Source organism: Delphinapterus leucas, chromosome 2, assembly GCF_059928025.1.
Source record: "Delphinapterus leucas isolate spDelLeu-1000000601 "Yukka" chromosome 2, BTC_Dleu_Yukka2, whole genome shotgun sequence".
In the NCBI taxonomy this organism is placed as follows: domain Eukaryota; kingdom Metazoa; phylum Chordata; class Mammalia; order Artiodactyla; family Monodontidae; genus Delphinapterus; species Delphinapterus leucas.
The window spans coordinates 117,213,393-117,285,481 of NC_143130.1; the positions used below are offsets into that span (position 1 = coordinate 117,213,393).

The following is a 72,089-nucleotide window of genomic DNA, read 5'->3' on the forward strand; positions in this document are numbered from 1 at the left end:
AAAATGAATGATATACATATGCATTTGTATATACACATATTCACAGAGTGTAGAAAAGTGTTAATAATTGGTGAATCGAATTGATGTTTATTATTCCTGTGAGTTTTCTGTAGACTTGAACTTTTTAAAAATAAAGGTTGGGGAAATTTTAACTAAGATTTATTTATCTAAAAGACAAATATTGTTATACTAGGTAAAGGGAGAAAATCCAACTAGTATATGCGGTGTAAAGCTACATTTAAACCTAAAGATACTAAAAGATTGAAAATAAAGGAGATTAAATAAAGAAAACTCAGGTGGCTCTATAAATATCAGATAAAGCCAATTTTAAACAAAAAGCATTACCAGAAAAAAAGAGTTGTCTCATAATGATTTTTCAAAAAGTTCAATTCACAAAGAAGTGATTTAAAAATCCCTAAAACGTTTACATTGAATGAGATCTTCAATATATAAACCAAAATTGATACAACTACAAGAAGAAATAGAAAAATCTACATTCATAGTGAAAGACTTTAACCTAAATCTCTGTAATTGATAGACTAAGGGGCCAAAGTAGAATTCAAACGAGAGAGGAAAAAAATCCAGACATGCAAGGACCCAAAGTTTAGCAGCCACAAACACCTTCTGAAATACTAAAGGATATCTCTTGCTAAAGGAAAAAAAAAAAAAGAATCCAAAAGGAAGACATGGAGTACAAAAAACAATGGCAATCAAGAAAGCAATTAAACAGATTGGTTCAAGATGGCAGACTAGAAGGATGTGCTCCCACTTCCTCTTGCAAGAGCACCAGAATCACAACTAACTGCTGAACAATCATTGACAGGAAGACACTGGAATTCACCAAAAAGGATACCCCACATCCAAAGACAAAGGAGAAGCCACAATGAGATGGTAGGAGGGGCGCAATCACAATAAAATCAAATCCCATAACCGCTGGGTGGGTGACTCACAAACTGGAGAACACTTCTACCACAGAAGTCCACCCACTGGAGTGAAGGTTCTGAGCCCCACGTCAGGCTTCCCAACCTGGAAGTCCGGCAATGGGAGGAGGAATTCCTAGAGAATCAGACTTTGAAGGCTAGCGGGATTTGACTGTGGGACTTCAACAGGATTGGGGGAAACAGAGACTCCACTCTTGGAGGGCACACACCAAGTAGTGTGTGCATCGGGACCCAGGAAAAGGAGCAGTGACCTCAGGGAAGACTGAACCAGACCGGCCTGTTAGTGTTGGAGGGTATCCTGCAGAGGCACGGGGTGGCTGTGTCTCACTGTGAGGACAAGGACACTGGAAGCAGAACTTCTGGGAAGTACTCCTTGGCGTGAGCCCTCCCAGAGTCGGCCATTGGCCCCACCAAAGAGCCCGGGTAGGCTCCAGTGTTGGGTCATCTCAGGCCAAACAACCAACAGGGAGGGAACCCAGCCCCACCCATCAGCAGACAAGTGGATTAAAGTCTTACTGAGCTCTGCCCACCAGAGCAACACCCAGCTCTACCCACCACCAGTCCCTCACATCAGGAAACTTGCTCAACCCTCTTAGACAGCCTCATCCACCAGACGGCAGACAGCAGAAGCAAGAAGAACTATAATCCTGCAGCCCGTGGAACAAAAACCACATTCACAGAAAGACAGACAAGATGAAAAGGCAGAGGGTTATGTACCAGATGAAGGAACAAGATAAAACCCCAGAAAAACAACCAAATGAAGTGGAGATATGCAACCTTCCAGAAAAAGAATTCAGAATAATGATAGTGAAGATGATCCAGGACCTCAGAAAAAGAATGGAGGCAAAGATCGAGAAGATGCAAGAAATGTTTAACAAAGACCTAGAAGAATGAAAGAACAAACAAACAGAGATGCAATACAATAACTGAAATGAAAAATACACCAGAAAGAATCAATAGCAGAATAACTGAGGCAGAAGAATGGATAAGTGACCTGGAGGACAGAATGGTGGAATTCACTGCTGCAGAACAGAATAAAGAAAAAAGAATGAAAAGAAATGAAGACAGCCAAAGAGACCTCTGGGACAACATTAAACGCAACAACATTTGCATTATAGGGGTCCCAGAAGGAAAAGAGAGAGAGAAAGGACCTGAGAAGATATTTGAAGAGATCATAGTCGAAAACTTCCCTAACATGGGAAAGGAAATAGCCACCCAAGTCCAGGAAGCACAGAGAGTCCCAGGCAGGATAAGCCCAAGGAGAAACATGCCAAGACACACAGTAATCAAACTGGTAAAAATTAAAGACAAAGAAGAATTATTGAACGCAGCAAGGGAAAAAAGACAACATACAAGGGAACTCCCATAAGGTTAACAGCTGATTTCTCAACACAAACTCTACAAGCCAGAAGGGAGTGGCATGACATATTTAAAGCGATGAACGGGAAGAACCTACAACCAAGATTACTCTACCCAGCAAGGATCTCATTCAGATTCGATGGAGAAATCAAAAGCTTTACAGACAAACAAAACCTAAGAGAATTCAGCACCACCAAACTGGCTTTACAACAAATGCTAAAGGAACTTTTCTAAGTGGGGAACACAAGAGAAGAAAAGGACCTACACAAACAAACCCAAAACAATTAAGAAAATTGTAATAGGAACATACATATGATAATTACCTTAAACGTGAACGAATTAAATACTCCAACCAAGAGACACAGACTGGCTGAATGGATACAAAAACAAGACCCATATATATGCTGTCTACAAGAGACCCACTTCAGACCTAGGGACACATACAGACTGAAAGTGAGGGGATGGAAAAAGATATTCCATGCAAATGGAAATCAAAAGAAAGCTGGAGTAGCAATACTCATACCAGATAAAATAGACTTTAAAATAAAGAATGTTACAAGAGACAAGGAAGGACACTATATAATGATCAAGGGATCAATCCAAGAAGAAGATATAAGAATTATAAATATATATGCTCCCCACATAGGACCACCTCAATACATAAGGCAACTGCTAACAGCTATAAGAGAGGAAATCGACAGTAACACAATAATAGTGGGGGACTTTAACACCTCACTAAAACCAATGGACAGATCATCCAGACATAAAATTACTAAGGAAACACAAGCTTTAAATGACACAATACACCAGATAGGTTTAATTGATATTTATAGGACATTCCATCCAAAAACAGCAGATTACACTTTCTTCTCAAGTGTGCACGGAACATTCTCCAGGATAGATCACATCCTGGGTCACAAATCAAGCCTCAGTAAATTTAAGAAAATTGAAACCATAACAAGCATCTTTTCTGATCACAAAGTTATGAGATTAGAAATCAATTACAGGGAAAAAAATGCAAAAAACACAAACACATGGAGGCTAAACAGTATGTTACTAAATAACCAAGAGATCACTGTAGAAATCAAAGAGGAAATCAAAAAATACCTAGAGACAAATGACAATGAAAACACGATGATCCAGAACCTATGGGATGCAGCAAAAGCAGTTATAAGAGGGAAGTTTAAAACAATACAAGCCTACCTCAAGAAACAAGAAAAATCTCAAATAAACAATCTAAAGTTACACCTAAAGGAACTAGGAAAAGAAGAACAAACAAAACCCAAAGCTGGCAGAAGGAAAGAAATCATAAAGATCAGAGCAGAAATAAATGAAATAGAAACAAAGGAAACAATAGCAAAGATCAACAAAACTAAAAGCTGGTTCTTTGAGAAGATAAACAAAATTGATAAACCATTACCCAGACTCATCAAGAAAAAGAGGGAGAGAACTCAATAAAATTAGAAATGAAAAAGGAGAGGTTACAACGGACAGCGCAGAAATACAAAGCATCCTAAGAGACTACTACAAGCAACTCTATGCCAATAAAATGGACAACCTGGAAGAAATGGACAAATTCTTAGAAAGGTATAACCTTCCAAGACTGAACCAGGAAGAAATAGAAAATATGAACAGACCAGTCACAAGTAATGAAACTGAAACTGTGATTAAAAATCTTCCAACAAATAAAAGTCTAGGACCAGATGGCTTCACAGGGGAATTCTATCAAACATGTAGAGAAGTGCTGACGCCCATCCTTCTCAAACACCTCCAAGAATTGCAGAGGAAGGAACACTCTCAAACTCATTCTATGAGGCCACCATCACCCTGATACCAAAACCAGACAAAAATACTACAGAAAAAGGAAATTACAGACCAATATCACTGATGAATAGAGATGCAAAAATCCTCAACAAAATACTAGCAAACAGAATCCAACAACACGTTAAAAGGATCATACACCATGATCAAGTGGGATTTATCCCAGGGATGCAAGGATTCTTCAATATATGCAAATCAATCAGTATGATACACCATATTAACAAACTGAAGAAAATCCATTTGATCATCTCAATAGATGCAGAAAAAGCTTTTGACAAAATTCAACACCCATTTATGATAAAAACTCTCCAGAAAGTGGGCAAAGAGGGAACGTACCTCAACATAATAAAGGTCATATACGACAAACCCATAGCAAATATCATTCTGAATTGTGAAAAACTGAAAGCATTTCCTCTAAGATCAGGAACAAGACAAGGATGTCCACTCTCACCACAATTATTCAACATAGTTTTGGAAGTCCTAGGCACGGCAATCAGAGAGGAAAAAAAATAAAAGGAATACAAATTGGAAAAGAAGAAGCAAAACTGTCACTCTTTGCAGATGACATGATACTATACATAGAGAGTCCTAAAGATGCCACCAGAAAACTACTAGAGCTAAGCAATGAATTTGGTAAAGTTGCAGGATACAAAATTAATGCACAGAAATCTCTTGCATTCCTATACACTAATGATGAAAATCTGAAAGTGAAATTAAGGAAACACTCCCATTTACCACTGCAACAAAAAGAATAAAACCTAGGAATTAACCTACCTAGGGAGAGAAAAGACCTGTATGCAGAAAACCGTAAGACACTGATGAAAGAAATTAAAGATGATACAAATAGATAGAGAGATATACCATGTTCTTGGATTGGAAGAATCAACATTGTGAAAATGACTATACTACCCAAAGCAATCTACACATTCAATGAAATCCCTATTAAATTACCAATGCCATTTTTTTACAGAACTAGAACAAAAAGTCTTAAAATTTGTATGGAGAAACTAAAGACCCCAAATAGCCAAAGCAGTCTTGAGGGAAAAAAACGAAGCTGGAGGAATCAGACTCCCTGACTTCAGACGATACTACAAAGCCACAGTAATCAAGACATTATGGTACTGGCACAAAAACAGAGATATAGATCAATGGAACAGGATAGAAAGCCCAGAGATAAACCCACACACATATTGTCAACTAATCTATGACAAAGCAGGTAAGAATACACGATGGAGAAGAGACAGCCTCTTCAATAAGTGGTGCTGGGAAAACTGGACAGCTACATGAAAAATAATGAAATTAGAACACTAACACCATACACAAAAATAAACTGAAAATGGATTAGACACCTAAATATAAGACCGGAGACTCTAATAAAACTCTTGAGGAACACATAGGAAGAGCACTCTTTGACATAAATCACAGCAAGATCTTTTTTAATCCACCTCCTAGAGTAATGGAAATAAAAACAAAAATAAACAAATGGGACCTAATGAAACTTAAAAGCTTTTGCAAAGCAAAGGAAAATACAAACAAGATGAAAAGACAACCCTCAGAATGAGAGAAAATATTTGCAAACGAATCAACGGACAAAGGATTAATCTCCAAAATATATAAACAGCTCATGCAGCTCAATATCAAAAAAACAAACAACCCAATCCTAAAATGCGCAGAAGACCTTAGACATTTCTCCAAAGAAGACATACAGATGGCCAAGAAGCACATGAAAAGCTGCTCAACATCACTAATTATTAGAGAAATGCAAATCAAAACTACAATGAGGTATCACCTCACACCAGTTAGAATGGGCATCATCAGAAAATCTACAAACAACAAATGCTGGAGAGAGTATGCAGGAAAGGGAAGCCTCTTGCACTGTTGGTGGGAATGTAAGTTGATACAGCCACTATGGAGAACAGTATGGAGGTTCCTTAAAAAACTAAAAATAGAATTACCATATGACCCAGCAACCCCATTACTGGGCATATACCCAGAGAAAACCATAATTCAAAAGGACACATGCACCCCAATGTTCATTGCAGCACTATTTACAATATCCAGGTCATGGAAGCAACCTAAATGCCCATCGACAGACGAATGGATAAAGAAGATATGGTATATATATACAATGGAATATTACTCAGCCATAAAAAAGAATGAAATTGGGTCATTTGTAGAGGCGTGGATGGAGCTAGAGAGTGTCACTGAAGTAAGTCAGAAAAACAAATATTGTATATTAATGCATATATGTGGAACCTAGAAAAATGGTACAGATGAACCAGTTTGCAGGGCAGAAATTGAGACACAGATGTAGAGAACAAATGTATGGACACCAAGGGGGAAAAGCGGCAGGGGGCGTTGTGGTGGGGTGGTGCTGGGATGAATTGGGAGACTGGGATTGACATATATACACTAATATGTATAAAATGGATAACTAATAAGAACCTGCTGTATAAAAAAATAAAATAAAATTCAAAAAAAATCAATTAAACAAAAATGAAAAAGAAATTCTCCAGAAACTCTTTATTACAGGGAAAAATAATAACCCTAGAAATATTATGAGATTATCTTAATATGAGAGATAGATGGAATAGAGGAAGGAGGAAGCGAAAGCATGCAAACATTATTTTGGGCAAGAGGAAGCTATAGATTCGGGTTACCTCTAGAACGTAGAAAAATATTTATATACACATCAAAAATTTAAGGTTAGCTAGTAGAAAAACACTTTAGTTTCTAAACCACCAGAGTAAAAAACAAGAACAAAAGCAAACAAGAAATTGATCAAAAACAGGAAAGGAACAAAACAAACAAAAAACAAGAAGCATGGTAAAACAACGCGTCAATCCAACACATGACAGTAACAGATGCCTTGCATGAGGGGAAGCAAAGCTATGGCTCTGAGCTATTTACAAGAGATACTCCTAAAATAAAATGACAGCAAAAGATTGAACATAAAGGGATGAAAAAAACATATCAGAAAATGCTAACTAAAAGAAAATGTGTAGCATTGTATTAATCTGACAAAATAGCGTACAAGGAAACAATTGCTAAGAGACAACAGTGAGGGATGTTTTTATTTTTAAAAAATTACAATCCACAGAAATCATAAGAGTGACAAAGAGCTGTCCATTATCCCCAGAATTTCAAAGTACATAAAGCAAAAAGCCTTGTAAAAATATAAGAAGAGGAAAATCCATAACCACAGTAGGTCTAACACCCTTAAAATCCACTCCTATATATTCTGCAGGTTTCTCCTGATAGATTAGCAAAGCCTTACAGTGTGTGTAGTGTGTAAGTTGTTTCTTCCCAGGTGTTAGTACATCCCTATCCCTGGAGCATGCAGAGAATTGACCCTAGTTACAGGGCTAATGGCAACAAGGGCTGGTTTTTGTGCGTCTTGAGGAGAGCAAGCATCCCCTTTCAAAGCATCTGCCCCAGATGAGGCTAGCATGGGGTTTTCGAGCAGAGGAAGGCTAGTCTTTTCAGATACCAAGAGGGCAAGATAGTTCCACTGGCAAAGGAATCCTGGGGTGACTTGGGGTTTCAAGATTGTTATTTTATCAGACTCTAACAAGATGTTTCTCTTCCAAGTTTCAGAATCCCATTCTTTCCTAGTCATTGCCCTAAACTTTAACATAAGAAACTTGGCATCACTGTGAATTTAGCAATCATAATTCAACAACCCACACAATTAAATTTTCTGTAACATTTCAGCGATTATCAGCCCTGTGGCTCTAAGAAATAATCCTCGTAAGGGCTTAAGAGAAGCTCTGTGACATTCTATAGTCAGACCATGACTTGAGCTGAGAGTTAAAGGACCTGACCTTGTCATTTTCTCTCCGTAAATACTCTGGTGCCCTCAGGACAATCCACCCCACATCGCTGTTATCATGACTGCCATTAACAGTCAGTCCAGCAGCTGCTTGGGATTCCAAGGCATTTGCTTCCACTGAGATTTTATCATAACGAATCACAGGTGATAGCTTGATTAACTGTGGTGCCGCTACAGTACCAGCATCCCATTTCCCACTGGCAAGGAGCTGAGCACTGCACTTAAGCTCAGGCAAATCCCCAAATACTATTCGTGTGTGTGGTTGGAGTGGGGAGGGGACATCTATCTACCGGGACCACTTCCGCTATCAATCCTTTTTTTTTGCGGTACGCGGGCCTCTCACTGCTGTGGCCTCTCCCGTTGCGGAGCACAGGCTCCGGACGCGCAGGCTCAGCGGCCATGGCTCATGGGCCCAGCCGCTCCGCGGCATGTGGAATCCTCACGGACCGGGGCACGAACCCGTGTCCCCTGCATCGGCAGGCGGACTCTCAACCCCTGCGCCACCAGGGAAGCCCCCGCTATCAATTCCCTGATAGTCAGGGTCCAGACAGAGACAGAAACTACACAGGAATTTGAACATTTGCAACCATATGGGGATGGTTAATATAAAGAACTATTTACAGAGAGTACACACTAATAAAGCAAGAATACCCTAGGACTGAGGGAGAATAGCCAAGGAAAGAACAAACTTTCCTAGGCTGAGATTCAGATCTCCTTCCAGAGACAAGGCTGCAGCCCACTGCAAGGTGGAGAAGCTCTAGATGCCCGGGGCCAAAGCTGGTCCAGAATGAGGCTGGCGGTCAGGTGTCACAGGCAGAGCACACGGGCTGGGGACCAGCATTACAACTTGTTAGAGGGCGAGCACCACTCAGTGTCCTACACTTAACGATGGCAACCATGGGGCACACTGCAAACTGGAAGGCACTCCTTTCCTCCTACAATGTCCCTCCAGCACCCTCTACTGACAAATTTAGCACTGTTCCGGATGGCAGAGAGTCTGGCTCCATTATCAAGGCAATGAAGGGTGGGATGGAGCTGAGAGGTAGTAAATTGGTAACCGTCTAACTTACATGCTGTCCGTTGCACCTCCTTTCCCTTCAACCAGTCCCACAGCTGCGGGGGCTCTTTACCTGGCACAGTGCCCTGAACCCTCATTCCCAAGGGGGCTGACAGCATTCCCTGCCCATCTGTGCTTTTTTCACCCCAAAAGCAACACCATTGACCCAAGAATGTCAAACCGGAGTGGCTCACCTTTGTAGCTAGAGACTCCTTCCCCGATCTCAGAGCCATACATTTTCCGAGCTTGGAAACACTACAGCAAGAACTAGTCGTGGGTCCAGACCTCGGGCGAGTGTATAACCACACTCCCTACCCTGTGGGCAGTGGATACTGAGTCTGGCTCAAGCGTGGTGACAGTGGTTTTGCAGGAAAGAAAGGCAGAACTGGCGATGAGCGGGGAGAAAGCCAAGCTTCTGAGGGAGGATGAGCTGCTCTTTAAGGGTGCCTCCAAGCCCGAGCTTGGCTGTTTGTTTAGAAAACGATCAGCAGCTGTGAAGGAACTCAGCCCTTATGGGTGGTTAAAGGTCACGAACGCTGCTCCTTCAAGAGATGGCGGGCGTGGCTAACGCGGCCTCCAAATACCTGTTTATGGCTCCCTCACCTGCACGCACACTAATGAGGGCAGGAGAAGCACCTGGCTGAGGTTCAGGGCAAACAGTACTGGGACCCACAGTAAACAGAGTCTTTTTTTTTAAAGACTCAGCTAGACGTTATCTAATAGGAAAAGAAATGGCCGTGCTGTGGTTATTCTCCGTGAGGATGAAACTTCAGAATACTTTGACTTTCATTTGTCTAGGTCACCCCCCCAAGACCAGGCTCCTCTGTGGCTTTAGAGATACGAGCTAACTTGTCCAGCTCGAAGTGCTCAGGCAGGGGCAGCCGTTACTCACCCACCGCTTGCCTCTTACGAAGGAGTCAAGTGAAACAGGAGGCAGAGCCCCCCCTTGGGGGACGTTGTAAAATGAGGAGAAGTGCCTCCAGCTGCTGCCACCCAGCAGACGCTACACCCGCCCCCCTCCTCCACGCTCCCCGAGCCCGGCCTCTCCTCTGTGGCCTGACTGAACCCTGGCTCCTGCAGCCCTGGCTCTCAGAGCCTGGGTGGCAAACGGCGAATCTGCTTCACAAGTGACTGCACATGTGAAGACGCCAATCAACAGCCTACCACCATTTTGGTATATTTTTAGTAAAACATAGCTTTCACCTTTTAAATGTCAGCTGGAATTAATTGACTTGTTTTTCACAAAACCCGAAAGAGCCCACATTGGCTCTGTGTGACCTGGAGGGGCCTGCCCTGCTCAGGGCCCTTCTGAGAGAAACAGCCCTAAGCAGCCCATCCCCTCCATCCATAACCCTAGTGAACACCTCCCCCAGGGCAGTCAGTTCAGATTTCTGGTCTGGCCCTAAAAGATGAGCTTTGCAAATCATACTCTTTCCTTGGGAATTGGAAAACTGAAAGCAGCTGGAAAGTTCCGTAAGTGGAGAGTCACATAGCAGGAAAGTTGTATAACTAGGGTGTCGGGAAACTCTTCAGCTGAGAAAGAGTGGAAGAGAGAGAGTTTCCTCACTCCTGACTGCTCTCATGGCTCCCGCGCTAGTCCAGTAAGCCTTGCCCTGTTTGTGGGCTGTTCTTGGACGCTCACAACATTCCCTCTGGAATCCAGACCCCACCAGAGCACTTCCTGGAGGATGAGCATGGGGGCCCTCATTTAGCAGCAGACCTTGGAACAAAATCCCGGCCTCCAGACCAAACTCATGAGGCTGCCCTCAAAAGCAGGGGTGGCCCTGAAAATTCTTGACAGTTGTGTGGCCGAGGTCCCACTCGTCAGAAGGGAGGTCTGCCCCTTCAGACACCAGCAGGTGTGTGCCGGTTGCCAGCCGAAGTCAGGCGAGTCACGGGAGTTGGAGGGAGGCCATTGAGAATGGCTTCACGCCCTTCCCTAAATGAAATCATGTCTTAAACGCTCACTGTAAATTATCAGGGTGGCACAGTCTTCAAATTGCTCCCATCCAGGCTTGGCTCGGCAAGCCTCACTCCCTGTTCGATGGGGCCAGAGAGGAGTGGAGTGGGGCCCTTAGGAAAGACAAGGGAATCGCCCCTGGTCTGGCATGCAAACCAAATCCGCAGGTGGAGCTAAAAAAGTCACTTCAAATTTTGGTTGCTCTGCATATGCACATAAGTTAGCATGAGTAAGGTTGTGGCCATCAGAGAAGGGAGAAAATCTCTCTCTGAAGCTCTTGGGGGAGATTTTGTAGGTCCCTGTAAATAAAGAAATAACAGTGCTGGTGGCCATGGTAAAAAGCACAAGCACACAGCCTCCCGGTAGAGGAGGAGGGCAACTCACTCCTTCAAATGGCCCTTGGGGAACACTCAGGCTTTCTCAGTGATGTCCAAACATTTTTACACACCCCCAGCGAAATTCATAAAAATAAGTACCCCCTGCATATTTGAAAGCTGATATCTGGTTTTCATCTTAAGCTTAAACAGTTGCAAAGAATACAACTTCCAGTAAAGATTGACATTTTAACATACAACTGTTCCGTTACTCTCTTAAATGTAAAAATAAAACTAGACCATGAGAGAATGACTGGAAGGTGAGGTAGAGGAACACTAAGAGTGGAGACCCTCTTTAGGGAACCGGGATCTAAATGACCCATCATCATCCACACAAAACCGTGGGAGCAGACCACTCTAGGCAGAAGGAACAAGTGCAAAGGCCCTGAGGCAGAGACAAACTTGACTTGTTTGCAAAACAGAAAACTGCTAGTGTAGTGAGAGATAGGCTGTGAGGGGGAGGCGGGGCTGGATCATGTAGAACTCCGGATACTATTGTGTTGATCTCTTCGTTTTGCCTCTCCACACTCCCTACTGCTATGGCCCTGTCCTGAGCCACAGAAGCCTGACCTGACCTGTGTCTCTGTCAGTGGGCAGTTGACTGGTGACTTCTAGATGTGCTTAGCCAAGAGTGCACTCCAGCAGTTCTGATGAGGGAAAAACAAGAGGGTGGGATGTTTACTACCCCGGCTCCCTTCTTGCAGGGTCCCATGGGCCGGCTGGGTTCCTTCAGCAAAGGTCCCAGCTCCTGTCAGGGAGCCTCTCTGTTTCTGGTTACTGTTTCCTTCCCTTTCCTTCCTGCAAGCCTTGGTGCCTGGGGTGGTTACCACCTGCTTTGGAACGTTGGGTACTGCGCTGTCTCTTATGGTTTCCCTACCTGCTCCGCACCTTGGTGAAAAGTCCTTTTATTTAACTCTCCTCCAATGACCCTAATTTGTAGGTGTCATCCATATCTTCCTGGGACCCTGGCTGGTATTCCATGATTAAGTGGTCACATTTTATTAGTAGCATTTTTCAGTCCTTTGGTAATTGTCTTTCATCCTGTGAAGCTACATCACAGACCTTTTGGGGCTTTTGTTAGCTTTTGTTTCCAAGCGCCTATTACAGTGTTATAGGAAAAGCACAGTGACCGTATACATAATGCACAACAGAGCCAAGAGATACTTGAGAGACAACTGTTCCATGGAGAACAAAATGCGGTAGGAGGCCATGAAGTTCAAGTCTGGAACGGCATTCCCATGCACAACCCTCTCTGGGGAACGCAAACTCCACTGCCCTCCCCAGGTTCAAAACTTCCACTTCCCCCTAGTGTTAGTTGGAAAACTTTTAGCCATAACCATATTTAGTCATATCTGGGGAGGGGGGGTCAAAAGTCAAAAAGAAGAAAAAGAATGTATATATGCTTACGTAGCTAAGGTCACAGTTACTGCTAACACACTTGTCTGGGAAAGCCTCAGTCAGAGGGCTCAGGACAAAAAAACAAACCAAGCCAAATAAAACCTTTCCCTTCAATTGGGTGGACACTAGCTGCTTTCATTCATCTCAATCCAAGAATCACCCTGTCAAGTCACGGCTTTATCACACTGTGGAAGCCTTAGGTGGCTGCAAGGCCACTGCCGATGGGAGACTCCACGCTAATCACTGCAGTCCTGTTTTTTTTTTCTTTTTTATAAATTTATTTATTATTTATTTTTGGCTGCGTTGGGTCTCCGTTGCTCCGCGCGGGCTTTCTCTAGTTGCGGCGAGTGGGGGCTACTCTTCGTTGTGGTGCACGGGCTTCTCATCGCGGTGGCCTCTCCTGTTGCGGAGCACAGGCTCTAGGCTCACAGGCCCCAGCAGTTGTGGTACGCGGGCTCTAGGCGCCCGGGCTTCAGTAGTTGTGGCACGTGGGCTTCAGTAGTTGTGACACGCAAGCTCAGTAGTTGTGGCTCGCGGGCTCTAGAGAGCAGGCTCAGTAGTTGTGGCGCACGGGCTTAGCTGCTCCACGGCATGTGGGATCCTCCCAGACCAGGACTCAAACCCGTGTCCCCTGCATTGGCAGGCAGATTCTTACCACTGCACCACCAGGGAAGCCCTGTCTTGTTTTTAAAGCATGTTTCCTTCATCAAGATCATATTAATTTACTGACAAAAGGAAATCTACAGACAGACAGCCCAGAGAGGAAGCAGGAGGTAAAAGTGGATTGTCCAGTTGAAAACAGAACCCTGTGCCGAGGAAAAGTTTCCCTGACATTGGTAGCTAAGCCAAAAAGCTTTGGTGCAATACACTGTACCCAGACATTTTGCTCCCACCTTCTGAGAAAGCCAGAAAAGGCCAAGAAGTGCAGGGGGCCCATGAAAATAAGAAGCAAAGAAGAAAGGATGTAGAGGTTGGTTAAAAATAAAATTTATCAGATGAGAATTAAGTCCTGAGAATGTTATCTCTTCCCACAGGAGGATGGAAAAAAAAATCTGCATGTCAAGGAGAACATAGGCCACAGGATGAATAAGCATAAAAATAGGAGGAAATGACCAAGCAAACGTGCCAATCCTGCAGGAGGAGGGCTCTTCAGGAGATGCTGACCTTCCAGGACAGGCGTCACCCTCCAGCGATACAGAAGAAACTGGCCGAGGGGCTGATTCTGGTGGAGAGAGACATTTTTTTCCCCTCTATACCTTTTTCAAACTGTTTGCTTTCCGTCCCCACCCGCATGTGCATTTGTTACCTTTTCAGAAAAATAATAGGTCTTTGGAAAACACTCTAGGGGAATTCCTACTTCTCAGCATTTTTCTGGCAGGTAACCCTGTCCCAGTGAATTTTTCAAAATCCAGAGAGTTAGCAAATGCTTAAACTGGGTTGAGGATGAAGGAAGCTGGCAGCAAGCAGCCAGCCCTTGGCCGCTAGGAATCCACCCCCCAACCAAACCCCCACCCCACCCTCAATAGCTTATCTTGAGATCTGCCATGAATTCGGGCTGCTCCCAAAGCTCTCTTCAAAACAGGCCTACCACACCCAGACCCCATTCCCATTTAACTGCCATTACAAATGATAAATGAAGTCCCAAATCTTCTACCTTATGACGGATCCGCCTGCATCCGTCATAAAGGATATGCCGTTTTTCCTTCAAGAAATAGGCACAAGACAAAGACTACCTGTTGAATGAATTTTTAATGACCCAATGTAAACAATGAATTTTGTTCCACAACTGATCTTAAATCTGTATGCAAAATTGTGACAATAAAACACAACAGCCATTCCCTATCTGAGATGTTTCTCTAACCTTAAAAAAAGAATCGCAGAACCGTCTTATAAAATTTCTGAAAAATCTCAGCACTTCGGAGCACGAGCAGCAACTTCTTCCAAAAAAGCTGACTTTTCTAAGTACTAAGTTTATCAAAGGTCAAACAAACAAGAATTCAAGAAAGAAATCTGGGCTTCCCTGGTGGCGCAGTGGTTGAGAGTCCGCCTGCCAATGCAGGGGACACGGGTTCGCGCCCTGGTCTAGGAAGATCCCACATGCCGCGGAGCGGCTGGGCCCGTGAGCCATGGCCGCTGAGCCTGCGCGTCCAGAGCCTGTGCTCCGCAACGGGAGAGGCCACAACAGTGAGGGGCCCGCGTACCGCAAAAAAAAAACAACAACAAAAAAGAAAGAAATCTGGTGCTTTTTCAACATTCATAGTCTTTCAGAGTATTTAAATAAGCAAAAGAGCTGTGTGTTTAAAGAAATTAAAATGACATCCTTCTACAAGCCACCTTAAAATGATTAGATAAGAGACTGTCCGAGTGCTTTGGAGAATTAAAAATGTTTCTAAATCTCCACTCAATGTCACTTAGAGGTGATGACAAGAATTCCCTTAGATGACAGAGCCTTGCCTAGCCTCCTCTCTTGGTTTCCACGTATCAGATGGAGAATTGTCAGTAATAGAACCACACGGACATCTCAGCCTTAAGCCCAAACTGGAAAGTTAGGTGTATTAAAAAGAAAAAAGTTTTCTTTCCTCCCCTCAGAGGGCATCAACACTGGGACATGAGGGCAGCAGCTTGGACGCTGTCCAAATGTCCCCATGCACTGTGGCCTGCTGGGAGGCCTCCAAACCACACCCAGGAAGTCCCAATTTGTTTTTCTTCCAGATGGTCCACAATGCTTAACTCTGCTCTATGGGGAATGACACGCTCCATACAGCTCATGCCCAGGGTTAGCTGGGAGGCCAATGTTGCCCATACTTCCTCCACGATCCTGGGAGGCATGCAGCAAAGATCCCATTGCAAAGACAAGGGAGTATTCAACTATGACATTGATGTTTTCTGCTCATGTGGTTTCTACTGAATAACTGACATTCCTTTAGGATACTGGGCATGAGACCCTTGTTGATAACCCAAACCTCATGTAAAGACATCAGGCGGCAAGCACTTAAAGATTCCCCTCTTCCAACTCGACTCATTCCTGCTTTTGTCTGGCATGTCCTCTGCAGGAAGGAGACAGCAAAGACAGCAAATACTGAGGAGCTGGAAGTCTTGAGTGTGCTACTCCTTCACCATGTAACGTCTGACAAGCCATCTAATTGCTCTGAGTCCGTTTCCTCATCTGAAAAGAGGAAGAGCTGTCTCAGAGCTGCAAAGAATAAACATGTGAGGGCACGTAGCACAAGCCTGGCATAGAGCTATTCTCTGAGTACGCAGAGTCATCCTACCGACTGCACTACATCAGGACACGAACCTCTGACCTTGGCCTTGCAAATGTAAAGAGAAGATAAGCCACAGTAAGTCCAGGATCTCAAAGGATCTAACCTATCAACAAGGAAAGATAGCAACATATTAAAAAATCACTTTTGGATGGGAGTAGAGTCGATCTGAAGCCAGACTGGGTCTTAAACATAAACCAGCATATATTAGCCAAGAGTTCAACTATAACCAGCTTCATCTTGAAAAGAACTATTTATTTCCATTCTGTTTTGACAACAGTCTCTAACCACCTGGCCAACCAGTATTCTTTTCATGCCATTCAAAAGAGTCAAGACTGAAGCTAAGTCAATTTTGTATTACTTTTATTTAAAATAACTTTACCAAGTACATTCCTTGGGCTTGTCCTCATAGTTGATCAAATATAAAGGTACCTGACATGTCCAAACCCCTATTTTATATAAACTGCTGACCCAGCATGGCATTTCCCATCACTGCTTCCTAAATCACAGGAAATTTCAAGACCGTAGGGCCAAAAGAAATTAGGATGACCCAGCCTCTAAAAAACCTGAATTATTTAAAGAAGAAAATCCAAATCATATCTGAATGGATAATTCATGATCCAGGCAGCCCAGCATTTAATAGGTATTAACTACTCTACTGAAGACCTATTTAATGCACTTAGGTAACATGTTTTATTTCCATGAAATTGGATCTTTGGTTCAAAATTTAATCTCCTGCCAAGGACTCTGCACTATGTAGGTGACGTAACACTGAGGTAGGCTCTTAACATGTCATTGCCAGGAATATAAAAGAAATTGATCCGATTATTTGCTAAATAATGTTTCTTCATCAGGGCTAAGTCGTCCCCTAAGTGTGCTGTCACAGAGAGAAGCAAAAAGCAGTCACTATTAGTTGTATTTTTCAGGACTCAAATTCAGCCATGAAAAGAATCAGTGCATTAAAAATTGATTTGATATATAGTTTATTAGGTTATAGGACCTTTGTCTGGAAGGAATAAGCAAGGCCTATGAGGTCTGATCTTCTGGCAAGTCAAAATATTGACTAAAATGAAAGATACAAGACATACTATTGGAACAACATGATATTCCTTCAGAATATCATCACTATCATTCTCATGACATTAGTAATCATGAAAAAAACTTAGCTGCCATTTTAGGGAATATAAAATCCCTAATAAATAACCTGCTTCCATTCTCTCTTGCTGAAGTGTTTTGAAATTGTTCTGAAGGAGGAATGTAGTCTGTCCTATATGAAGCTACTCTTATGTTACTCCCACGGTCCCTGGACACAGAGGGCAGAATCCTCTTGGTTCAATCTTCAGATTCATTGTGGCCAATGACCTCTTCAAAGAGGCAAACAGATAGGAGAGGACACTGTGACCAAAGCTTTCCAGCTTTCTTAGCCTAAATTTACAGGTCAACAATAAGAGAAAGACGTATGTGCAAAACTTCTAGCGAGCCCTTTCTGCCCAAGATGGAGGAGATGAATCAAACCATTAAAACGCGACGACAGGGGCTTCCCTGGTGGCGCAGCGGTTGGGAGTCCGCCTGCCAATGCAGGGGACACGGGTTCGAGCCCTGGTCCAGGAAGATCCTATATGCCGCAAAGCAACTAAGCCCGTGCGCCACAACTACTGAGCCTGCGCTCTAGAGCCCGTGAGCCACAAATACTGAGCCCATGTGCCACAACTACTGAAGCCCGGGTGCCTAGAGCCCGTGCTCCGCAACAAGAGAAGCCACTGCAATGAGAAGCCCTCGCACTGCAACAAAGAGCAGCCCCCGCCTGCCCCCACTAGAGAAAAGCCCGCGCGCAGCAACAGAGACCTAACGCAGCCAAAACAAAATAAATAAAATAAATAAATTAAAAAACAAAAAAATGCTACAGCAGGAGAGTGAGTTTATTCAACAAGTATTTACTGAGCCCTTACTATGCGCCAGGCACTATTTTAGGTGCTGGGAATACATTCCATTGATTAAAAACATACAAAAATCCCTGTCTTCATTGTGCTTACACTCTAGAGGAAGGATACCGGACAATGAACATAATAAATAAGTAAATTACACAGTAAGTTAGGAGGTGATGAGTACTACAGAAAAAAAACAGAGCAGTCGTGAGAATGAAGACAAGTCTTATCTGGAAATTTTCCAAACCAGACACACACACACAAAAATATGCTTCTTTCCTGGAAAGTCTATGTATCTGTCAGTGACCAAAGAAAATATTTCTGGCCCCTTAACGTTCATGGGATTTTCAAACAAGAAATTACAGGGATTTAAAAAATATGAAAATGGAGTTGAAAACTAAGAAAAGTAACTTGCATAAAACAGGAGCTCAATGGAGAGTTCTTGAGGCAGCGGAATCTGTGCTTACTGTAGGAGCAGAGCTTCCCACAGTTCTAGCAAATTCCATGATTCTGGCCACACTGCCAACCACAGTGGATCTGAAGAGTCAAATCTGTTGAAAAGAGGCTACTAGGGTCAGAAAATGTGGAAGAACTCAAGCAGCTTTTCAGGATTTTTTGTTTTATTTCCATTTCCTTTTTAAAATACAGTGCCCTAGTTTTTGTGATTTTCTTATTTTGTTAAAGAAGAAGGGTGAGCTCATTAGAAAGGAAAACTGAAAAACAGGAATGCCCACATTTCCAACTCCATCTCCAATCTTAAATCATTCAAGATGCACACGTTTATTGTATATCAGTAGACCCAGGTCTTTTGACACCATTATCAGAGGTTGTTGGCTCTAAACTAGCAGGAAGATTTTTTCTCCTTTGATTTAAATTGATTTCATTTCAACAAAGCAACCAGAACAATGAATGAATTAGGTTCTCTAAGTCAGAAGTGAAAATAGAAAATAAATGGTGTTGTCATCTTTGATCAGAAAGTCATATTTTCAGCAAAATGGGGCAGAGGCAGCAAGTCCAGTTTGCAGGACCAGGAAAAAGGAGTGTCCACCCACAGGATATTTAGAAATTGATGACTATGACAGCAGCCCTTTCTAGAGGTAATAACGTCATTAGGTTGTGATAATCCTCCAGAAACCCCAACAGCCCTGGATTAAAAACATCTGGAAATTGTTCAGATGACACAAATTCCTGTTTCCTGCTGTTAAGGCTTCAGTGATGCCTCTCTGTGGCATCTGTCACCGTCTAACTTCTTTGCAAACCTCCTCCTTTCGAATCAGGAGGTGTACATAAAGTGCAAGTAAGATTCAGTCCCTCGCCTGTGCTTCCAGGTTCTTGCTTTGATACCCAGGATTACCAAATCTGACAATTAAACCGCTGGCCAGCTAGGTCGTCTGCAGGTATTTCTGGAGTTAGCAAATGAGTTCATCTGGCAAAGAGAGTGTCTGAAGGTAGATGGAGTCTTGGCAAGAAAACACAAAGTACCGTATGCAAGACAGGGATGTGAATGATGCAAGCAATAGGGGGGTTCTCATCACCGAGTCACTAAAGAAGTGGCCTTCTTTGGATCTCAACTCTTAAAAGTGAATTCAGGAACTGTTACTAAAATGAATCAGGCCAGCGGATTTCAGATCAGGGTCAGTCCTCAGTGAGGGCAGGTTCAGTTTTCCCTGGGTTGGGAAGAGAAAAGAAAATGAAGAGGGTGAGGAACCAGATCTGATGACTTTCATGTCACAAACGTCACCCCAAAAACCTCCAGCAAACGCTCCCCATCTTACAGAACAAAGCTGAGCAGGGTGCCTCCTGACAGGGCTTAGCAAAATGTGTTTTCTTTGGGATTTGCTAGGTAGACAGTCCAAATGGATCATGGGTTAGGCAATGTTACATACATCTTTAAGATTTCTTAGATTAATTTTTCTTGATTAATATGCCCATAAGCACTGTGACTCTTCAAGAAAGAGATACAGTATGTAACATTTCCCACATTTGGGGACCAGGAATTTTACCTTCCCGCAAACTAACTTGGCTTTCAATACAATGTATTTTCGGAAACGCTGCCTTACAATACTGGTTGGAGGGGACAGGAATGACCTTATGTCATATTCAGTTTATATTACATGAGCCCAGTTTTTTTAATGAGAGTCACAGTCCCGTACCAATATAAGAAATTAACCATCGTTGTTGGGATCCACTGTATTTCCTTTGCAATGTGCCAAAATCATGGGCAAAATTTAACGTTATGTTTGACGGACAAACATTAATGTTCAAAAGTTAACTATTTCCCATCTATTATAAACTGTCACACAATCAGTGGACAGTCACAGGGGACGTCCTTTGCATTTTTTCTGATTTTTCCAGAAGAGCTAAGGCCAGGGTTTCAGAATTAAGTCCACCAGGCTGTCATCATATATATATATATATATATATATATATATATATATATATGCAGTCCTGCATATATATACGGCTGAGACTGAACAGAGTATATTAGAATATACATAAAAATCTCGAATAAAAGTCAAGGATTGACTTGGTCAAAAGTCACAGAAAATTATCAAACACATACTAGTTAAATTCCTGAATTTCTTTTTGGCTTCTGCCCTTTCTTCGGCATCAAAGTACCAAACAGTCATGGCATATCTGTGAAAGATAAGTAGATATTAGAAAAGAGGTTTAAAAATACTACCAAAAATAAATACTATAAATTTCACATAACAGTCATTTGTAAAGCCAACATTTAAAATTTTTCCTATTATCAGAGGTCCATCCCAAGTTTAATTTAAAATAAACTTCTCTGGTTTCAAGTCTATTTAAATGTAATAAAACATTTAAGGAATTCCATGTATGCTCCAGGCATTATCCTGGGCGATGGGAATTCAAATGGTCATGTGAATACATCAGCCTCTTTCTCAAGGAGCTCAGGCTCTAGCAGGCAGGAAAGGCAATTTGACAAATAATGTAACAGGTTAAGATGATCTACACAGAAAGGGCTAGAAGGGAGTCATTCTGCTAAAGACTGAGAGACCTAAGTTGATGGGGAGAGCACAAAGGAGTGAAGCTTTGAAGAATAACTTATCAAATGACAGGACACTTAAAACTCCTGGCTTTTTTCTTTAGTTTTGGACATTGAGGCAAAGATGCAATACTAATGGCCTCAAGCTTTCTACTGCGTCCCATCTATGGGACAGACTATAATAGGAGTAATTTCATGCATGAGTTTTCAAAAAGTTTCATTTTATTATTATTATTAGTTAATGGAATTTCTATAGCACTTGGCTTTTTCCAAAGGCTTCCCATCAACATGTGCTAATGTTTCCCCTGTGACCCTGGTCATAAAGGAACTTGGGAAGAACGAGGGAATTCTGTACAAATGACAGGGTCCAATTACTGTACAACATTAAACAAGCCACAGGCAGGCTTTGCTGGTAGAATCAGTTACCTGCTCACCCAGGGCACATCCCAATTTGATATTTCATACGCAACTCTTATGTGGGGCTCAGATCTGTGATTTCTGGAAGGGGACACATAAACCTTAAGCTCTTAACACCTGTGATTTTGATGTAATCAGTCTTGTTAAGGTTTAGTCATTATCTTTCTACCCAACCTCTCTCCTCCCTGCGCCCAACTGCTATTCTCAATTCAGGCTGCACCCCACAGAGCTCCAATACCACCTGGTTTACAGCTTTGGCCATAAAACAAAGGCAAATGAGAGGCAGAATCTGAAATTAAGATTATATCAAGGGTTTTCAGATGAATATTAAACAATACTCTGAAAATCTCCCCATGCATGATCTAAAGAAAGAAGTCTGAAAAATCCAAGTGTTGGGACATGATGGGTACAGTAAGCCCAATCTAATTTTAAGCTCAGGAAAGGGTAAAAAGGAAAAGAAATCAGAACAAATTCCTCTTTCTTTTTTTTTTTTCTTTTAAATTTGTATCGGAGTAGAGTTGATTTACAATGTTGTGTTACAAATTCCTCTTTCTCTTCTCGAGGTTCTTTCTCTGCTTGCAACTGGCAACTTGTAAACTCATCCAGAGCTAACCAGACAGAATTCCTGTTATGGGGCAGCCAACATTCGCTAGGGGTGGTTCAACATTAGGTTTTTTTTTTAAAGGGGGGTAGGGGGAAGAAAGGAGAGAAGAGAAAAATGCTCTGGGAAATTTGGAATCCAAGATGCTCACCTAATGGAAAACAATTTGTTAATAGTTCAAACTGATGTTAGGTTTGTGTACTAAAGAACCCCAAATTTCTCCTTTAATTTTATTGACTGCAAACAGGTTTGCTATCAGCTTTGCGGGGTGGTTGGTCCCTCATCTGCATAGAACACAAGTTTAGAGAATTCTCTGGGCGTTTGTACACGAAGCTTCTCAAGAGGAATCGTGGCCCTGGCTGTTACCTGGTTGCATAGGAAGGCTGGACTTCATGTGGGTTCCTGCGGTCTGACCAGAAGAACAAGAGTCTGTCAAAAATGGGCTCCACATCCGCTATGAACGATTTCCCTTCTGGAAATATCCGCAGGACCCCACCATGTAGCTGAGGGCCACAAAGAAGGGAGATTATTTCCTCACACATAGTTCATTATCAATGATATTTCAGCCTCATCTAGAAACAAAGCCATCTTCCAACCACCACTCCAAGCGTATGTTACTCCCAAATTTTTACTTCAGCCTCATCCTTTGTATTAAATGTTATTTCAGATTTGGCTAGACATATCTCCTTATTCACTTCCCACCAAATGAAGCCTTCCCACCCTCATAATCACGGAGTCCATGGATACAACATGGAGTACTACGAGGTCAAATCATACAGAATTGCCAATATTCGACTGTTTCTGACCTATAACCCCCTCCCGCCCCTCCCCCCAGCAATTTCATATAGTTCAGTCTAATATTAACAGCTCCCTAGGATAGGGACCACACAATAACCTCTCCTTCAATTAGAATTTACAGCTTTCTTTTGAGCTCCCCTATCTCCTATCCGATTTCATCAGTTGAAAGTTACATGCTCTTTTTTCTGAACTCTCAGACGACCTTATCTTTCATGACATATATCACTCTCTTCCTTGAATTACCTTTTTTTACATGTACACCCAAGCTGTCCTACTAGAATAACCATGTCAAGGTAGAATTCAGACCTCACAGGTCGACGTTTCCTCACAGCACAGTGCCCGGCACTAGCAGGCACTCAACTATTTTTTGAATGATTTCATACTTTGTGATTTATCATCACTGATCTGACAACTTTACCCTCTTGCCTATAACACTACCTTTCAAGATTTTAAAGGACAACTAAGGGATATATTTCAGTCACGTTACCAATAGGGAGCTGACACAAACCTTGTCACTAATTCACTGGTTTCCCAGGTTTAGTTTTTCTGACCCCAGATAAAATATCCTTGCTTTATGACAGCAAGTATCTGGCCTAATGAATAGCGAAAGGAGATGCAGAAGGTTCAAAAGCCAAATAAGCCTGAAAAGTTCTCCAACTTCTCACACTCCTAAATCATCCCTAGCTTTCAGAAAGCATACATATTCCAGACAAATGTTTGTCAGTGTGGAACCAGACTTCATATCTCTATCTATATATATGTTCAAAAATATAAAAATAAGCCGTAAAACCTTTGGCATTCACAAACCATAGTAAACCATGGCAAGAGGCCACCAGGGAGACATTTTACTCCAAGAGGGAGGACTGTGTGGGAAACCTCACTTGGGGATAGTTTAATATCCTACAGTTCTATTTTTGTGAAATTCTCTCAGTGTTGCTCCTGGCAGGGAAAAGTATGTATCTTATTCTACATTGAGAATCAAGAATCCTATCAGCTCTGGATTAGACTAAAGAAATTGATCCCCATTCCTAAAATTATAAATTATTTTCTCTTCTTCAACCATCAAATTATAACCTATAACCTAATAATGGCCCTACCCACCTACTCCCATCAAATTAACTTCTTATCTATTATTTTCATCTCATCCACTTTAGTACTAACACCGTAAGAGGAAAAAAGAAAAAATATGAAATAGAAAGGATTCATCAGTGGGGATTATGAACTGCAAACTTTCCTCTAAGGCATCTGAATTCTTTTCCTATAGTTCCTAACCCCTCACTCTACTCCCATTATTCCAAGTACCTTGGCATCCCAGTTCTTGTTCAGATAGTAGATGCAGGTGATGCAGCGGCCGTCACCGCTGGGGTTGTCCACATGTCGAACATAACCTGTTCCATTTCCTGGGTAGCAAGCCACCATCGCCTATGGAGAAATCCCAGGGAAGCTGGTTAACAAAGCTGAACCAATCTTCTCCCACCAGTGAACAGCTGAGTAACACGGTCTCCTTGGGTGCCACATGACTTAGGTGACTGTTGGCTTCTTAACTTCACGTACAGTACGTGAATTTGGACTCTTCAGCGTATATGATTAACGGCCAAGTTATACCTTATGGCTCAGCCCAGTGGAAAGTAGTTCAACAACATTCCCACAATTCTAGAACATTTTGGACAGTATCTATGGTTGTCATTAGGATGCCCCGCTTTTCTTCAATCTTTCTTTTTGAAAAAGCAGGTTCTGGGTTCCCACCCTAGAGCCACAAAATCATAATCACTAGGTTTGGAGTTTAGGGATTATGCATTATTGACAAGTGCCCCTGAATCACTGAATCAATGGCTAAAGATACTTGCATTTACAAGGAGACAGGAACCAATGACGAAGGAGAAAAAGGTTAGGCTTGTTCAATAAAATGCTTAGGATAGAAAGAAGAGGGGAGGGTCAATGGAAGCTGTGCCCCGACTTGTCAGCATAGATGACAGTCAGATCCAGTTCATAGAAAAAGCCACAGACACATCTTAATGCATTTTTCAATGCTTGTCTTCTTCCTCCTGACAATTATCAAATTAAATGATAACCTGAAATTCTCTTCCTTTTGCCCAAGTGCTACCTGTATCAGTCAGGTGGAGAAATAAAGCAGGAAGCCAAACTAAAAATCCTACTAACAATTACTATTAGGGAATTACTACGAAGAGGGTAACAAATCTCTAATTGTTCCCTGGAAAATTTATAGCAAAGAGTAGAAAAAATTAGACAAAGTGTAAAAAGCCAGTTCTTTTCACAGGACACTGCCTTATTTCTAAAATATCTTTGTAGGGATGAGATACATGCAGGGAAGATATTGTCAACACAAGATGAGAAAAAGGATATTTTTTCTGTTTTGTTTGCTGATGTATTCTTAGTGTCTAGAACAGTTCCTGACGCACAGAAGGTATCTGATTAAATTTGATTTTTTTCTTGGAGGGGAGGGGAGTACCGTGGGGCTTGTGGGATCTTAATTCCCCAACCAGGGATTGAACCCAGGCCCTCAGCAGCGACAGCGCGGAGTCCTAACCACTGGACCGCCAGGGAATTCCCTTTTTGTGTTTTGTTTTGTTTTAAAATTTGATAAAGGAATGAATAGCAAACAGTTCTTTCCTCTAAACAGTAAGTTTACTTTCTGCCTAGATCAATAGAGATTTTTGTCATCTTAAAGCATATCTTCAAACATACATGTAGCGATCCAGTTCACATTTTCCTTCGTAAATGGCAAGACTGTTTCACTGGTAAAATAACCAGTCAGGTAGAGCCCAAACTAATAACACTAGTGGCTCAATGAATCAGCTTCAAAACCATGGGTGCCAAGTCACTCCCAGTGGTAACACGAAGACATGAGCTAGGCATGTACTTGAAAGGCTTCTTGCATACTAGAACAAAAATAAGGCTGAATAGTAACTTGGCTTTACACGGATCTTAAGGCTTAAATCACCATATCTCTCAAGCGTTATATCCCTATGCGGCTAGCAATCCCCATATCCTGCCTTTGAATGTCTAAAATGTCAGTGCAATGTCATCTTAGAGCTGCACTTAGGCTGTGAGCTTGAATATCTTTCAGAGGTGGAATTCCGAGGCTACTCCAATCGAGATTTAACAGATGTTGGTACCACCAAGCAAAGGATGGCTTGGGGAAAGGTGATTGGTAGCAGACAGAAATGATGCGTCTAGCTGGGGAAGAAGAGATAAATGAAGTCGCCTATAATGACTGGGGAATTACCCATCCCTGGAAGCAGCTATTAGGATTATAAGAGCCACCACTGAGCCAATAATGAAAGTCACTTAAGCCACAAACAATTATAGGCTGAATTCCCTACCAACTCAGCCTCTCCCCACTGTGAAGCTCTGAAAAGAAGAAAAAGTACTCCATCAATGCTACATAATCGGGCAGAAACAGAGACACAGATGTAGAGAACAAACGTATGGGCACCAAGGGGGGAAAGTGGCGGGGGGAGGTGGTGGTGGTGGGATGAATTGGGAGACTGGGATTGACATGTATACACTAAAATGCATAAAATAGATAACTAATAAGAACCTGCTGTATAAAAAATAAAATACAATTCAAACAAAATGCTACATAATCTTATATTCTTAAACAGCTTTACTCTAAGGAAAAGGTCAGTGGTCTGGATGTCTGCCATCTAATTTACTCTGCAACTAATCACGTGATCCCAGGCTTGGTTTTTTTCCTGTAAAAAATGGCTTGGGTTACCCAGCCTCTGATGGTCCAAGAAGATCTCAGACTCTATCTAAGCATCAACCCCAGAAGCAGCAACAGAGTTCTTCAGGGCATTAGGAAGTGCTTAACTGCCTCAGGACTCAACTTAGATTAAATACTGATAAAAAGAGATACAAACTCAAAAAAGTACATCCTTTTGTATGTACTGCTGCATCTATAAAACCCACCCATAGAGAAGGAGCTAGCACATTCCAGGGGACTTATCATTAGGACAAAACGCCTAAGTGTCAGCAAAGTATCAGATTGCTTAAGGGAGAGAAATATGGAGAATTTTTCTGGCCAGAGTGAATCTTCACCTTCTCTCCTGGCTCCTGAAACCATAGCATCCAGTTCAAAACAATGCAAGCAAATCATTGTGAGCCTCAGTGGGCCTGTTGAAACTACACAGGCCAATTTTATCAGTGTTTTCTGGACAAGAGCCACAGGAGATGGGTCTTGGCTTGGGCACATTCCCAGTATCTGTTGGGTTTTGTCACAATCTAAAACCAGGAGGCTAAGGATGTGCTGAGAAGCAAGGCTCACTTCAATAACATCATGTGTTTCTATGCCAAATCATGCACGGGCCAGAAACAAACCCCGGAAACTGATCAGTTAGTTCTACAGAGCTGCTATACAAACCTCATCAAGCCAGGAAGGGATTTAGAGTGTACAGAGGAGGAGAACGCTCCAGGACAATAAGAACATCACCAGAGTACTTCAATGATCACGTGACAAACACGCTGCGCAATAACACCGACACCCATCAGGAGGAAGTCTCACTTATCGCCAACTTTTTATTTGCCAGGCCTTGCGGACTACATTAATATTTGAAATTTATACAAGTTTAATAACATGTTAGTGTGACCTGCAATAGCACATACAATTTAGTCCTATACTTCTATTCTTGGATGGGCAGATAAATCCACATGTCCCCTTATGTATTCACCATCCCTTCCTATGGCCCCATCGTGGACACCCCCCACCCCCTGCACCATGCCCAGAGGCTTCTCCATAGCTGTGTAGCAAAAGGAAATGAGTGGAGAGGGGTGAACCCCTCCCAGGCTCCCAAACTGGCTCTAGACCAGAGATATGTGCTCTGGATACCTAGGCGGCCACGTTCAGGCAGTAAATGTGTAAGGATTCTTTGAAAATGTACACAGACCTATAGAACTTTTTTTTTTTTTTTTTTGCAGTACGCGGGCCTCTCACTGTTGTGGCCTCTCCCGTTGCGGAGCACAGGCTCCGGACGCGCAGGCTCAGCGGCCATGGCTCACGGGCCCAGCTGTTCCGTGGCCTGTGGGATCTTCCCGGACCGGGGCACGAACCCGTGTCCCCTGCATCGGCAGGCGGACTCTCAACCACTGCGCCACCAAGGAAGCCCCAGACATATAGAACTTTGACAGCCAAACCCAAGTAACAAAATCTGCTTCCCAAATGCCACAGGTGGAAAAGAAAACAGTTTCTGTTAAGGGGTATTACTGAGTTGTCTTCATAAAAAGCCATATCTCATCAATCCCAAAGGTAAAGTTGAAAAAGGGAAGTCCAGGATTTCCATCTCAGTGCCTAAACAGAATGTTCTTTTTTTTTTTTAGAATGTTCTTAATTGAAACCAGTTTGATCGCATATATACACCATTTCAAAAAACTGGCATCATTGACCTCCACTGTCCATTCATGGGTGGGAAGGGGACACATCTGTCCCATCCCAGCCTCCACTCAGATTCACCACTTCTCTAAAAACAATCAACAACATAGATGTTTCATAGAAACGTATTTTACATCACTCATGACTTCAGCGTCAGTCACTAGTATGACTTGATCTTAAAAAAGAGAGTGACGTTTTACATAAAGTTTAACTCAGCAAATTAAAATAGTAATCAAGTCTTATTTTACTTACCAAATTTGCAATAAATATGAACCCATTTTTAAAAATTTGTCAAGAATAGCATAACTTCAAAGCTGCCAGGTTGAGTGACCTTTAAACTGGTATTTTGGTCCACGGCCAAATGCTAGGCCCCTCTAACTGTGAAGCAGAAATACCAGCCAATCTTGGTAAGGATTTGTTTTGAATTACAAACGGTCCCTAGCAAAGCATATTTTAATAAAATGTAACCTAAACACAGAATAACCTGTACTTAACCTCTTCACACCTCAGTTTTCTCATCTGAAAAATGGGTTTATGAGGATGGACGGTGATAATCCATGTAAAACAGTGCAAGGCCTGGCACACACTAAGTGCTGCTTAATGTCAGCTATTTTTAAAACTGATGATGTGCATGTTTTTGTCTTCCCCTCCACTGGGGCTTCAGAATGTCTCTCCTTCAGGGATCCGATCCTACCTAAGTGCTTTGTAGCTTCGAACCCAGGGCTGGCAAACTCATATAGCCTGTGGCACTTGCAAGTAACATAAAAAATTGAAGCCAACCAGGTATATATGTGTCAAAACTCTAGAGTGTGTACTATGCTAACTACAACTAGGGAATTTTCTAACCTTGGCAACGAGGGGCCGGTGTTACAAAATCTTCAGATTTTAGGACAGTAGCAGGGAACCGAACCGGATTTGTATGTAAACTCTCCTGTATATTTTTTATCCCGATTGTTAAATCAGCGCCACAAAAAAACATATCAGGCTGGATTTTGAGATCACTGTCTGAGGCTCTCCTAAGAGATCAAGCTACTCTGTGTTACTTCCTGAGCTACAAGGAGGCACCTTCCCCATTTCTCTTTACCAGGCTCAGATGTATCCTTCATCCTTCAGTGCCATCCACATTGCACAGGCCTCTGCCAAACCTCTCTCCCCTCAAGTCCTTCCCCCATGTCCACTCTGGATATGGCAATGGGGGCCCAGGATCCCTCCTCTCTTTACCATAAGACACTAACCACATAGAGTATTAGATGTGTAAAGACTTGAGAAGAAATACACAAGGCCATGCACTTTGTTTAGCTTGGAAAAACAGCTAAGCAAATGTAAAAGCTGAAGTTTTCTGGTCAGAAATGGGTCCAGTTTATATTACCTAAATCGGACAAAAATCATATGATATCACTTACATGTGGAATCTTAAAAAATGATACAAATGAACTTATTTACCAAACAGAGATAGACTCATAGACATAGAAAACAAACTTATGGTTACCAAAGGGGAAGGGGTGGGGGATAAATTAGGAGTTTAGGATTAAAATATACACAAGACTATATATAAAATAGATAACCAACAAGCACGCACTGCATAGCACAGGGAACTCTACTCAATATCTTGTAAGAACCTATAATGGAAAAGAATCTAAAAAAGAATATGTGTGTGTGTGTGTGTGTGTGTGTGTGTGTAAGGGAATCACTTTGCTGTACACCTGAAACTAACATAATATTGTAAATCAACTATATTTCAATAAAAATTAAAATATATATATATATATTACCTAAATCACTTAAATTCCTACAATATTTACAACGCATCTTTACAACAGAGTTGCAACTATGCAAAGCTTTCTTCAACAGTTTCAAGAAAATGTCACTAAACAAGAGTTCACCTTGCGGCCAGCCTCTTAGAAAAAAGCAAGCTCTCAGTGTGATGACGAACAGCTCATAAGCAGAAAAAGTACTTTACAGTCTTTATATTCATTCTCACGTCATATAGATTGGCATAAAGAAATTAGCTGGAAATAATGTAGGCACTTTAAGGAAATAAGTGTGCAAACTGTCACTAGTTATCTTGGCATCTTGCTTGTTATCTGTCTTGTTAGTTAAGAGCAAGCCTAGCTAGTTCCTTCCTCCTGGTGCCCTAGTTAAAGACTGATGTAACAAAATGAGGGAGAAATGGGAAATATGCTTTCGGTGGGCAATAGCAAGAGCTGTGTCCAGCTACCATGTTCCCCTTCCCAAAGTTTCAGCAACTGACCACACAATTCAGAAGATTCAGAACATCAGACAGTTAATATCCATCAGGTAAGTAATCTTGAAAACGAACCCCAAGTTTTTCACTAAAATGTCTTCTACTATTCTGTTTCTATCCTGGGAACTTCTGCCTTCCTCGTGTGCCCTAAATCCACACTAAAAATTCCTCTCCCTGAACCCACGTACCCAGAACTCTGCTACATATAACCTCACCTCCAATTTAGAGCAATAATCATTATGCCCCCATACCTGAACTTTGCTGAAATGCAGGAGCTTCAGTAATTCTGAAAATGAAAAATCAGAAGTTATTGATATAAGCAAATCTCAGTTGCTCTGGTGAAGTAGGCCTGCTGTTCCTCCTGACCAGGCAAGAGCATCCTGCCTAGAAGGGCAGGGAATTTACCATATTCACCTGAAAACCTGTCCTCGGGGAGACCTTTTGCATCAATGCCCCTCTTTACTATGAACTTGATCCTAACTTTGGGATCATTCAACCAACTATCAACAACTATCAAGACTCTGAAACCTTCTACTCAGTTCTCTTAGCTCCTTGAGATTCTTACATTAAAGAGCTGGGCTCCCACAACCACTCTCAGAAATATGCATAGATGCACACACACACACACACACACACACACACACACACACACACACACATGCATGCATAAGGTCACAAAGTATTCACGGGCTTGTAAGGTCTAACTGAACGAGATCAAGATTCTATTTCAGGGGATCCTGTACTTCGTGCATGAGCCTGAGTAAATCACCCTGAACTTGAATGAATCACCCTTCCCCAGAAGCCACTGAAACTCTCAGAGGCCAGGAATTTAAGAGACTATTGTCACTCCTATTCGAATTCTGCTTAATTCCTCTCCTTGGAGGGGATTCAAGCAGAGTCCTGCAATTAAGCACAGTAAACAGGCCCCGGAACATCGACACAGCAATACAGGCTGTTTGGGTTTGGGAAGGCGGCCCTTCCCGCAGAGGCCTGGCTCCCGGCCAGCGGGGTGACGGCTGAGTGACAGGGCTACGTGCGCTGCGTGAGGGTGGCAGCCAGCCCACACCCGAGCACACAGCCCGGCAGCCCGCGGAGGGAACCGGCACGGGAAAGCCCTCCCCCATCACTACCCCAGTCACCAGAGAAATGTACTCAGTAAGGGCTTCCTTGCAATTATGAAATCCGCAAAAGTCAGCCAGGCCCTGGGCTGAGGACATTAACACAGGCATTTAACCGTATCCATTCCGCTGCCTTTCCCCAAATCGTTAACAACTGCCATTTCCGGAAGACCCATGAAGCCAGGGAGCATTTCAGGGTGGCAATTTACACATATTCTCTCATTTAATTTCCGGGTTAAGGGGAAGGTGAGCAGCGGTCACCTGCCCTGAGTCACCCTGCTTACAAGTCTTCGGTAGAAGTCATTAACCTGGAAGTTATCATATTGACCTAGAAGTTACCTTATTCCTATAGAAAAACAAATTCAAGAGTAATCCTTAAGGCAATATGGGGGTAGGGACGTTTAACTTCCTTTGATGTGAGAAACAGACTTATCAGTAAATAAAACTTTACATGTAGCTCTCTAAAGGCTTGAGCCGAATAGAAAAAAAGAATGTCTGTGACCACAGGATTGTCAGAGAATTAAATATGGTCGGCTTTAAATTCTCATCTGGAATGAATCCTAAAATACTTGAGGGAAGCCATGATAACTTAAATACAGTTGGTAAGACAAGATTTTATTGAGTAATATACAAAAATATATAGTTACCAATCAAAACATGTCAAGAAAAATGCCTTGAAGCAACGTTCTTAAGAGAAACCAGGAAACACTTTACTTGCAATTCCCAGTCGCTCTGAGGAGTCTTAACGTGGGACAAGGTAACTATGTTGGAAAAAGAAAAAGTTAAAGAACTTTCTAGGAAACCAGATCTTATATTCACATTTGGATTTCAGAACTTAGAAAAATATATCTGATGAATGAAAGGAATGACACACAGCAAGTCAGAACTAGAACTCATGAAACTCGGGAGGCACATTTATTTACTGAACAAACATGTGTACGTGCCTGACACTGTTCTATGTGCCTCCCAAATATTACCTCATTCAATATTCATAACAGCTCCATGAGGCAGGAACCATTATTATCTCCATTTTACAAATTAGGAAACCGAGGCACGAGGAGTTTAGGTAACCAGCCTTTTCAAAGCCAGTTAGTCTTGCTGCACAGTGAGCTCACGCTTTACCGGTGCAGCTTATCCTTTGTCTAACATTAACCGGTTCACCTCTTTTTTGAGAGAACTAAGATCTTCGGTTCTTCTTGAAGTATTTGACTTCTTCTCACCCTCACCTATCACCCTTGCCATAATGATAGAAAATCACAAAATGCAAAAAGAAAGAAAGAAAAATAGAGTGTCCTTGGTGTTGAGTCTGTGAACTAAAAGCTCCAGGGCAGTCAAGGGGCTAGGGGGTAGGGTGCAGGTGGGGTTGTATTTCAACAAAAGAGGAGAGCAAAGGAAACCGACTCAGTCCTGCAGCGAAACACTAGTTGTCCAAGTTGCCTTTGATTGGTTATTCCCACTGCAGGACAAACTCAAGCCAACTCTAAGCTCTGTAGCCCCATATCTGACTGGGATGCAGTTGGTCAGCGATCAGTCTTCTCCCCAGGCTGCTCTTCCCCTTACCTCGGGGTCTGTGGAAGGAAGTCAGCCTCTCCAGGACCTTTCCTTTTAGTTCAGGTGAACACCAGCCAAGGTTTTCAGACTTTTTCAAAGTCAGAAAGCAAATGACCAATTAAGAAAAAACTTTAAAGGAAATACAAAAGTGTATTTCCCTTGGGAAGGCACCTGGTAAACTCCAAGGAATCCCAGGGATGAGACAAATTTTCCTTACTCAGGTGCAAAGCTTATACAGGAGACTCTTAACTCCACTACTACCACATTAATTAGAATTCACTGAGTACAGAACTTTCTAATATCAAGTGAATTAGAATACGCTGGATACAGACCCACTATGGCTTACAGGAGGGGTGATATCTAGAGGACCACTCAGACACATTGAAAAGTAAAAGGCTCTTCTGAGAGAAATGTATAAAATACTTCGGGGAGCAGCAAGGGGGCTAGAAATAAAGGAGTTGCCTGGCTCTGAGTCTAGGGGGCAGCGATGGTGAATATAATTGTACCTATGTCCCTTCAAGATGGGGCTCCAAGAGAAGCCCCATTTTACAAACGTGGAAACTGGGAGAGACAAAAAGTGACTTAACGGGACGTTATAGAACTAAGCATGGTCTTCCCACTGCTAAACACTGCTTCTAAAATATCAGGAAAAAGTTGTTCACTGAAAACAGGTGCAATTATTTCTAGAGTGACCACGAATGAAATTGTCTTCCTTCAAGATAACACAACAAAGGATCCTCAGATGATTATCATGGCTTATCAAATAGAGGCTCAAACGATATTAACTGGGCAATCAAAGCCCTCCATGCAGAAGTAGGAAAAGGCAAGTGCCAGCTACTCTCCAATCTCTACCTAGTAAAACCTTTGATTACAGTCAAGCTGGATTTGTTTTTCGGCTTTCCTTCCCCAAAGAGTCCCACACCTCAGCCATCTTACCCTAGAGGGTCAGAAACAACCCTAGGCCTGTGTGTGGTGTTCAGTGAGCGCATAATAGATACTCAATACTGACAGAAGCATCTGCTCTTTTCCAGTTTGTTCTCACCCCAAATCACTACGATGCTTTCTTGTTCTCCCTGGTGCCTTGAGCTTGCACTCCTTGCCAGGCTGTAGGATACAGGGGAGCAATACTGCGCAGATATTAACAAAGACGGTTCCCCTCCATTCAACGCAACAGGAGAGAATCAGTTCCAAATTATACTCCAATTCTGGTTCTGGAAAATTAACTTTTTTTTTTTTTTTTTTTGCGGTACGCGGGCCTCTCACTGTTGTGGCCTCTCTCGTTGTGGAGCACAGGCTCCGGACGCGCAGGCTCAGCAGCCATGGCTCACGGGCCCAGCCGCTCCACGGCATGTGGGATCTTCCTAGACCGGGGCGCGAACCCGTGTCCCCTGCATCGGCAGGCGGACTCTCAACCACTGCGCCAGCAGGGAAGCCCCTGGAAAATTAACTTTTATTGGAAAAAATAATAGAAAAATTGTGTGTGTTGTGTGTGCATGTGTGTGTGTACTTAACACGTTAATGTGTTTTTCTCAAAAATTTCCCAAATGAAACAAAAACACTTGCATGTTTTAGTTTTAGCGATCAATAAGCTCAGATCTGATCAACTGATCGAACGCCGATTTTCTCACTGATAGAGAAACTCTAGGAAGATAGAGCACCATCCCCATTTAGCCTCCTCATATTCATTTTATTCTGTGGTTCTCAAACTTCAGCCTGTATGAGAATTGCCTGGAGGACTTGTGAGCTTCTGATTCACTAGGTTTGGGGAGAAGCTCAAGAACATGCATTTACAGCATGTTCCCAGATGCTGCTGCTGCTGCTGTGGCAAAGCAAGAGTCTTTGTGCAATGCCTCACCCTAAATAATAAAAGGTCAAGGGGAATTAGAATTAGTCACCTGCACTAGTTAACTTGGAGAACAGGCGGTGGTGGGTAAAGCAGGAAGTGAGAGGAATTCCTATAGGGCAGTTTCTGGCACAGCCTCTGCATCGTGATTCCTGAAACTGGCAGGACACATTCCAAGTGCAACTCTGTAGCATTGTTGAGGATTACTGTCCTGTCAGCGCTGGGGTGTGTGACTGTGGATAGAGTCAGATCTCTTCTTCAGGAATCCAATCAGAGGCACTGAAAGCACCTATTTGCCCTCTCAAATAAAATTATAGTCTCAATTTTCATTGAATTCCTTATCATATGGAGGTAGATTTATATTATTGGACCCATGTTACAGATGACAGTGAGGCTCAGAGAACTGACTTGCCAAAGATCACAGTGAGACAAAATAAAATGTAAAATGTCCACCCCAGTGCCTAATAAGGTACTGACCAAATTAAGTTCAAATACAAAAATAAAAATCGACCTTGTTCCTAAAGAAGTGGAGATTAAGGTCCTGAGATGCGGCCTGCCAGGGTCTGAGCAAGGACCAGAAGCTAGGGTCCTAGCCTCGTGGTCCCTGGCTTCTCTGAGGCAGACCTCTAAGTATGAGCTGCCAGGATCTGATGTGACTTGGTACTTTCTAGGGCCAAGCATAGAGTATCAGAACTAAGAAAAAAAAACCTTACAAAGCCAAAGTCCCTCCTTTGAGATGGTCCCTCACAGCCTGTTAATGTAATAAAATAGTTAAACCCTTTAGCATCAAATTAGGGAAGAAGTTGTAAAACCTTTCTTTCTCTTTTTTCTTTTTTGGTCTAACAAAATATTTATAGCACGAATGGATAAAGAAGTTGTGGTACATATATACAATGGAATGTGGTACATATATACTCAGCCATAAAAAGGAACGAAATTGAGTCATCTGTTGAGACGTGGATGATCTAGACACTGTCATACTGAGTGAAGTAAGTCAGAAAGAGAAAAACAAATATCGTATATTAACGCATGTATGTGGAACCTAGAAAAATGGTACAGATGAACCAATTCGCAGGGCAGAAGTTGAGACACAGATGTAGAGAACAAATGTATGGACACCAAGCGGGGGAAACCGCGGTGGGGTGGGGATGGTGGTGTGCTGAATTGGGAGACTGGGATTGACATGTGTACACTGATGTGTATAAAATTGATGACTAATAAGAACCTGCAGTATAAAAAACCAGACAAACAAACAAAAAAAACCAACAAATACTAAACTTTCTTTAGGTTATTTGTATGGAAATACGTTAATATAAATGTTTCAGACATTACATGAAATTTCTAAAATATATATATATATATTTATAGCTATTTTTTTGACACCCTGACATCCTTAAAATCGAAGTTCCTTTTAAAGATGAAATTAAGTCAACAGTAAAGGACTACTGGAGGCACTAAAAATATATATCAAGCTTAATAGTCTCTGCCTTCAAAGAATTTATAGGTACATGAGGGGCAGGCAGGGTAAGCAGCAAAGAAATAAATCTACTGGGGTGGCCCGGGTTGAGCCACCCACAGAGTTCTAGGAAGCAGAAGGGAACTTCACGGAGAAGGCAGGAGGGTGGATTTTTGAGGAGAAGACAATGGGGAAGCTTGGTTTGCCCGGCAAATCCGTTTCTAGCACTTCAGGGATCTGGAGGGAAGGAAGGCTGTCAGTGGGAGATTAAATGTAGAAAGGTCAGATGGGGTCAGACGTGGAGGGTCTTAAATGGCACGCTAAATTCACAGCATATACGGTGGACAATGGGGAGAGAGCACGGTTGGGTGTGTTTTTGCTTTTGTTTTTCTAAGCATGGAGACTGCTTGATTAGCGTTGGGTTTTATACTGCTTAACACCGGCAAAGCTCATTAAAATGGATCACAAGGAGAACAAGAACCAAGGGCAGGTGATTTCTTTCTTTTTTTTTTTTTTTGCGGTACGCGGGCCTCTTACTGCTGTGGCCTCTCCCGTTGCGGAGCACAGGCTCCGGACGCGCAGGTTCAGCAGCCATGGCTCACGGACCCAGCCGCTCCGCGGCATGTGGGAATCTTCCCGGACCGGGGCACGAACCCGTGTCCCCTGCATCGGCAGGCAGACTCTCAACCACTGCGCCACCAGGGAAGCCCAGGGCAGGTGATTTCTGATTAAAGTAGGTATCTTTAAAATACTTCCCTCCTCAAGGATTTCTACTGTGAAAGAGAAACAAAATTTAGTTTTTTAAAAAAAGACAAAACTTAAAGTTCCACAGGGAGCCTAAAAAAAACCCTCAAAAAGCCAAAACAGCACAAAATAGCCAGATTTTGAGCAATAATATTGCACGTTCCTGAATAAACCTTCAACGTTTAAAACAGTTTTGTTTACCTACTCCAAACAATCAAATTAAACTGCAAAACAATATAAATAGGAAAGAAGCCATCCAAAAAAAAAAAAAAAAAGACTCACTGCCAACTTTGTGTGGGGTATTGAGATTTCTAAGTAATAGTCCCTCAGGTTTGACTAGACAGATAAGTAGAACTGGGAGGGGATGTGGAGGGAGGGTCACAGGCAGGATCTGTGATCTATTTGTCTGGAGAACACAGAGCAAGCTCCCCCCAAATGTTCAGACTGTTTAAAACAGTGTCTCTTTACTTCCAAGCAATGTTCAGAAAGAAGAGTATTATCCTGAATACTTCAAAACAACTTCAAGTTGCCCTAAGAGAACCAAAACTAGATGTCATTGCCACCTGGAATTGTGTTTTTCCATTTGTCTTCTTCCCACTGGCAAATAATCAAGACTACTATCATATTCTTTGAATCTCTGTATTTTGGAATTATTTTTATATGGTGATATTATTTTGGCTTCATTTTGGAAACAAAAATAAAAGTTAATATGAGATAGGTACATTTACTCCAGAGCTTGAGAAACAGTGATCATTGCATCTCCTAAAGAATAAAAAATTGGTTTGACTAAAAATAGAACTACCATATGACCCAGCAATTCCACTCCTGGGTATATGTCCAAAGAAAATGAAAACACTACTTTGAAAAGATACATGAACCTCAACGTTCATAGCAGCATTCTTTACAACAGCCAATATACGGAAGCAAGTGTCCATCCACAGATGAATGGATAAAGAAGATGTGGTATATATACAACGGAATACTACTCGGCCATAACAATGAACGAAATTTTGCCATTTGCAGTAACATGGATGGACTTGGAGGGCATTATGCTAAGTGAGATAAGTCAGATGGAAAAAGACAAATACCATATGAATCACTTGTATGTGAAATCTAAAAAATACAACAAATGGACAAATATAACAAAACAAAATTAGGCTCACAGATACAGAGAACAAACTAGTGGTCACCAGCGGGGAGGGAGGCAGGGCCAAAATGGGAGTGGGGGAGTAGGAGGTACAAACTACTGGGTGTAAGACAGGTTCAAGGACATATTGTACAACACGGGGAATATAGCCAATATTTCGTAGTAACTGTAAATGGAAGGTAACCTTTAAAAATTGTATAACAATAAAGGGCTTCCCTGGTGGTGCAGTGGTTGAGAGTCCGCCTGCCGATGCAGGGGACACGGGTTCGTGCCCCGGTCCGGGAAGATCCCACATGCCGCGGAGCGGCTGGGCCCGTGAGCCATGGCCGCTGAGCCTGCGCGTCCGGAGCCTGTGCTCCGCAACGGGAGAGGCCACAGCAGTAAGAGGCCCGCGTACCGCAAAAAAAAAAAAAAAAAAAAGTATAAAAATAAAATTGGTTTGATTTAAGGAGGTATTAACATTGTACTGAACATGGAGGACACTCAGTAAGTAGGAACCAAATGAAACCAACACAAGATGTGAAAGCCTGCATTACACAGCTGCAAACCCATGGGTCTGTAAGGCTGGGACTGGGCAGAGGCAGGGGGTAAAAAATATGACACTCAGTCACTACCAGCTCACCAAAAACAAGAATAGGGACTCACCTATAAATCAATATCAAAAGAAGATACAAAATTAAGGTAAGAGCCATATTGGTTTAAGATTGAAATAATCGAGGGAAACAGGGTACAAATTTCTATGTATAAAGAACCAAGCTAACTAATCTTGCCTGGCAAACAGACACATAGTTCTGAATCTGAGCCAAAGCAACGGCTCCTGGCAATCTGCCAAAGCCAAATTCCTTGGCCTGGCATCATAAAATGATTTGTCTGTCGAATTTACAATTCCAGTGTCTCTGGATTCAGCTACCCACTGGGCACCCCTGGCAGTTGCCCAGCAGAATACATCTGAACTATCATTACTGTCAGAACATGGGCATTTGACTAACACTGGAGAAAAATGACACTCATTTCTTAGAGCAATATTAGTTAACAGCTACAAAGTGCTGCTACAAAGGAATTATCAAGTATGTAGCTATAATAATTAACGAAGAGTTAATAACCTTCTCCGTAGTGCTAACCTGCAAGCCGCTCCTTGGTGTTCAGTAGACATGGGTCAAACTGTCATTTAATTTACTGGAGGCCACAAAGGTGAGTCAAAATCAGAGGTCTTGCCGAACTGAGCAAACATGGTCCAAAGGCGAGATGCCCTCTGAACTTTATCCTTAAGTGCTAGGATGCTTCTCAGATGAGCCCTGCTTATCATGGGTTAAACTCCACCCCCAGTTTTAAGCTCATCAGAGAAGTCTCCCAGACACGGTGCATTTTCAGTACAGAGATGTAACATGCAACTCCAAGACTGCTTGTTATTTATAAAATCTGAAAATTTTCTAGCCAGAGTTGGGAATCAGGGAAGAATTTACAAATTTTGCTTGAGCTGAGTAAGGTCAGAAAGGGAAATAATTCATGATACCCACAAGTCGAATGCACAGATTGGCTACTTAATTCCCACCTAAGGATGGGTGCTAATCAATTTTAAGTCAGAATTATATTTAAAAATTATAAACCACTGGCTATCTGAATTTTAACACCTATTTTCCACATAAATAATTCTGAAAACGGTGAACATATTCTAATTTCTTCAAAAAAAGAGCCAGATGGACAAATGAGATAAGCAACTGTTTTAAGATATTCCTGGTAAATTAAAGGCCATGATTGATTTTAAGAAGCTACATACATCCTAGCCCTAGTTTTCTTTAGCTTAAAGTAGTTAATAAAGTAGAGCAACTTTTCTCTTTTCCTTAAAAAAAAAAATTCCCAAATAAGACACTGATGCAGCTGACTTAACCTACCGACTGTGTCTCCCAGTCCACCTGACTTATGAAGCAACCCCAGCCAAGGTAGCCCCTTCTCTATTAAAGCACTTTGCTCAAGCCCAAGACCTACTCCAATCTCTCCTCAAGGGCCTATGCAAGACCACATTTCTCCAAATACAAAAACCACCTGATTGCTGAATGATTGAGGAACTGGACAAATGTAATTTCTGATACCTCCCTAGCTCCCAAAACCTTTATTATTAAAGTCCTAATAGTTTTGGTCACTTATTTTAGTCACTTCATGTTAAGTAAACAGAGAAATTGGACAAAGCCCAAAGAAATTGGACTTATCAGTGTAAAACTGGTCTGTTTAACCAGAAAAAGAGAAAACAGAGTTGGTGACAACCATTTCACGCCACTCAACTTTCAGCTTACTTCTTTAGGTGCTTTTATCATCCCTTTCCACCTCCTTTCTCCCATCCATGTACAGATCTACCGCAGTGCAAGGCATTTAATGATTTGTGAATGAATAAATTAAATTGATACCCCCGATTTCCCGCTTCACTGCAAGCAGACAAGGTCGTGGTGGAGTGGCCAGTGGCCCAAAATTGAACAAAAGAAATTGTAAAGGAAACACACATATGCACCTTCTTTTCTTTGTTCCCAAGTGTCATTCAACAAAATAGACAAAGAACACTATGAAAACTCACCCTATGGAGAAACTTGCTTCACTGTCACTAAGGCTGTATTCTATAAATTATTTCCTTCCTCCAAGAGCTAAAATACAAAACCTTTTATTAAGAATTCTCACATCCTTATAGAAAGATGTTCCAGTGCTTCAAACTCAGTGCCTCCTCCCCCTAAAATACCTTATTTTTTTTTAATTAATTAATTTATTTTTGGCTGCGCTGGGTCTTCATTGCTGTGTGCGGGCTTTCTCTAGTTGCAGCGAGCGGGGGCTATGCTTTGTTGCGGTGCGCAGGCTTCTCATTACGGTGGCTTCTCTTGTTGCAGAGCACAGGCTCTAGAGCGCGCGGGCTTCAGTAGATGCGGCGCGTGGGCTTAGTTGCTACGCGGCATGTGGGATCTTCCCGGATCAGAGCTCGAACCCGTGTCGCCTGCATTGGCAGGCGGATTCTTAACCACTGCGCCACCAGGGAAGCCCTAAAATACCTTATTCACAGATAAATTTTTAAGACTTTAATTGCAGAGACACCATGTATGATGCCTAGTCCCCAAACCCCATGCTCTAAGAACTGCACCTCTCATGGGCCCTGGCAACTGTATTTGTGATGTATGATTCCACACGCCCTCCCAAACCATCCCCACCCAAGGTTGACAGGTCCTCTTTCAGGGGGGATGAAAACTGGGATTCTAGAATGTTAGTCAAGTCTCTGTTGAACTCAAACTGAGGCTGAGATGGCCACTGTGGGGTAGCCATCTTGAGCTGTGCGCTCAAAAGCTGGACAGAAGGTAGAGAGGGCTAGAAATAAAGAGTACAAGCAGAGAAGCAAAGATGGGGGCCACAGAGCACCAGAGAAAAGAACTAACACACCAGCTCTCCTGGACGTTAAGGACTTTCTAGTTCCTGGTTCATGGCTTCAGGCTTCTGTGAACCCCACTTGCATTTCCTGCACTTGGGTCCTGAGAGAGATCCTGATCTTTGAAATTCATTACCCCAGGTTTGTCTAAAGTAGTTCACAACCATGCTAAGCTCCATCGAGTCATGAATATTCCTGATATCACAGGAGAAGGAAGGGCCAAAACTGTTCTTGTTCTAGCAGCAAAGGAATAAATCCACCATTTGTAACATATTTTCTGTTATCTACAACGTACTGCTGTTTCATCATTTCTCTGTACAGTTTCCAGGGGAGGACTGACCTGTTGATTCATAATACAACCCCCATAACCCAATCATCCACAGCTACTCCAGTTGGGGATCCTAACAACCAAGCTGGTTAACAAATGCTTTTCCTGCAAATAACAGTAGGAAAACATTAGCACAGCATTCCATTCTCTTCTTCAAATGTACTTAACTGACCCACTTCAATGTTTAGGTTTTGTCTTTTTTCTTTTTTAAGCTTGAGAATAATCAAGTGTGCGCTAGAGGATCCTACAGTTCAAAAGTACACGTGAGTGTAAGCTCTAGGGGGCAGGGCCGATGCCTGTCCACCTTTGTATCCCCACCCCTGCACGGTACCCCATGCTGAGTGAACATTTGCGGAGGGAAGGAAAGGAGGGTAAGTAGGAGCCTAAGAGTCAGCAACACAAACTCTGGGCTCAGACAGACCTGGGTTAGACTCCCAAATCTCCCCTTAGAATTTACGAAGGCTCAGAATTCTGCTAAGAATTTTATGTACACTGTCTTATTTCATGCTCCTTCCCCAGCCAAAGCTTTAAGGTATTCTCTCTCATTTCACCTTTGGTGAAAACTGTGCAGCTTACCTGTGGCCACAAGGTTAGTCACCCCAAGTCCAAGACCCTAACCCCTATGATAAACTGCATTTACTGCTGACTTCGTGTCCTTGGACAAATGATTTAATTACTCAATTTGCCGAAGATTATGGTTCTGAAGACTGTCAGACAGTGTCTGAAAAGCGCTTAGCACAGTACCAGGCGGAGCCAACGGCTCATTAAAAGGTAGTTATTATTGTTAGAGTTACTAACTTCTGCTGCAAGCAGAGGCACTCTGGGTTCTATAAATTACACATTCTCTGGAAAACAGCCATGTCCAAGATGTAGGCAGCCAAAGCAAAAGGAGCAAATTAGGGCCAATATTTATCTTGGATATGATCTAAGTTCTCCAATAGGGAGTAACAGATAAGAAATCTTTTCATAGCCTGAAAGCAATGATTGTGCTTGAAGTTAGGGGGCACCATACTGCTGTATATCATAGAAACATCTGCCCCAGAGTCCTCAGCACCCTTGGATTTTTCTCCAACAAAGCGGAGGTAGATAAATTCTGATCAGTTAACACCTTTTGTGGCAGGGAGGGGAACACTTTAATATTTCTTCCCATACCCTTCCACAATTTCAATTTTAGGTCCACTATATTCCTATTCTATTTCCAATGCCTCTGCAATTGTTTCATTGAGATAAAGAGCATTATGACCTTCTTCAATGACCTTTAAAAGTTCAGGGAAAAAAAGTATTTCATTAGGATTAACAAGCATAACACCAAGAAATGTAAAGTACCTAAAAAAAAACTGGTCGAAAATATGTAAATGTATATATTGGCAATTGTTGAAAATGGGTGATAGGAGCTCATTATACTAGCCGCTCTACATTTATATATGTTTGAAAGTTTCCATAATAAGAAGTTACAAATAAATGTTTAAAATAAATGTACAAATTCTACCTTTTAATGATTTAGTTTTTACTGAATACCTGCTTCGAGGATGGAGCAGGAAACTGGGTCTGTATCACTACTCTGGGAAACAGCACAGAGTAAGGCACTCAGTTGAGGGAAGAGAAGTAAATAAGGTTAGATTAAGGTGGAACTAATATAAATCATATAAGAAATGGAATGTGTTTCTACAATGCTTTAATAATGAACTTCAAGTAAGAGACCCAGGGCTACAAGACATTACTAAGGAGACTTCTTTATACAAACAAACCAAACTTTTTTTTTTTTTTTTTGAGTACATATAATAATTGTTTGCTCAAGCCTGGTTTACATTTGGTTTTAGCTGGCCAAGGAATATCCCAATTTAGAGGTGATTTTTCTAAAGGGCAGAAATAAAGAACTTTGAGCCAAACCGCTAAAGGAAAGCTGGAAATCAAGGTACGGGCAGATGTCTCTTCAGTGGACAAAAGATGAATTTTCTCTTTTCAATTCACAGTCACCTTCTGAAAGGGTTAACTGAAAAGTTATTTGTTCTACCCAGATGATAATCCATAACTGAAAAATCATATCTAGAGATCTTTTAGTTTTCCTTACCCAGACGTACACAGTGTTTTTCATTCAATTGTGGAGTTAAATTCTAGCTTAAAACCCTACCATTGTCCATTAAGTCAAAGCTAAAATAAGAACAAAAACCAAAAAAACTTAACTTTCAAATATGTTAGTGACCTCTATCAATGAATTCTGATCTCCCTCCCTCAGAGCAAATTCTGTTCCTAGAATGCTAGGGGTGAATTTCCTAACACCAAAATTTAAAAGAAACTCTAAAAAACTGGTAAGAAGCCACCTGCTGTTCTAGGTTGAAGCTATGCACACCTCTTCAACACTGAGGATAGCTAGTCCCCTCCTGACACCACCCCAAAGGCACGGTCATTTACAAAACAAGTGCAAAAACAAAACTAATCAAGACAAATGGCTTTCTACTCCAACACCAAAATGATGCAACAAGAGTAAAGGAACACTTTACCATCAATCTTCTACAGAGTCCGGCTAACTGAATTTTCCCCTAATCACAGTAAAATTTAGGAAGCAGCATTTCCTTCTAAGGTTTACTTTATTTGCACTCTATTAAAAACAGTGCTTTCAGATATTCTAACCATGTCCTCCTGGCTTGAAAGGTATACAGCAATCTCTTCTCTATTCCACTCGCCCAATCCAACCCCTTCATTTCTATACACTTCCAGTCTTTACCACTTGCCCTTTATTAAAAGTATTCCTCTTAGTTTATGGGACAAATGAGACAACGATGGTATGTTTTATCACAAATTGAGGAATACTACACAGAGTAGTACATAGGTGAATGTTCACCCTCCTTCTCACGCTAGTATGTTTTGCCTCACTGTGTTAAAGTAAAACTTGTCTACAGTTCTGAGTGCCCCTTGACCAGTCCACAATAAAAGAGGTACAAAATCACTCTCAGAACTGCCCTGAAAAACGTGCTGGATTATCATTTGTAGAAAATACTGAGTAGCTCGACTATCCCAACGTACGTACACGCACAAACATCATGGTACTCCGCGTTCCCATATTTCTGCCAATCTACCTGTAAATGTTTCCAAGAAAAATTACCACCCAGGGAGTGACTGCTGGCCATCTGAACAAAAACATGGTTTCTTTCCAGAGGTACTTGACTATCCTCTTCTGATCACTTAACTGGTTGTTCTCGGTGGATTTCCCCAGCAATTGATAGTTAGGAAAGGGGGCTGGGGCTCAGCACCAGGAGAGAATTTTCAACTCAAGTGGATGATCAAATAATGTCCTGGGCGCAGAAAGCCAAGGGCAGCACTAGAAAGTGATGGTGATGAGCCTTACTCCTTCACAGGTCAAACTCTTCCCACACCTGCCGAACTCCACAAGCCAAATGCCACACTGTGAAATCACACTGTCTCTAGCATTCACTAAAAGTGCTTTCGCTGGAATCCCCTCTGAACACAATGAAGGGCTGACGGGCAATATTAGGTGACTTGAAAGTAGACATTTAAGGTCATGAGTTCTCGTGTCTCGGACCATACATAATGTTTCTAATAACCTGTCCCAACGTGGGGCGGGGGAGTGGGAGGTGTAGGGGGAACCAGGCGGACTTCTTGCTTCTTGGTTAAAAACTAAAGTTGGCTTGCAGCCCTGCCAAGGCGACAGACCACGGACTACGAGCGTCCCCAGTCCCCGCGGGCTGCAGCAGCGGCCGGGCACCCGCGCGCGTCCTACCTTGGACCTTTCCTTGACGTAGTATTTGCCCAGCCGGCTCCCGCAATACAGGACCAGCCTGTCGATGAGGGACAAGAGGAAGCTGATGGCCTCGCAGCCTTCCTCGTTGCCCCCGATCCACGTGATCTGGTCGCCCCGCAGGTGCCGCTTGGAGACGCCGGCGCGGGGCCCGGCCAGCTGGCCGTCCCGCAGGGCCCCGTTGCAGTGCAGCTGCTTGACTCGCTCCAGGACACAGTCACCCACCACCTCGCCCAGGAAGTTGTCCAGGTAGCAGAAGCCGACCTCGTGCAGACAGGGCACGATGTACTCCAGGGCGATCTTCTCCAGATCCAGCCTCATGATATGTCCTAGGGGCATCTCGCCCGCAGAGCCGAGCTCGGGGACCCCCAGCGTGCACCCGGAGAGAGAGCGACCTGCGAGCGCGCTCAACCGAGGCGCAGGGAGAGTGGCCCGGAGTTCAGCTACCTGCGGCGGCCACGGTCCCCGAGCCACCGCGGCACCAGGGAGAGGGGAAAGTTGCTCGCAACTCTGGGGAGCAGGGATCCCGTTCAGGGACCAGCGGGAGTTGTGCGGGGCTCCACGACTCAGCGCCGGACTGGCCCAGCGAGGAGTCGGAGGGCCCCTTTTGGAAACGCGGAGCCACCACTGGCGCGGCGGCGGCCCCAGGCGGGGAGAGGCTGAGGTCCAGCCCCTGAGCCGGCCGACTCCGCGCGTCACGGGCCCCGCCCAGGCTCCGCCCCAGGACCGCCTCCGGGACAGCCCTTCCCCCCCCCGGCCCGTCACCCCGCAGGGTTTACCCCTTGCCCAAGGAGCCCGGCGAGCCCGGCGCCAGCCTCCCTTGTTTGTGACCAGGAGAGGGGCTGGAGAACGGACGGCATTTTTAGAATGCCATCGATTTGCATATTGTTTTGCATAAAATCCCATAACAAACTTGAAAACCTGGATCCCAACTCCGAAAATGCAAATGGATTAACAGCACAGTTTACTGCCACATTCTAGGCTGGTCACCTCCCAGGCTTTTGAATAAAATAATAAACCCAGGAACAAATATTTTAGCAATGATCTCGTTTTAGCTTTACCTGGTACCTTATTCCCCTTTCCTCTGCTGTTTGACCCAGGTCGGGAGGTGCAAAGACACTGAGAGACTGGGAGGAATCCAATTTTAAATAAAATTAACAAGCATCTCCCTGACCCCTACTATGTTCAAGGCCCCATGAGCTCAATGAAGGGGGGTGCGTACAATGAAGAAATACTGGGTCGTATCTCACTGAATCCTAAAAATACTGTATTTTTCTTTGCTGAATGTTTTCATCCACTTATCTTTCAAGTTTCCTACTAAAATATGATGTTCTGAAGGTCTGCCTTCAAAATTCACCACATTCTCATGTAACAGCTAACACAGGTATGTCCCACAAGACTTTTTACTTATCCAAAGGTAAGCCGATTGCTTAATGAATTTTTTTTTATTCCCTTTCCTACCGAACACCAGAGAACAGACTCCGGAGAAAAAGATTCATAAATTGCGTGCAAAGCCATTTCTACATTTTTAATTTTACATCAGTTTGCACTTGGGCTCTTCATGTAGGTTGAACAAAAGAATGTGCAGCTCTCACATTAAGTTGTAAGTTACAATGCATTAGGTCTTATATAAAGTTGAACAACAAAAAAATGGGTGAGCTGTTTCTGTGTTTTAGTTTAAATAAACTGAGTAAAAGATAAAAGTACAATTAACATTTGTGAAGAAGAAGAAGGAGGAGAATGTACGGGTTTTTCAGGTATCATTTTGTACACAATCCCCTACAGCGTTTACACGTTTATTCTCCTGCCCATAGCCCTCTCTTTTCTTCATCTGAGAGGAGAAATATGAAAGGAGAAATGGAGTGAAGTCTGGGTCAAGAACAAAGAGCAGAACAGGAAAGGCACGCTGCTGCTACTGATGGAAAGAAGCAGACAGAGGCGCGTGGTCATCAAGTAAGAACCTGAAGAAGTGGTCCATGGGAAACTTGGTGAAACTCCTAGTTATACAGGGAAGAGGACCTCTGCCGAGATGGCGATAGTGGGCACCCTTGGTATGACCTTTCGGCAGGAGGTGCACCAACTGGGGTAACGGCTTGATTGGTCAGCATCGAGGAGCTGCCATCTAAATTCCCACAGCAGCTCCTGGATGACAGAAGCCCATCATCCTTGGACCCCCAGCACGTAGCACATAGTAAGTGCCTAATAAATAGGTACCAGGAACCTGGTGTCTGACCCTGAGCCATGGCAACCTCCACGTGGGATTGGGGCATGTCTGGGCTTGTAGGAAGCCTGCCCAAGGGTCTATTTGCATGAAAGGAGGTGGGGCGAGCCTCCCCAGAGAGAAGTCACTGGGAGAGTGTCAGGCAGAGCATCCTGGCTCACTGGCTCAGAGCAAGCTCAGGGGCCAGTGAAGGGGGCAGTCAGGCATTCTGTAGGATACTTGTCTCCTGGCTTTGCCTCCCTATCCAGCCATGGTGGATGTTCAGGGACTGGGGACTGGGTTCGAAACCTGGGGACTGTTCGTTTGCTGCAAGGAGTAAAATGGAGCTGCAATACCAAAAGAGAGGAAGGCCCTTCCCCGACTTGTGCTGGAACCCTGCATAGCCACAATACCTTGCCCCATCCAGTGATCTCCTTCAGGGGCAGGAGAAGAGCCGTCCGAGGCCGCCTGAATGTGGGCCCTGGTAGGCAGTGGCTTGTGTTTTTTGCAGCTTCGGGGTTTGTTGTAGACCTCAGAAGTAGATATCCTTGAATTTAAAAGGGGGGAAATGACAGACTTGATAGCTGGCTGAAAATTTTCTGAAGGTTCTTTGGAAACACGCCTGACACTCCTAGGAATAATTAGGGGATTTACAGAGGACCAGAAATCCGCAGTAGAAGGTGGAGGAGGTAGTGGTCAATAAAATACACAAAATCACATCCCCACCTCCCAGAATGAACATGTGGACCCAGGACTTAAAATCCCGGGACTGGTAAATTTGGCTCGCTATTCAAATAATATTTCCATAATTTTAGAATAAAGTTACAACTAGTTTAGGTGTAACCAGAGCAATAGTCTATGAGCAAGTTTTAGTGACTGCAATCTTTAAATTGTTCTAGATTACTCTGGTTGCAAAGCATGGGCAGCTTAGAAAGGTATTCTAAGTAAGAACCATCCCTTAGAAGAACCAGGGACTGGTTCTTGCCTACTTGGCAAGGGCACCTAGTAATCAATCAAGGGCCTCCTAATCAACTCGGGGCTGCCAGCACTGCATTTGGCAGAGCAGCCTTAGATACAGTGACTGGCAAAAAGCACAGTGTGTGATTACACCGAGGGGTGCAGACAGACTGGAGCCACGCACGGGCTCAGAGGAGTCTGAGCATCAGAGTGGCAAACGCCAAGATAATGGTTCAAGTGCATTTGTTCTAGTTATTTGCCCGTTAATTTGCATCATTATCACAATAAATATTAAAATACTTTTCCTGTTAATAACTAAAATTAATTTCCCTGTAATTTAATTTCAATAAATTGTCTTCCAGTGTATATCTGCAGTACAGACGCAGTCATTTTTATTTTTCAAGCATGTGGATGAGAGAGGGTAAAAGAAGGAAGCTGAATTTCTTTGCCTTGGAATTTGAATCGGAAGGGATCCTGGTGGTCCAACTTCATTTTCCTACTGATGAGGAAACCAGGGCCCAGACGGGCTGGCCATTAGGTAACTTCCCTAAGAAAGGAATCTCTGGTGAGTGGAAGGGGCAGCCTGGAATGCTTTTGTGTTCTCAACCACAACAAGAGGGCATTCAGCTCTTGTCCTGTTTATGTATGTATGGGGGTTTTTGTGTTTTTGTTTTGGATGAGGTAAAATTCACCAAAAATAGTGTGCAATTCAGTGGCATTTAGTCCATTCACAATATTGTGTAACCACCGCCTCTCCCCAGTTCCGCAACATTTTCACCAAAGAAAGCCCTGTATCCAGCCCCTGGCAACCACCAATCTGCTTTCAGTATCTATGGATTCACCTTTTCTGGATATTCCCTATAAGTGGAGTCATAGGATATGTAACCTTGTATGTCTGGCTTATTTCACTTAGTATAATGTTTTCCAGGTCCATTCATGTTGTACCATTTCTTTTTATGGCTAATATTCCATTGCATGGATATATGACATTTATCTGTCCATCATAAGGCGATGGACATTTGGGTTGTTTCCACCTTTTGGTTATTGTGAGGAATGCTGTTATGAGCACGTATGTGTAAGTACCTGAGTGCCTGCTTTCAGTTCTCTTGGGTATATACCTAGGAGTGGAATTGCTGGGTCATATAGTAATTTTACATTTAATTTTTTGAGGAACTGCCACACTGTTTTACACAGCAGCTGCACCATTTTACATTTTTACTGGTAATTTGGGAGAGTTCCATCACATCACATCCTTTTTTATTTCCGATGAAAACCATCGACATTTCTTTCACCCCTTCAACATCTTTCTGTGCCAGAGTTTCCCTCCCTCCAAGCTGGCATCTGAGTATTCTTTTCTGTGTTTTTGCCATGCCATATTATCAGAGGTTTATCATTACATTGAATGGCTTTAATGTGGGCAAGGATGATCTTATTTTTTGATTTATCAAACACTTTTTTTTAACACCATATATTCCAGGCACTGTGCTAAAAGTATTACAAACACTATTTCTATGAATTCTTCTAACACCACCAAGGAATTATTATTTTCACTATTGTGAAGATGACAAAAATGAGGAGTAGAGAGGCTAAGGAACTTGTCCAAGTTCACACAGTGAGAGAGTAGGACAATGCTGGACAAAATCTAAGAGATTCCAAATGAGATAAGATTGGGGGTGGGGTGGGGATCATTTTGAGCCACTTGCTTGACATAGCAACGTTTTTGCCCTTAAGTACTCTTTTTTATTATAACCCTTAATTATAGCACGTTCACCTGCAATGACAATTTTAACTCTTGGTTTCCTTACTGATACTTAGTGTAGAAGGACAATAAGCAAAATTTACCACGAATTATTTAGTTGACTACATTGGTAGGAACCTTCCAAGCTACAAATTGGGATTTGCTCCTTGCTCCGTTCCAATTATGGCGCAGTGTTTCCAGGAATCCCACATAAATTCAGTGATGTACAGTCTGTTGAGAGTAGTAGTCAGTAATGAGCCACACCTCAAGCCACCAGATTGGATTGCGAGACTCACCCCTCAGGACACAAGGTGTCCATTTCATTTAAATGGAGCTGGTGAAACAAGAGGAGAGTGCCTGAGGGAACTTATGCTTGAGCTCACTGCTATGAATTGGGTTGAGAGAGAGATGCATGGGATTATGTCCCATTCCCTGTGGGGTCCAGCCATCCTACTCCTTTCCAAGTCTAAGGGGATGGCAAAGAATGTGATTTGATTGCTTCTTAATTATTTCTAAGCATATGACCAAGTTTAAGCCTCTCTCAATTGCTCTTTGGTAATTCTGCTGTGTGCAGGTTCTAGGAAGTATGACATATCAGGAATATTCATTAGTATTTTCCAATTCAACTTTTGTTTAAGCTGAAAACGTCTAAAAAGCATTCTCTCTGGCTAAAAACATGGCACCGATCATAAAAATACAGCAGTGTCAAATTTAGATTAATATGGAATATTTTAAAGAACTTTTTTTGCTTAATTTTATAAAGCTTTTTCCAAAGGTGTTTTCATTCATTAGAGTTTCACATCTTAATATGCTGTATTTAAAATAACCTTATTTTAGAATAGTTTTAGATTTACAGGAAAGTTGTGAAGATTTATACATAGTCCCCACATGCCGCATACCCAGTTTCCCCTACTGACATCAGATATTAGTACGGTTACATTTGTCACAATTTATGAACCAATATTGTGACATTATTGTTAACTAAAGTCCTTATCGTGTTCAGATTTCTTTTGTTTTTACTGAATGGCCTTTTTTTCCCCCTAGGATCCTGTTGGAATTGTACAGTAGTTGAAATTAGTTCAAAGCGTTTTCAGGAAAGTATATACCAGGCCTGTCTTTTCAGCCCTTTAGCACCTACAGAAACTTCCAGGTTCCCCAGGGTAGGAAGGAATGGATACCTACAGCACGTGCTTTCTTCCCATCTTAGCTTGGCCCACTGCTAAGCCTGTTGCTGTGGCTGAGGCTTGGTGGCACAGTTGGGAGGCCTCTCTGTACAGCTAGGCGTCTAGGGGTTCAGGTGGCGGATCCCCCGCCCTGTTCTGGCCTGTCGGTGGGAGGAGGGAATGTTAAAAGGCTCGGGGTCCTGGGGTTCACCGTTCTAAAAGACCTCGATTTTGTTCTCGTATTTATCTCCTCCCAAGCTCCAGAGAGGAGCCTGATTGATCTCAGGCCGTGGGTCTCAAACATTAGTATCCATCAGAATCACATGGCAAGCTTGTTAAAACACAAACTTCTGGGTCCCACCCCTGGAGTTTCTGAGTCCATAGTCCTGGGTGAGGCCCGAGAATCTACATCTCTGACAGGGTCCTGGGAGCTGTTTCTGCTGGTCGAGACTGGGGCCGGGGGCGGTGGGGGGGTGTCACACTTGGAGGTCCACTTTTCTAAGCCAATCAGTTCATGGCATTACCCTGGTGACTGTTAGTCTAGGGGTGGGCAGGTGACCTAAACCACCCTAAACCAGTGGTTCTCTGCCCTGGCTGTACATGAAAATCAGCTGGGAGCTTCTAAAAATGACCTCCAGCTGGGCCCTACCCCAGACTAATATTTCTAGAAAAAAGGCCTAGGTATTGCAGTTAAAAAAATAAAATAGCAAATAAATAATATATCATCATCATCAATTAATAATGAAATAATAAAGTACAAATGAAATAATCACAATAAATAAATAAATGATACAGCACTCCTGGTGACTTCAATGTGCAGCAGTACTGGGAACCACTGGTCTGCTTGAAAAGAATTTGTTTTGAAGGGAAGGGTCTAATTTTCTTGCTGAACATGGAGAAGGGCAGGCAGCCCTGTGGCCTCTGGCAGCCATCTAGTCACCATGAAGGGAGCCAGTCTCAGGAGGAAGGCAGAACAGAGTGTGGCAAGAACTTGGGACCTTGGTGACATCACTGAGCGGCTCATCTTACTATTCCGGTAGCCTGTCCTACCTCTGGACTTCCAGTTATGTGAGATAATGCATTCCCTCATTTTTAAAGCCAATTTAAGTCACGGTTTTCTGCTACTAGTTGTCAAAAGGATTCTAACAGATAACACCACAGAAATGGTCACCCTGTAGCCATAATAATTAGCACCCACTCTTTTTTTTTTTTTTTTTAATGCGGTACGCGGGCCTCTCACTGCCGTGGCCTCTCCCGTTGCGGAGCACAGGCTCCGGACGCGCAGGCCCAGTGGCCATGGCTCACGGGCCCAGCCGCTCCGCGGCACGTGGGACCCTCCCGAACCGGGGCACGAACCCGCGTCCCCCGCATCGGCAGGCGGACTCCCAACCAGTGCGCCACCAGGGAAGCCCCAGCACCCACTCTTAAAGCCACCTTGTCTCCGTGTCACCCCTTCTGCACACTTCAGAGGACCAGCTTCCTCAAGAAGTCTGACTCTATGGAGACCAGGCAGATGTGCAGCAGGAGAGTTCTAGTGTATTCTGTAGCTAAAGCTCCTCTCCACTTCCAGCTCTGAAATTCTACTGTTTTCTTCTTCCCCAAAAAAGGAAATGAACAGTATAAAGAAAGACCTGACATTCTACCTTATATTTAAAAGAATTATTTTCTCTTTCTACCTAAGCAAATAATCTCCTAATAATCAAATTAGAGTTTACGACTGTATTCTTCATGAACCGTTTTCTTAAACTGCAAATTTGTTTTCAGGCAAAAATTCCTTTTTTACATTTATAATCGGAAAATGTTTATGGAACATAAATATTCAACCCTGGGAGCTAGTTGTAACGAAGTAAATGTCCAGCAAATGTTTGATTGCAAAAATTTAGTGCAATGGGTTACAAAACTGAATGTAGAGTTAGAGTCCCTTTTTGAGAGAGATTGAGATCAAGATGTTATTAATGATTGTTTTTGGGTAGGTGGGCATATGGAAGTTTTTGCGTTGTATTGTTTTCCTTATTTATTTATTTATTTATTTATTTAATGGCTGCACTGGGTCTTCGTTGCTGTGTGCGGTCTTTAGTTGCAGAGAGCGGGGGTTACTCTTCATTGCGGTGTGTGGGCTTCTCATTGCAGTGACTTCTCTTGTTGCGGAGCACGGGCTCTAGGCACATGGGCTTCAGTAGCTGTGGCACGTGGGCTCAGTAGTTGTGGCTCACGGGCTTTACAGTGCAGGCTCAGTAGTTGCGGCACACGGGCTTACTTTCTCCGCGGCATGTGGGATCTTCCTTGACCAGGGCTCGAACCCATGTCCCCTGCGGTGGCAGGTGGATTCTTAACCACTGCGCCACCAGAGAAGTTCCTCCTGTATTTTCCAATGGGCACATATTGCTTTTGTTAAAAAAAAAAAAAAAAAGAAATATAATATATATTTTTTATAAAATATAGATTGTTTTTCCTACTTAAAACAAACCTTTAGTTCTTCCATGTGCTGGCCGTTGGCTTGCTCATGCTAAGTACAGGCCCTGCCATTCTGTGTGCTGCTCTGTTGGAGGTGGCTGGGATCCTGTGAACTGCATCTCCCAGACTCCCTTGCCAGCAGGCCGAGTTAAATGCTGCCAGTACGAAGCACTGGTGGCAAACTGGATAAAATGAGGGAGGGAGAGACACCCCCCTTTAAAACAAGCTTCTGACAGTGGCTGTGGCAGTGGCCTTCAGCAGCTCCAGCAACAGCATCCATGGTTGGGGCAGTGGCTGGTGCCAACAGCATCGGCAGCTTCCCGCGGTGTCAGATGCCAGGTACTCCTGGGCTCTGAAAACATCAGCACTTCTCTATTTTATCTCCAGCCTTAGGAGTGGTCCAAGACTTCTTGAAGATATTTATCTCTAGGTCACTGCATCCTCTCCTTTTGGTTCCTCCAACCTATCCCACACTTTTGTAACTGATTCCTTAGGTTAAATTCCCTCCACTTGAAATACCTGGAATGATTTCTGTTCTCCCAGCTGGACACTGACTGATATGCCTACTCTCAGTTCCTACGTTGGACTCACCAACAACGCCTCTCAATTCGACTGCCAAGTTGTACCTCCAACTTCTCCTCCTTCCCAGTCTCACTGCCACAACCATTCCAGACTGCCATCATCTCCCGAGTGGATTACTGCAACAGCCTTCTCTCGGGGCTCCCCACTTTTACACTTGCCCCACATCAATCTGTTCTCTACATGGAAGCCAGAGCAATCTTCCTTACACTTAAATAAGCTGGCATCACTCTGCTTTGTGAAACCCCTGCACTTAAAATCCAAACTCATTACCGTGGCTCAGGAAGCCCCAGTGACGAGTTCATTGTGCCTCATCTTCTTTACCCACCGTGATCCAGTCACACCCCTTTTTTTTGTTGTTCTTGAAATAAGCCAAGCTTTCTTTCCTACCTTAGTAACGCTGGATAATGTGGTATTTTCACCTTGCAATGCACTTTTCCCTACCCTCCATAAAGGCAGCCTCTCATCATTTCCTCCATGTTACTTCTTCCATAAGGCCTTTCTTATCACCCGAACAAGAGGAGGCATCGCCCATCTCAGCTCCCTGTTTATTTCCTTTTTAGTGCCTATCAAAACTTGACTTTTTTTTGGTTTGAATCTGTTTTACATCTATTCCTCCCAGGAGTCTGAAGGCAGAATGGGTTCACCACAGCAATCCTAGTGCCCAAAACAATGCCTGACACAAGTCAGATGTTCACCATACACTCAATATTTAACTGTTATATATGCACTGCATATTTAACTGTTTCTATATTCATGCACAGAACTCAAGGAAATCTGGTTTTCTCAATAAAATTTTTATTGTTGGATGTTTAAATTATGTTTCCCTAGAGAATAAGCCAGAAGTTCATTAAAATCTAAGAAGTAGAAAGTAAAAAGCAAACATTTTGGAAAAACAGACCAAATGGATAAATGATAAAGAACTGAAAAATCTTCCCATGATATAGTAGCAAAATGTTCTACCAAATCTCATTTGGTCCAAATTCTTCTGTTGACAGATTGGCTTTTGCCTAAATTGATTTAAGTCCGTTAGCTAAAGCTGATTCGGTTATCCAAGCTGGGTTCCAAGTCACTTTTAAGGTTCTATGATGGACAAGCAGAGAATTTCAACTAGGATCAGACCTCATACGTAAAACGCTTTGAGCTCTTTCATTCAGTCACTGAGTCAGTCAACAAATATTTTCTTGCATGCCTTCCACGTGCCAGACACTGTACTGGGTGTAGGATGCAGAGTAAACAAGGCAGACAGGATGCCTGGGCTTCTGAGGCCCACATGCGAAAGGGAAACAGACAGTCAACAAGGAAGCACATAAAAAAGCACTATAGGGGCTTCCCTGGTGGCGCAGTGGTTGGGAATCCGCCTGCCAATGCAGGGGACACGGGTTCAAGCCCTAGTCCGGGAAGATCCCACATGCTGCGGAGCACCCAAGCCCATGTGCCACAACTACTGAGCCTGCGCTCTAGAGCCCACAAGCCACAACTACCGAACCCGTGCTCCTAGAGCCCGTGCTCCACAAGAAGAGAAGCCATCATAGTGAGAAGCCCGCACACTGCAGCAAGGAGTAGCCCCCGCTCGCCACAATCAGAGAAAAGCCCGTGCACAGCAGCAAAGACCCAACGCAGGCAAAAATAATAAATAAAATAAAATAAATTAATTAAAGGAAAAAAAGCACAATAATCGCAGAGAGTGATATGTGAGAAAACACAACAGCAGAACGCAATAGGTGGTGAAGGGGCACCAGCAAGTCACTGGTTGGAGAAACCTTCCCTGAGAAGGCAACACTTGACCTGAGGCCACAGTGACCAAAAGGAGGCAGCAGGGGCACACTGAGACTTTAGAGGCTTTAAACACGACAAGATTAGGGTGGCCTCCCTCCTTCCCAGCCCCCGCCCCCCCCCCAGGCAACTAAAAATATAAAAAGCCAATCAAGGCTTAAAGTAAGTGCAAAGAATGTCAATGAAGTTCTGCTTCCCTCACCCCTATAAGAACTACTTGAATACTTTGGGGGAAATATCTAAAATCAAATTCATTCCAAAATATTTTCTCATTTTTAGAGCTCTTTCTTCGCTGATTTTCCAAATATACATTTAATCTGTTTACTGAGTCAGCTAGCGCTTGGAGCCATCTATGCAAAAATCTGAGAAAGAGGATTCCAGGAAGAGGATGAGCAAATGCAGACTCTGACCTGAGAACTTGGTGCATGCAGCCTGGGGGCCAAATATGGTTTTCATGGAACATGGCCATGCCAGTTCTTTTTTTTTTTTGCTGTATGCGGGCCTCTCACTGTTGTGGCCTCTCCTGTTGCGGACACAGGCTCTGGACGCGCAGGCCCAGCGGCCATGGCTCACGGGCCCAGCCGCTCCACGGCACGTGGGATCCTCCCGGACTGGGGCACAAACCCGTGTCCCCTGAATCGGCAGGTGGACCCCCAACCACTGCGCCACCAGGGAAGCCCCATGCCAGTTCTTTATGTGTTTCTGTGGCTGCTTTCACAGCCTTGAGAGTGACCATCTCCTTTAACTTTGCTTCACTGGATAACTGGCTTGCTTCACTCTAGCGCAGCCCATCTTTTGGGGGACAACAGCACAGCAGACACCATAATGGACAAAGCCTGAAATACTTACTTTGTGGTCCATTCCAGAACATCTTTGCTGATCCCTGGGCTTTGTTTATTCATTTATGTTCATAAAATGATATCAAGTGCTGTTAGAGAATTTTCAGCTGTGGAGGGAGCATGGTTTCATTTTCCTTTTCATTTGAGGATTCTGGGCTTTCACTGCTGTGGCCAGGGTTCAATCCCTGGTCGGGGAACTGAGATCCCACAAGCCTCGCAGTACAGCCAAAATAAAAAGATGGCTTTGGCAGCTGTGTGGAGAATGTGAGGGGAGGGTGGGCACAGGAAAGAGCAGGTAGAGGCTTTGGAGATCGTTGTGGGGAGACACTGGGGCTCTGACTTGAGAGGGAGAGGTAAGCATCACGTCTCCTAAAGGGCCAACCCTTCAGCAAATACAACAACATGAGCCTATTTTTCTCTTGAAAGGACTCTCATCCTTCAGCAGAGTGTCCACCACTTTTCAGTAAAAAAAAAAAAAGATGCCTTTTCAGACTTCCTGTCCAATCGATCATCTTGAGAGGCCTTTGATGTACTTCTGCCCAGTTGCAGGTCTTCGCAGGGACCTCTGGAACACTGGTGTCCCATTTTGTTCCCAGACATCAGAAAAGTGCCCCAGGGCCTCTGCCAGCTGTCCAGGCCATAAGGAACGCACTGTGGAGGCTGCTGTCTTTTGCCAGTTTCTCCAGGTGACAAGCTGGTGAGCTCCCTAGGAGGCTAAAGTCAGAGTTCTGGTGCCGGGTCCCCTCTGTGGTCCTCATCACAGGCCCAGAATCTTCGGGGGCTTTGCTGATACACCTTCCTGGCTTCCTTGCTCAAGAGCCTGAGGCTTTACCCAAAGCAGACCTACGTCTCTCCCGTGTGATGCACGCAGCAGGGCCCGTCTTCTCTTCTCTAACCTGAGAGTTCTGAGTCAGCCGCAGGGCTACATCTGCTTTCTTCTGGGTGTTGGCTCCTACCAAGAAGGGAAGTGGAGGGTGACGGAGGGTGGAGTTTCTGACAAAACTTCCTTGATTGATGGAGAGTGGATGGCTTCTTCCATATCTCTTTTGTTCACTCTCAATACAACTGTATTCAAGGTTCAATTCACTTTAAAAAAAAAATAAATTGCTTTCCTCAAATCATTGTAGATTTGAATTAGAATCTTCCATGTGGGGACTGCCCAGAGTGCCTTCATTTTATAAGGCTCAAGGCAAATCAGGTGAAGACAGAGGCTGAGATATACCTCATAATCGTATTAATAATGAAAAAGCTTTACAGAATATTTTTAGCTGTTTTTAGTCATTAGAAGGATGGATGGAAGGAGGGGGGGAGGGAGGAAGAGAGGGGGAGGGGAGGGGAGGAGGACATTTAGGAAAGTGAAAGGAATCATGTCCTACTAAACAGAGTGGAGCTATTTCTGAGTCTGCCCTCTATTTTTCAGAGTTCTCTGCCTCCTTCACTTTAAAAAAAAACTATAGTTATCTATATATAACCACACATATATATGTATATACAACTACACATATCCATGTATATACTTCACTGCTTGATTTATGTAACTGGAGTCTTTCCTGCCAGCCTGGTTTACTCTCTACCTTTCTCAAAATTTCTCCAAACTTCCCAAGCAGCAGCACGTGTTTCTCTGACAACTGGCAAAAAGGAGACAAACAGAAAGTAGATAGCCATGTGATTTTTAGAAGATGAGAACTGTTTAGAGGCGTCTTGCCTCCAGAACTGACAGACTTCAAGGATGATCTGGGAATTTCGGGTGATATATTGCCATCTTATCGTTAAACACGAGGTGAATAGTAGCTGTGTTTCAAATCAGAGGTCAGAAGAGCCCGGGAAAGGAAGCCACTCTGGAGTTAGGATGGCTGGTCCCAGCATCCTAGGGTCACCTCAAGGGCCGAGGGAACTAGGCTGACGAGGGCAGGGAGGTCGATGAGATGGATGGAGGCCACCTGAACGTTAGCTGCATAGGTCAGTCTTCATCTGACAGTGCGAGTGGCTCTGAAGCCTTAAGGAGAAGTTAGGGGGACCTCCCTGGCGGTTCAGTGGTCAAGACGCCACGCTTCTGCGTTTCTCTGGTGGCACAGTGGTTAAGAATCCGCCTGCCAACGCAGGGGACACAGGTTCGAGCCCTGGTCCGCGAAGATCCCACATGCCGCGGGCAACTAAGCCCGTGCGCCACAACTACTGAACCTGTGCTCTAGAGCCCGTGAGCTACAACTACTGGGCCCGTGTGCCACAACTACTGAAGCCCACGCGCCTAGAGCCCGTGCTCCGCAACAAGAGAAGTCACTGCAACGAGAAGCCTGAGAAGTCACTGCAATGAGAAGCCCGCGCACTGCAACAAAGAGTAGACCCCGCTCGCCGCAACTAGAGAAAGCCCACAAGCAGTGATGACCCAATATAATAAATAATATTTATTTATTATAAATAAATGGGGCACGGGTTCGCTCTCTGGTCAGGGAACTAAGATCCTGCATGCTGCATGGCTCAGCCAAAAAATAAATATTTTTTTTAAATTTTAAAAAATTAAAAGGAGAAGTTAGGACATGGGAAGGGCTGTACAACACTGGGGACTTGCAGTTGAACACAGAGTAGTAGTAAATGTCAAAGGGGTGGAGCATATCAGAATCACCTGGGAAACTTCTTTTTTCATTGAAGTATAGTTGATTTACAACGTTGTGTTAGTTTTAGGTGTACGGCAAAGTGATTCAGATATATATATATATATATTCTTTTACAGATTCTTTGCATTGTATGTTATTATAAGATATTGAATATTGTTCCCTGTGCTATCCAGCAGATCCTTGTTGTTTATCTATTTTATATATAGTAGACACCTGTGGAACTTTTTCACACTCTGATCCATCCCCACCCACCCCTATATCCCTCCATATCCTCCTCCCCCTCCCAGCACTGTGGAGCAAACCTCTGTCATTGACAGGAATGTGTCTGTTTCCCCACTGTGTTGCAGGGGAATATCCCGGTTTCGTAGGGCCTGAAGCTGATACAATTTTAGAGGCTCTCTTTAAAATAAACAAAACAAGGGCTTCCCTAGTGGCGCAGTGGTTGAGAGTCCGCCTGCCGATGCAGGGGATGCGGGTTTGTGCCCCAGTCCGGGAAGATCCCACATGCCGCGGAGCGGCTGGGCCCGTGAGCCATGGCCGCTGAGCCTGCGCGTCCGAAGCCTGTGCTCCGCAACGGGAAAGGCCACAACAGTGAGAGGCCGGCGTACCACAAAAAAAAAAAAAAAAAAAAAGCAAATAAAAAATGCCTGCAAGCCACTACAAAATACACTCAATGCACCTTAGTGCCACCCATCTGCCGTATTCTTGTTAATAACTGCGTACTATTTTACTGTATGAATGCACTGTAATTTACTTATCCATTCCCCAGTTGATTGATCCACGTATTGTTTCCAGCCTCTTGCTATTACATGCAACACTGCCATGAGTACCTTTGTACCCATATCAATTTCCACACTCGGGAGCATAACTGTAGGGCAAATTTCTAGGAGTAAAAATCACTGGATGAAAGGGTTTGTGCATTGGTAACTTAAATATTATCAAATCACCCTCTATAAAAATTGTTCCAGTTTACACTCTTACCAGCAGGATATGAGGGTTACTGTTGCCATAACCTTGCTGATACAATATTATCTTTGCCAATCTGATAGATAAAAAAAGTATCTCTCTTTTCGTTTTTTTTTACCATAGGTGAGTTTGAGTACTTCTATAAATGTTTGAGCAGCATATGTCGGTTGTTTGTTTCGTGAACTGTTCATATCCTTTGCCCATTTTTTTCATATTAGACCAATAGCCCAACTGGTGTTTATCTTACTGAACTGTAGAAAGCCTTTCTGTTTTAAAGGCCATGTAATAACAAATTAGCCATGTAATACCTAATATGCAAATATTTTCCCAGATTTTTTTATTGGCTTTTGACTTAGCTTATAGGTGCTGTGTCATCAGGGTTTTGGGTTTTTTTTTTAAATGTCGTCAAATTTAGCCTCCCAGAGGGGGCTATTTTAGCTATGCTGGTAGGGAAGGCTCCTCTAGAGAGGTGGCACTTGAGCTGAAGCCTAAATTTCATGCAGAGAGCAGGAGACAGAGCTCTGGTCAGAAGGCTCTCAGGCAGGAACGCGCTTGGTGTGTTAGAAATGAAAGGAGCCAGAAATGAAAGGAGCCCCAGCAAACATAGCGCCGAAGGAGGAAACGGCACACGATAAAGTGGGAGAACTAGACGGGGCCCAGATGGTGAAGGCTGTGAAGCCCAGGGAAGGAAGTGTGGCTTGGCTTTAGGAACAAGAGGGGAACCAAAACCAATGAAAACAGTGATAGGGAGGCAATGTTAGGTTCTACATTATTAGATGAACATTCTAATAATTATCACTGTCCACCGTGGAATGGGCTCCAAGAGTATTTATGGGTGAGTTTCCTGTCCCTGGAATTTTTCAGGCAGAAGTGTAACACACCTGGGTGCAAACACTGTAGAGGAAACTCAGCATTATATGGGAGTTCGACTAGGAGACATTCACTGTACAGACCCCTGCTTTTCACTTTTCTCACGGCTTCTCTCCTTTTCTGTTCTTAAATCCTTCCTTTCCTTTCCTTTTCTTTCCCTCCCTCCCTCCCCTCCTTCCTTCCTTTCTCCTTTCCTTCCTTTCTTTTCTTTCTCTTTCTTCTTTTCCTTCCTTCCTCCTTTCTTTCTTTCCATTATCTTCTCCCATGTGATAGTACTGCCAATGGTTTATTCTTGGCTCCACTGATAGCATTAAAAGCCACAGTGACATACTGTTTACATGGAAATCACTTTCTATTTCCAGTGGTACCTGTTTATAGCTATGCTGTGCACGTACTTGGCACTGGAACCCTCTTTGACCCAGGAGTCTCTGAGGACAAGAACCACATCTTTTCCCCCCTGTGTTGTATCCGGGTGCAGAGACATGGACCCACTAGGTGCTCAATAAACAGGTGATGTTAACATGCCTTCACAGGCTGTGTCTGCAAAATGGCTAAGTGCAGATGGTAGAGTTTCCTCTTTTTTTTTTAACATCTTTATTGGAATATAATTGCTTTACAATGGTGTGTTAGTTTCTGCTTTATAACAAAGTGAATCAGCTATACATACGTTCCCATATCTCTTCCCTCTTGCAACTCCCTCCCTCCCACCCTCCCCATCCCACCCCTCTAGGTGGTCACAAAGCACCGAGCTGATCTCCCTGTGCTATGCTTGAGATCTAGGAACAGGGAGGGCAGAGCCTGGCCTGAGGAGTCAGAGCATGAAATGGATTTGAAAGCCTTCCCTATAGATGAGGTAAAGCCACAAATATGGATGGGATCACTAAGTCAGAATGTCGGGGAGTAGGTGTAGAGGGACAAGGAAAGAGAAAAGACACCCCTGAGATTCCTAGCCTAGGAACATCCCCAAAGCTTGAGGCAGACAATGTCACGTGACACCGGATTTGGAGAGGGGCCAGGGTAGGAGGTGACACTGAGATGAGAAGGAAAAAAAAGAAAAGGAGGGTGAATTAGGCTGTTCTCAGAACCTGGCACCAGAACTGAAGCAACCCAGTGGGGGACTTGGGGGGAAGAGGGCTTAGAGGCATTTATACTGAGCCAGTGCCTTCGCTAGGAAGGCCAGAAACGTCTAAGGCCTGTACATATTTTGCTTCATTTAATTTCACGGCAGCTCTGCAAATTACAAATTATCATCCTTGTTTTACAGCTGTGGAAACTGAGGCTCAGAAAAGTGACTTCCCCAAAGTCACATGGTTGGTGAGTGATGGCATAGGGATTTATACCCAGTATGATTCCAAGGCCTCACTCCTTCCACGCCATCAGTAAAGAAGTGAGTGTCCCCTGCTACAGCAAGACATTGGCTGGGCAGCCCAAGAAGAGACCAGGAGGTCTCCAGGTGAGGGTAGGATGTGCCCTCAGCCAGGTGAACTGGGCTGGCAGATATGCTCTGCTCTTGGCAGAAGGAAAAGAAAAACGCACCTACTACCGTGTTCTCAGCTTCTCTCTAGAGCCAGGTCAGAAACATGTTTGTTCTAGAGCCATGTTTTATCCAAATGACATCTTAATGTTTCCTCAAAGGAAGACATCAATGTGCTTAGTTTAGAGGCACTGATTTCTTTCCAATTTCTTATTTCCCTGGGGACACATTCTCTCAACACATCTCTCATCCACACAGAGCAACCAGGCAAATTTGGAATTGGGATCCTACACAGAGGAAAAACACCCAATAGGAAAATAAACCCTAAAATCCGTTTTTTTTACCCACCATGGATTTAGTTGGAGATGGGGGTTGTCCTGCTTTAAACACATTGCAGAACAATTAGATACACAAGCATAAAGCATCCTAAATTTTTAATGATTTGCTCAGTTTACATTATAAAATCTAGTCTAGCCTGGTCATAAGACAATCATCTCACATATAAAATTACCTAGAATTTAGTTCATGTTTTGAGTTGCCCCAATATTTTTTAGTTCTCCACTATTATTATTTGTCCTTTGACACTGATTATAAAAATAGACGGTAAATTGTTCACTGAACCCGGGTTTGTGTAACCTTGGCGGTGCAGGTCCTTTCTATGAGCCTTGATACTTGGTTAGGAAATGTGTGATCTCATACAAGCAGGTTTCCTCAAGACAAACCACTCTTGAAAACAAGATAGAAGTTCTTGTCTTTAATTCCTATTTTAGACATGTTATAAACATGCAAATTTATTTCCCAGTTGATTCAATCTGCCATCTCTAAATCTTTAGGGAGAATTACAGAAATGGAGATAAAATCTTGGTAATTTATTCAATTTTATCACTTCTACTGATCCCATAAAAAGACTCCATCTGTCAAATTATCCTTTCTTTAAAAAAAAATCCTTTTATAATTTTCTTTATATGGGTATGTTGAAAACGAGTAGTTTAAGTATCTGTGTCATGAAAACTATTGACGTTCCAATAAAATCTGTTCTTTCTAAATTATCTGTTCTTTAGCCTCTTTTGAGAGGAAGCTTCATCTTCTATCATTTGTTTATAATTTGCTTGTGCAGCTTGGGATTTATTTCTTTGGGTGAATATATTATGGCATGTTTGGGAAGCATAGAATAAAATATTCTTATGTTAATATATTCTGTGATTTGGATGCCAATCTATAATCAGCACATCTTTCTTTTTAAAATTTCTGCTGCCTTGGTTTTACTGAAAGCACAAATAGTGGGCATAAAAGGAAGAGAAAGCTAGCTGAATTCCATCTTTTATCATATACTTTATATCTCGTTTTTGTAATCATAGGCTGTATGAATACCAATGTACCCGAGCGTCGGAGCTCCGTTAGAGAAACACCTCAACCACCACCAGGAGGTTTCTGATTTCTAATCTCAATTAAGCCCTCCTTGTACTAATCTTTGGTCAGCTCGCTCATCCTCTCAATGACGATTCCAGAGCTTCACTTTTCTCTTAAGGCCCCACCTACGACTGTGAGACAAAATACAGAATGCCCAGTTAAATTGGAATTTTAGATAAACAAGGAATAAAATTTAGGGTGAGTATGTCCCATGCAATATTTAACATGTCCTCTATTTTTACTTACTAAATCTGATGACCCTACCCCTAACCTCTCTTGCTCTCTCTCATAACCAACTTTGTCTCACAGTAAAATCTGAAGTCATTAGCAGGAACTCCCTCAACTGCCTGTCATCTCCTCTTCAGATTTACCTACCTTAAGACACATCCTCACCTGGCTCTCTCCCACCCCAGTGACTAGCCTGTTCAAGACCAGCCCCCTTCCCCAGCCATCTCCTGTGTGAGAGGTCCCGACACAAAAGAGCTGAGCCAGTGGCTGTCCTGCAGGATAAAGGCATGCTACAGAGCCCAGGACTGGATGCCTGTGTTTAGTGGAGGAGAAGCAGGATTGAAATGTTTGGAGCCAGAAGCTGGGCTAGCTGAATTTTACAGCTCATATAGGAAAGAAACCTGATGGTTTTCCTAGATCTGACAACAATCTTAAACACTCACATGGCATCATCAATAATTTCTGTGATGCTGAAAAAAAACTTTCTGAACTATCAATTTTTGAAAGTTTAAACAACTATACTAAAGGAAAGATTGAATTACCTTTCTATGTATTCTATGGAAAATGATTATTACAAAATCATTGTCGTATGAAGGGGTGATTAAAATGTTTGAAGTCAAAAAATGAGGGAAAAGTGTTCTAGACGTATTTAAAGGAATTAATTTTTTAAATTATGTGACTTTCTAGATTTTGTGGTATTTAACTTTCAAAAATTTATAATTACTGTCATTTCTTGTCTCATTCCAAATAAATATTTACCTTGTAACTTATTTTGTATTTATAATTTCATATGTTATACAAAATTTATAATTTTGTAAAAATGTTCCCCACTATCGTGTGGACTTCAAGATCCCATCCAAACCTGGATCTGTCCCCGTGTGGCGGAGCCCCGGACTCGGTAACCGAGTCATCATTAGTCAAGGTGAAAAATTCACAGAGCCCACAGGTGGGAAGGGGAGCAGACAGAGGATCTGGAAAACCCCTTGAGAGAAACAAGCAGCAAACCTCATAAATTCCAGAAAGGAAGAGCAAGCAGAAAGTGCCTTTGGGGCTTCCCTGGTGGCGCAGTGGTTGAGAGTCCGCCTGCCGATGCAGGGGGCACGGGTTCGTGCCCCGGTCCGAGAGGATCCCACATGCCGCGGAGCGGCTGGGCCCGTGAGCCATGGCCGCTGAGCCTGCGCGTCCGGAGCCTGTGCTCCGCAACGGGAGAGGCCACAGCGGTGAGAGGCCCGCGTACCGCAAAAATAAATAAATAAATAAATAAAAGAAAATGCCTTTGGCAGTTCTTGACACATCCCTGGAGTTCTTCTCCCTAACAAGTCAGGGTCGGTTTGGGAGAAATGGCTCCTCTTCCTTGGCTCAGCCCTCATGACATAGTCTTCAGGATTCCTTCCCTCCTTATGCCACCCAGCTAAAACTTCATTGCCCGGTCTTGTCTATTCCCGTGTTTCTAATCAACCCCTAGAATCTAATGGCTGTTAACTCTCTAGGACTCTCCTCTCCTAAGCTTCATATTCACAGGAAACTCTTCTGAGAATGTTCCCAGCTCACAGTGGCCCCTTGAGCTGCCATTTTGTGCCCTGTGTTCCTGCCTCCCGGCCACAGTCCGTTGGGTCAGGGCAGTCATCTGAGCCAGCCTGGGCCAGTCAGCATCTCCTTTTCTATCAATTTGGAATTGGGGGAGAGATGGCAAAAGAGCCATTGACTTTCCTTCTTCAGAAAGCTGGATTGTAAAGGGTGTGGTTGAGCTTTGGGGCAATCCTCTCCCACAGCAGAGTCAGGAAAGACCAGCGTGCAGGGAAAGAGAGAATGAGCTGATGTTTAAGGAGAAGCAGAGAGCATACCCCATGCAAATGGTCGCCCAGCTGTCCAGGTCTTTGCGTCAGAACCTCCCCGAGACCCCATGGACAAGACACCTCTGTATTCCCATAACAAATTTCCCATTTTAGCTTCAGAGCGTGAACTGATTTCTGATACTTGTAACCAGAAAGCTATTTCTTTTTTGCTTTTTTTTTTTTGGCCGCACTGCACGGCTTGTAGGATCTTAGTTCCCCAACCAGGGATCGAACCTGCGCCCTCAGCGGCGAAAGCGCTGACTCCTAACCACTGGACCACCAGGTAATTCCCCAGAAAGCTACTTCTAACTGTTATATATAGCCTCTGGGTCATACCACAAACTCAGATTAATCAACCCAAATGCATTAACAAAGAGAATTCTCTTTTCCAAACAGAGGAAATCCTGCTATTAGAACTCATTTGAGGACATTTGAGAATTTTTTTCTAGGTAGAATTTTTGGAGCTCACTTCAATTTGATTAGAGAAAACTTTATTGTTAAATATCATATTGGTTTCATTACAGTCATTTGGATCACAGTCCAGCTGGTTTTTGTTTTTGTTTTTGTTTTTTTGGCTGTGTTGGGTCTTCGTTGCTGCACACAGCTTTCTCTAATTGCAGCGAGCAGGGGCTACTCTTCATTGCGGTGCGCGGGCTTCTCTTGCTACGGAGCACGAGCTCTAGGCACGTGGGCTTCAGTAGTTGTGGCTCACAGGCTCTAGAGCACAGGCTCAGTAGTTGTGGTGCACAGGCTTAGTTGCTCCGCCACATGTGGGCTCTTCCCGGACCAGGGCTCGAACCCATGTCCCCCGCATTGGCAGGCGGATTCTTAACCACTGCACCACCAGGGAAGCCCCTCCAGCTGTTTTTTTATGGACACATAACTTTGTGTAAATTGGATTTCCCTACAGGAGATTGAGCTTATTCCAACTTTTCCTAGAGTGGCAAAATGAGCTGCAAACTGATAAAAATTACCGTTATGAGGCTTACCAATAATAATTACAGAGAATATTTTTAACATGGCATAATATATTGGAGTATATGCAAAAACGCCTTTATTTGAATTTTTAAAGAGCTGCCATTACCTCACGATGCAACAACATGCTATTGTTTTGATAACCATCATTTTCTAAAATGACTGCACAAGTGCATCTTAAAGAACTTAAGAATGTGCAGCAAAATAGATTCCCGCAAGTGTAAAACGTGTGGTAAAGTGGTTAATTTCAAAAATTTTCAGGGAAGAGAAACATTCAAAACTTTTGTTACAAGATATCCGTGCTAGAATACTTATTGCAGCATTGTCTAAAAATTGGAAACAACCTCAACATCCAGCAATAGGATGTTGGTTAGGTAAGTTACATGATTCTATGTAGCTATTAAAAATGATGATGTAGGTTTATAACTGTAATAGAAGGGACAGATGCCAGTTAGATGGTACCACATCTCTGGTGTAAATGTCTCGGCCTGGAGGTCCCACTGTACCAAGTTTATAAACTGGCTGAAGATCCTTTCAGATGTTCCTGATTTTCCTGGCTCTTTGGTTCTCGGGCATCTGCCCCAATTACTATTTGTGTCAGCTTCCTGTCTATGTGGGAATGCTCCAAAGTTTAAATACATTTTTTTTGACTCTTGGTCAAAATTTAGGAGATGCTGTGAATATCATTTTGAACTTGTGTAAATATATGAAACAGAAAAAGAAAAGGAGGATTTTTTTTCCCAGTCCCATTTTTTAAAATTGAATTATAGTTGATTTACAATGTTGTGTTAGTTCCTGGTGTAAAGCAAACTGTCAATCCCACTTTTGTAACATAAGTATGAAAATAAATTCTGTGTGAATCTGAAACTTCAAATAATGTATGCCAAAATATAAAAGGCAGTGCTTTTCTTTGGGTGATGGAAATATGGGTAAACTATTTTAATTTCTCTATTTTTGTATTACGTCATTTTGGGGTTTTTTTGCTTTTGTTTTTTAACATCTTTATTGGAGTATAATTGCTTTACAATGGTGTGTTAGTTTCTGCTGTATAACAAAGTGAACCACTATACATATACACATATCCCCATATCCTCTCCCTCTTGCGTCTCCCTCCCACCCTCCCTATCCCACCCCTCTAGGTGGTCACAACGCACCGAGCTGATCTCCCTGTGCTATGTGGCTGCTTCCCACTAGCTATCTATTTTACATTTGGTACTGTATATATGTCCATGCCACTCTCTCACTTTGTCCCAGCTTACTGTTCCCCGTCCCCATATCCACAAGTCCATTCTCTACATCTCTGTCTTTATTCCTGTCCTGCTCCTAGGTTCTTCAAAACCAATTTTTTCTTTCAGATTCCATATGCATGGGTTAGCATACGGTATTTGTTTTTCTCCTTCTGACTTACTTCACTCTGTATGACACACTCTAGGTCCATCCGCCTAACTACAAATAACTCAATTTCGTTTCTTTTTATGGCTGAGTAATAATATTCCATTGTATATATGTGTCACATCTTCTTTATCCATTCATCTGTCAGTGGACACTTAAGTTGCTTCCATGTCCTGGCTATTGTAAATAGAGCTACAATGAACATTGTGGTATATGACTCTTTGAATTATGGTTTTCTCAGGGTATATGCCCAGGAGTGGGATTGCTGGGTTGTATGGTAGTTCTATTTTTAGTTTTTTAAGGAACGTCCATACTGTTCTCCACAGTGGCTGTATCAATTTACATTCCCACCAACAGTGCAAGAGAGTTCCCTTTTCTCCACACCCTCTCCAGCATTTATTGTTTGTAGATTTTTTGATGATGGCCATTCGGACCGGTGTGAGGTGAAACCTCATTGTTGTTTTGATTTGCATTTCTCTAATGATTAGTGATGTTGAGCATCCTTTCATGTATTTGTTGGCAATCTGTATGTCTTCTTTGAAGAAATGTCTATTTAGGTCTTCTGCCCAGTTTTGGATTAGGTTGTTTGTTTTTGATATTGAGCTGCATGAGCTGCTTGTAAATTTTGGAAATTAACCCATTGTCAGTTGCTTCATTTACAAATATTTTCTTGCATTCTGAGGGTTGTCTTTTTGTCTTGTTTATGGTTTCCTTTGCTGTGCAAAAGCTTTTAAGTTTCATTAGGTCCCATTTATTTTTGTTTCTATTTCCATTTCTCTAGGAAGTGGGTCAAAAAAGATCTTTCTGTGATTTATGTCATAGAGTGTTCTGCCTATGTTTTCCTCTAAGAGTTTGATAGTGTCTGGCCTTACATTTAGCTCTTTAATCCATTTTGAGTTTATTTTTGTGTATGGTGTTAGGGAGTGTTCTACTTTCATTCTTTTACATGTAGCTGTCTGGTTTTCCCAGCACCACTTATTGAAGAGGCTGTCTTTTCTCCATTGTATATTCTTGCCTCCTTTCTCAAAGATAAGGTGACCATATGTGCGTGGGTTTATCTCTGGGCTTTCTATCCTGTTCCATTGATTTATATTTCTGTTTTTGTGCCAGTACCATACTGCCTTGATTACTGCAGCTTTGTAGCATAGTCTGAAGGCAGGGAGGCTGATTCCTCCAGCTCCATTTTCTTTCTCAAGATTGCTTTGGCTATTTGGGGTCTTTTGTGTTTCCATACAAATTGTGAAATATTTTGTTCTAGTTCTGTGAAAAACGCCATTGGTAGTTTGATAGGGATTGCATTGAATCTGTAGATTGCTTTGGGTAGTATAGTCATTTTCACAATGTTGATTCTTCCAATCCAAAAACATGGTATATCTCTCCATCTGTTTGTATCATCTTTAATTTCTTTCATCAGTGTCTTATAATTTTCTGCATACAGGTCTTTTGTCTCCTTAGGTAGGTTAATTCCTAGCTATTTTATTCTTTTTGTTCCAGTGGTAAATGGGAGTGTTTCCTTAATTTCACTTTCATATTTTTCATCATTAGTATATAGGAATGCAAGAGATTTCTGTGCATTAATTTTGTATCCTGCTACTTTAACAAATTCATTGATTAGCTCTAGTAGTTTTCTGATAGCATCTTAAGGATTCTCTATGCATAGTATCATGTCATCTGCAAACAGTGACAGTTTTGCTTCTTTTGCAATTTGGACTCCTTTTATTTCTTTTTCTTCTCTGATTGCTGTGGCTAAAACCTCTAAAACTATGTTGAATAATGCGGTGAGAGTGGGCAACCTTGTCTTGTTCCTGATCTTAGAGGAAATGGTTTCAGTTTTTCACCATTGAGAACGATGTTTCCTGTGGGTTTGTCATATATGGCCTTTATTATGTTGAAGGAAGTTCCCTCTATGCCTACATTCTGGAGGGTTTTTTATCATAAATGGGTATTGAATTTTGTCAAAAGCTTTTTCTGCATCTATTGAGATTATAATATGGTTTATATCCTTCAGTTTGTTAATATGGTGTATCACTATGATTGATTTGCATACATTGAAAAATCCTTGCAGTACTGGGATAAACCCCACTTGACCATGGTGTGTGATTCTTTTAATGTGTTGTTGGATTCTGTTTGCTAGTATTCCATTGAGGATTTTTGCATCTATGTTCATCAGTGATATTGGCCTGTAATTTTCTTTCTTTGTGACATCTTTGTCTGGTTTTGGTATCAGGGTGACGGTGGCTTCGTAGAATGAGTTTGGGACTGTTCATCCCTCTGCTATATTCTGGAAGAGTTTGAGAAGGATAGGTGTTAGCTCTTCTCTAAATGTTTGATAGAATTCACCTGTGAAGCCATCTGGTCCTGGGCTTTTATTTGTTGGAAGATTTTTATTCACAGTTTCAATTTCAGTGCTTGTGATTGGCTGTTAATATTTTCTATTTCTTCCTGGCTCAGTCTCGAAAGATTGTGCTTTTATAAGAATTTGTCCATTTCTTCCAGGTTGTTCATTTTATTGGCATAATGTTACTCGTAGTAAACTCTCATGATCCTTCGTATTTCTGCAGTGTCAGTTGTCACTTCTCCTTTTTTATTTCTAATTCTGTTGATTTGATTCTTCTCCCTTTTTTTCTTGATGAGTCTGGCTAATGGTTTATCAATTTTGTTTATCTTCTGAAAGAACCAACTTTTAGTTTTATTGCATTTTGCTATCATTTCCTTCATTTGTTTTTCATTTATTTCTGATCTGATCTTTATGATTTCTTTCCTTCTGCTAACTGGGTTTTTTCTGTTCTTCTTTCTCTAATGGCTTTAGGTGTAAGATTAGGTTGTATATTTGAGCTGTTTCTAGTTTCTTGAGGTAGGATTGTAGTGCTATAAACTTCCCTCTTAG

At 42.8% G+C, this 72,089-nt stretch overlaps 1 protein-coding gene across 1 annotated transcript; it reads right to left on the minus strand.

Annotated features, from left to right (window-relative positions):
- Positions 1 to 17,906: 17,906 nt before the first annotated feature.
- On the minus strand, positions 17,907 to 46,403 carry EGLN3 (egl-9 family hypoxia inducible factor 3). The gene is made up of 5 exons (XM_022570737.3): positions 45,714 to 46,403; positions 24,059 to 24,178; positions 22,325 to 22,461; positions 20,494 to 20,567; positions 17,907 to 19,597 (listed from the first exon to the last, which is right to left on the minus strand). Exons 1-5 carry the CDS (start codon positions 46,068 to 46,070, stop codon positions 19,566 to 19,568), a joined length of 720 nt encoding a protein of 239 aa, XP_022426445.1. The 5' UTR covers positions 46,071 to 46,403; the 3' UTR covers positions 17,907 to 19,565.
- Between the last annotated feature and the right edge of the window lie 25,686 nt (positions 46,404 to 72,089).

What these genes read in the sequence shown, in the direction of transcription:
- EGLN3 (XM_022570737.3), bottom strand. Translation starts at nt 46,070, where the DNA reads ATGCCCCTAGGACATATCATGAGGCTGGATCTGGAGAAGATCGCCCTG. An exon ending in ACAAGAACTGGGATGCCAAG is followed by an intron (nt 22,462 to 24,058) that starts GTACTTGGAATA and finishes TGTGGCCCTCAG; the next exon opens with CTACATGGTGGGGTCCTGCG. An exon ending in GAAATTCAGGAATTTAACTA is followed by an intron (nt 19,598 to 20,493) that starts GTATGTGTTTGA and finishes TTCCCAACCCAG; the next exon opens with GGAAAACTGAACCTGCCCTC.